We start from the raw sequence: 72,089 nt of genomic DNA, 5'->3' as shown, positions 1-72,089 counted from the left end.
GCTGCAGACTGGCCTCTGGAGGACGCCCCAGACAGGAGAGGGAGTGGTGATCAGATGAGGAAATTCTGTCAGGACTTTGTATCCATCTTCATCCACTCGGGCTGCTGGAACAAAACCACAGCCTGGGGGCCTGTCAACAACAGGTGAGTACTTCTCACAGTTCCGGTGGCTGGAAGCACAAGATCCAGGCAGATTCGGTGTCTGATGAAGACCCACTTCCTGGTTCACAGACGGCCATCTTCTGGCTGTGTCCGTACATGTTGGAAGGGGTGAGGGAGCTCTCTGGGAACTCTTTTATAAGGGCACGAATCCCATTCGCGGGGGCTCCACCCTCACGACTAATTGCCTCCCAGAGGACCCGCCTCCAAACACCACCACCTTGGGGGTTAGGTTTCAACTTAGGGACTTTGGGGAGACACAAACATTCAGATGGTAGCAATATCCTCTTTAAAACGTTAATCCTCAAAGCTTCAGTCCCTGGGCTGGTTTCAGGAAGGAGAGACTTCCTAAGACAGAACCACAGCGTGGCTGCCCGCCTTCCCTCGCGACAGGTGCGCCTTCCTGTTGAAAGCACATCTGTGCCCAAAGGACGGGTGGGGAGCAGGTGTTCATGGACCTCCGGGCGGCCTCCCAAGGGCAGGCTTCCCCGGGGGTTCTGGGGTCAGAGCAGGTACTTTCCAACTGTTCTGGGGGAGGAGGATTACAGTAAAAACAATAGCAGTGTAGGGGAGGAGGGCATTTCCTCTCCCCAAATGGGGGTTCGTCTGGCCAGAGAACGAATTAAATTCACGTGAGACAGAATAGCAAGAGAAAATTAAACAAAGCTTTATGAGGAACCATGGCCCGGGGCCTTTCTTCCCGAAGGAAGAAAGGGCACCGAAGAAGTGGGTGCACAGAGTGGTTATATGGCCCCCAAACAGGGCGTTTCACATGTGATTGAAGTGTCCCTCCCACAATAGTCACAAGATTGCCCTGTCAGCACAGTGCTTGATGGACACAGCAGGTAGTGGTCTGCTATCTCGGTGGGCGTAGCAGGAGGCAAGTCGATTGTCTGGAGCTGGGCAGTGACAGGTGAGCGCAGCAATCAGTTCCTAGCCTAAGGAAAGATGCTTAATCCTTAAAGAAATGCCAAAGTTGGTAGGGGGAGGGAAGTCAGCTACAGGAGGTTACCAGAGAAGCACAATAAAATGCAGATTTTAAGTCCTTGCCTTTGGTATTGATTAAGAGTTTCTAGAGAGAAGGTCATCGCCTTTCTTCTTCCTGGTACAGAGAGGGAGGCACCTTTTACAGATAGAGATTTACCTTACAAATGTAAAGGTGTCCTAACAAAGGGCAAGTTCCGTTCCTCCTTCCCTGTCCCAGTTTATCAAAAGCAATCAGCCTCAAATAATCCTGATGCCAAAGAGACATATCTTGCGGTGGCCAATTTCAGGTCCCCACAGCAGCAACAGATATTTATTAATAATTAGGGTTTTTTTTCCTTCAAAGTCCTTTATGGATATCAGCAAAAGAGGCCTGGAAGGGATCAGTGAAGCCTTTTGGTGCTGTCACCTGTTAGTTGTTGTTATTGCTTTTTGCTGTTATTCACTCACCAGCCTCTTGGGGGGTTCGGTGTGCCCACAGCACTGGGGTGGGGGCACTGAGATCGGGGTCCTGAGAGGGGACCAGGAAAGCGTTCCTGGCATCGGGGCCCCCTGGGGTGGAGGGGGAGGCACAGAGGCCAGGGCCCCTGGGAAGGCAGGGCTGTCGGGTGAAGGCACCCATGGAAAGCCAGGATGAGACCAAGCCAGCACAGGACGGGGCGCGGTGGAGGCCCGGTCAACTGCTGCTGAAAGAAACTGCTGGAGCTGGAATGAGCAACCCTACTCATCAAGGAGACGGCTGGACATTCAGGCCCGGGCTTTGCCCCACTTGCCCTGGGTGACTGGCAGGTCTGGCCTTGTGGTCCCCAGAGCAGGGAGCTAATCGCTCTCCTTAGATGGGGGATAATTGGCCATCAATACTGTCCGCCAAGGCCCTGAGTCAGCACATGCATAATGAGCTCCCCTCTGCAGCAGTGATGGTGGAAGGTAATTAAAATCAATTGCTGGAAACTTTTAAAAGGTTCTCTCTCTCCTTCCTGGCCCCCCTTCTTTCCTTTCTTCCTCTCCTTCTCAGTTCTTCTCCCCTCTCCTGCCTGGCGAGGTCAGGAGACTGTCACGTGGGGACTGTCTGGGGCCCTCCTGCCAAAGGTCTCCTTTATCCTGACTCCCAGGCCAGGCAGTGCCCAACGTGCAGAGAAAACACATCAGTGTATGCAGCTCGGGAACTGGATACCCAGCACAATGGATGGGCCACCCGCTGAGAGCTACTTAAAGCTATTTGGGTCATCAATTAGATCAAACGAGGCATTATAGTCCAGTGAATGGCAGGCTCTGAATAGATGTGAAAACAGCTTTTGCTGGAGTCCCAGAGTCCCAGACTCCCAGAGTCCGGGGGTCAGAAAGGACCTACAGTAGTCCAGTATAATGGCTCAGCTGGGCTAGTTGCTGGTATTTCCTCTAGCAATACCCCTGCCAGGTTATCCAGTCAATGTCTGAACTCTCCTACCGCCTGGGAACAGATCGCCATTCAAGCAGGCCTGTGTTTTAATTGATAAAAAATTCCTCATGAGTCAAAATCAGTTTCCATTTATCTTCTGTCCATCAATCTCATTTTACCACTGAGGCCAAGCAGAATCTCACCTTCCTCTTCCACACTCATTTGTTCAGCAAACGTTTAGAAGGCTCCAGAGTGCAGCAGTGGTCAAAAACATGGAGTCTGGACAGACCTCAGGTACAATTAGCAGCTTTGTGGTTTTCTAGCTGAGGGAATCTGGGCAAGTGACTTAAGCTCACTGGGTCCCAGGCCCTGCCTTTTTACGGAGGGGTTAAAAACACTCCTACTTCAGGAAGTTATGAGAATTGGAGGAGGCGTCTGTGAAGCAGAAGCAAAGAGCAGCTGCCAATTGTTTGAACACTCAGGTTGGCCCAGCCCATGCTGGACACTGGACTCAAAGGAGATGCAGAGACTGCCCCTTCCTTACAGGGCAGGGGACATAGCAGTTCTCAGGCTTGAAGAGGGAACTGCTGGCACTAGGACAGCATCCTTGGGTTTTTGTATCAAGCTGGACTTGATTATTTTATTAATTGAAAATTCCGATTCTGCCCCATGATCTCAGACTTCTGGTCAACATGACGTGGTGGATGGAGCTGATATGGGAGACCTCCCCCTCACATGATGGCCCTGCTCCAAACACATAAAAATGCTCGATGAAATAACAACACAGTTAGAAATTCAGATCAGGCTGAAAATTCCCCAGTGCCAGAAAAAAGGGAATTCAAAGCCATAGCTGAGAACCCAGAGAGAAACTTAGAGGCCTGTGGGGCTCTCAGAACTCTGCCTCCACCTGCAAGGAGGAAGGAGATAAGGCCACAGGTGACTTCTTTCTTCTGCCCATCCCCACACTCAGTGCAGGGCTGGAATTTGACATTTGTTGGGGAGCCAGGGAAGGCTGCCTCATCTGTGAGCAAGGGCAAGAAGACTTTGCCCATCTGACTGGGAGCATGGCTCAGCAGCATGTTCCTCACTCCAGATCATGAATGGAAAAAGAGGCAACAGAGTTCTGGGCCACTTGCAGGTGTAGGGTCTGAATCACACCACCTACAAGGTGCAGAAACTCTGAGCTGAGACATTAACATGTGAATGTGGTCCAGAAATGGTGAAACCCAGGGTGCCCCTAGGGATGTCCCCTCATCCCAGGGCAGGTCCAGGACTGCATTTGGAAATGGCTCATACTGAAGTTGATTTCACAGCCAAATAGCACGTGTCATTTGAAGAAACAAACTGCCACATGACAGTAATCAGATGCAGCAACTGGGATAAAGGACCTCCCAGGAAGCACCAATGACAGAGCAATCTGGAAGAGATGTCAACATAAATATGCTCAAAATCTCAAAAGAGAGGAGAGGCAATGAAACAAGGGCAGGAGGATTTAGAAAGGAATGAGTAGAAATTCTAGGAATAAGAAACATAGTTATTATAATAAAAACTTGGTACATGGGCACACAACAAGCTAGATGTCACTGAAGAGAGCATTAATGAAGTGGAAGATAAATCTGAAGAAGTCACCTTAGTGCACAGAGAGCTAAAGAGAAGGAAAACATGAAAGCGATATTAAGCAGAATAGAAGGCAGAATGAAAACTTTCCAGACATGTCTACAAGATACATCTGCTGGCTCAGAAATGATCGCTCCTACCCAGGTTCCTTCAGAAGGAAGGAATGCAGAGAATGGGGAAGGTGAACTATTTGAAGAAATAAAAGCTGAGAACTTTGAGAATGTAAGAAAGACGTAAGTCTTCCAGTTGAAGAAGCACACAATGTCCTGAACAGGAAAAATAAAAACAACTCCACATTTAGACTCATCATCAAGAAACTGTGAATATCACACATAAAGAAAAACAAACTTTAGAGAAAAATAATACATCCCTTACCAGAGATTGACAATTCGACTGAAGACAGATTTCTCATCAGTAATAATAAATACCAGTAAATAAGGTTGAAATAAAATTAATTGTTAGTGTGGAATTCTATACTCAGTTACCTTATCATTCAAGAATAAGGGTGAGATGACAACATGTTCAGTTTAAGATATTTGCCAGGTCAAGCCCTATCTGAAAGAATTACTAAAGTGTGTATCCCGTGAGAAGAGAATGGAATCCCTGAAGAACAATGGATGATACAAACTCAATTTGTTAAAAATGATGAATTTGGAGAAACCTAGAAACAAGGTGTAACTAAAATAATAGACACAAAATAACGTGGAAAATGGGAAGGAATTGGGAATGAAGGCATTCTAAGGGAGAGGTTTTGTTCCAGAAAATAGTAGTGATTTTAACTAAATTTAATTTTGAGCAGGAAGAATGAATTACAGGAAGATTTGATGGAGAAACCTGTGCAAAGGGAGAGAAAGGCATTTAGCTTAGCTACTAAAATTTAGAGGTGTAAAATTAGGAAGTTCAAGTCAACCAAACTTTGTGGGGAGAAGAGCTGAGCTTCATCCTGTTATTAAAATTAGAATTCCAGTATTCCATTTGGGTACTAAATATTCAAATAGGTTCTGGCCACCTGGATGCAACTTAAGGTGAATGTGAGTTGCAATTATTGAGTTTAGTTAAGGAGAATGGCAACATTCATGCTCACACTCCCCAGGGTTTTAGTGGAAGACTGGGGAGCGTACCATGGACTTTTTGCTGGAGGCCGTTTGAAACTGGAAGTCCAGAGGCAACCCATCAGAGAGTAATCCCTCCCCACCACTTTAATGAAGACTGAGACCATGAAGTAGGAAAGGGAGAGGCAGCTGCCAGATGCTGCTGATCAATGACTTTAGTGGAATCAGAGTTAGACAATAAATCACGTACAATATATCCCTATGTCTTGTTTGTCTTCTCCAGCAGTACTGCTTGGAAAACCCCCAGAAACCAGAATCGTCTGGATTGGAAAAGGCTGAAACTACTCTTATAATTCATCATTGCCTTATTGTTCAGAGCAGTTTGATTCAGAGAAATCCAGGCAGAATATTCTGGAATGTTGAGCCTGCCCAGAGGAGCATACAAATCAGGAGTTAACGTTTAGAGGCTTTGAAAAAAATCTGCTATTTAACACTGCATGTTAGAATAGAAATAGAAACCGTAACTTCCCAACCAGGAGAGGGAAAAAAAAGAGAAACTAAAGAAAATTTGATGAATCCAATAGAAAATAGAAATGAAGAAGAAAGGAGACAAATAAAAAGCAAGACAAGTAAAATACAAATGATATGGCAGAAAGAAATCCACACTGTACTGGGTGGAGGTCTGAGCCAATGCAGTAATACAAGAAAAAGAAATAAAAGTTATAAGCATTGCAAGAAAGAAATACAACAGTCATTATTTTTCAGATCATATGATTGCATATGCAGAAAACCAAAAGAATTTATTTGGAAAACTCAAAAGAATTAATTAAAGAATAAAAAGTATGAATCAAGAAATAATTATGATTAATAAGAGATTTACCCATTTTGCCAGAAGAAAGAGATGGTTAGAAAATGTAATCGATAGAGATGCTAGTTATAATAGCGACAACAGCAAAAAATAAAGTATCTAGCAATAAATCTAACAGAAGATGTGAACACCCTTTATGAAGAAAATGACATCATTTTTAAGAAAGGACATAAAGGAGGCTTCAGTGCAAAGACCAAAGAAGTTCATAAATTTGGTGACATATTATCAGTATGTCAGTTTTCCCTCATAGTTGCTACTGCTGTGTAACTAACTTACTGGCATAAAAACTAATCACTATTTTATGCTCACAGATTCTGTGGGTTAGAGTTTGAGGTCAGCCCTCCTCTCTGAGGTGGGAAGATTCATGTCCAAGATGGTGCCTTCCCTCATGGCCTGGCCCCTGGTCTGGGTCTTGCCCTGAGCACCTGCAAGTGGTGTTGTCCGGGGCTTGGACTTCACATGATGGCACTAGGTCCTGAGTGGGAGCGTGAAGATGATATTTGATCCCAAGTTAGAAAGCTCTTCATCTCCGGTGCAAGAACGTTCTCGTTACTGATATTGCATCCATACCATTCAAAGGAAAATGAAGCAGTCCTAGATAGCAAAAGAGCATGTTGTGTTTATACCGCCCCATGTACACAGCGATGAGGAGTGGTCCACCAGTGCTCAGGTACCTGCCTGAATCTCTCCACGGTTTGTTTTCAATTTCTCTCTCCCCCTTGCAGCATGAAAGATGTCTGTGTGTTGTGAAACTAGGTAGTCTATCTTCCCGATTTGCCCAGTTATTGTTTAAGCTACAGTTGTATATTTATTACCTGCCCTGGGAAAAAGACAGCATGCATGGCGTGAAGCAGCTGGAGAGAAAATGACACTGGCATTTCTAGAAAGAGCGTGATGAACACTGTGCTCGCTAATTATAGCTTTGTGGGTCTCCGGATTGCTCCCTCTTTGAGGGGAAGGCGCTCCAGAGAATCAGCCAGGAAGACAAGCAGATGGAAGGAGGCCTTCCCATTCCTTTCCTGGAAATGGAGAAAATGTTTAGGCAGTTGTTTGTGTAATAAGAAGTCCAGAGTTATTGCAAAATTGATTCTTTCTCAGAGGAAGTCATTCGCTCATGTTTCCTTCATGGTTAGGATAAATGTGCATTTGATTTGAGAAAATGTCCTCAGAAAAGAGGACTTAACTTCATATCTTTTAAAACAAAATAGAAAAACAAAAAGGAAACAAGTGGTACAGATTAACTTAATTTTCCTTCAGTTGACCTTTGACTACGATGAAATAGCAACTTTTAGAAATTGTTGATTAGAATACTAATGGCCAATAGGCACATGAAAAGATGCTTAACATCAGTAGTCAACAGGAAATACGAATCGAAATGACAGTGAGATACCACTTTACACGCATTAAGATGGCTGTCATAAAAAGAAAGGAAAATAGCAAGTGTTGGCTAGGATGTAGAAAACTTGGAACCATCATACACTGCTGGTGGGAACGTAAATGCTGCAGCTGCCATGGCAAACGGTTTGAGAGTTCCTCAAAGACCCAAACAGGGAATTGCCATGGGACCCAGCAGTTCCACTCCTTAATATATACTGAAAAGAATTGAAAACAGGTATTCAAACAAATATTTGTTCATAGGTGTTCATGGAAGCATTATTCACAATAGCTATGAGGCAGACACAACCCAAATGTCCATCAATGGATGAATAGATGAACACAAAGTGGCCCATCCATCCAATGGAATAGTATTCAGCCATAAAAAGGAAGGATGTTCTGCACAGGCTACCACATGGAAGAACCTCAGAAACATTATGCTAAGTGAAAGAAGCCAGACACAAAAGGCCCCATGTTGTATGATTCCTCCTGTAGGATATGTCCGAGTCAGCAAATCCATAGAGACAGAAAGCAGGTCAGTGGTTAGGGCGAGAGGAGAACGGGGAGTGACTACTGAATGGGTATGGAGTTTTGTTTTGGGGTGATGAAAAAGTTCTGGAACTCCATAGTGGTGATGGCTACACAACATTGTCAAATGTACTTAATGCCGCTGAATCACACATGTTAAAGTGGTTCAAAGGGTAAATGCATGTAACGTGCATTTCACTACAATAAAAGGGGCTGACTAGAGAGAGAGATGCAGCATTTCTACATCATTTAGCTCAGGGTCAACGCGTGTTCCCTGGACAGGCTTCTCCCGGGGATGGTTGTCTTAGGGCTGGGCTTGTGGCTCTGGGCCGTGCAGCTCTGGTTCAGAGGCACAGAGATACTGCCTTGGGGCCTCGTGCCAAAAAAACCCAAAAATCCCCCCCGCCCAAAGATTTGTTTTCTTGAACTAGAAAATAGTTTCTTGGAAAGAAAAACTCATACACACACAGAGACTGATTTTGGGAAGTGAGTCTTTTGGTAGCAAGGGTCCGTGGGTTCCACAGAGCAGACTGGTTTGAATTGTTAATCATTTGGGGGTGGCCTTTCCAGATGTGGCTGGGAGGAAAAAGTGTGAATTACGCCCTCTTCAGAAGAAGAGAGGAGGTGGGAAGAGAAGGGCAGGGCCGCGAGTGGGCTGGACCCCGCCGGGCAGGAGCAGGGAGGACGAGGGCGATGAGAAGGAGACCCCGAGAACTATGGTGCAGGGCTGGCCCAGAGGCGGCTGCGTGGGCTTCGCCTTTGGAAATCTACCAAGGAGGACGAGGCCAGACGTGGAGTCAGAGCCCGAGGGTGCGAGTCTGGACAGCATCGTCCAGTTTGTGTTCTTTAGTTGTTTCTCTGCAGGAATGCAGCCCCCGTTCACCTGGCAGACTCTCGTTTCTGTCTCAAGACTCAATTCCAGTGTGAGCCCCCGGGAAGCCCCTCAGAGCCCAGCAGCCAGAATCAGCCCCACTTGCCTTTCTGGTCTCGCAGAGCTCCCTGTCTCCCGCTGCAGCTTCGTCACGTTAGTAACTCACGTGGGGATTCTTGGGCTGCCCTTCTTGCTTTCACTCCTCTCCCACCCTCAGGCCAGACCAAGTGTGTCAGAGACCGCTCACGTGGGCCTCAACGGCCATTCTCTTCCTTAATAACAGAATCCTAATTTTATTAAAAGATTTGGTGCACCCTTTTTGCCCTTCACCCTTCCTAGTTCCAGCTGCCTGGGAGGCAGATGTGATGACTGGAGCTTTAGCAACTATCTTGGCTAAGAAGGTGTTCTTCTGTATGGAAGCCACTGCTTGGATAGTGGAGCAGAACACTTGAAGGAGACTGGATCCTGTCATTATGGACCTGTCATACCAGCCTTGGACCGCCTATGGACTTCCTCTCCATGAGAGATGAATACATGTCTATGTCATTCAAGACACTCTTACTTTGGATTTTTCTGTTATATGTAGCCCCAATTGAATGTTAATGATACATTTGGAGGTCTTTGCACCCCCAAATTCCCCCCAGACACCAGAAGCATGGATGAGTAGTGTTGATTTTACTGAATGCTGGAGAAGGATGTTATATCACAAATCACGTCTATTCCTGAAATCGCCTTTCAAACGTTTCTGTTCTTTCTCCAAGATTCTTTTCCCTGTAGGAGCTACTTCATCCCTATTCTTTCTCTCCCATTTCCTTCAAACCTTCTCTTAAGCTTAACCAGCCACTCTCTCCCCCAACCCGCTCTCAAAGTTTTGTCAGCCTGCACACTCCAGCCAGGTCATCTGCCGTGCAGGACCAGACCACCAACTGCTCACCAAGTATGTCCTTGTGGGGCCTCAAGTCATTCTTCCACATTTTAGATTATAATTAATGACTTGCATCTTTCCAGCTACTCCACTCCCTCCCTCCCCCTCCCCCCTCGCCACCTCACGTGGTGGCGTTCTGGGGTGCACAGAACTGCTGCATGCTTCTGGGCATCCCCATTGCCCAATGTAGCATCTGGTACACTTGTGGGATGAATGATGGGCAGAGTTCAACTCAATTACACCTGGTCCTCCTTCCTGTTGCCACACCTCCCACTGCAGCCTCCAAAGGAAATGAAGTCTGAGATCTCTTTGCCACATCGGGAATCTGGCTGAACCGTGGCCGCGCCAAGCTGCTGGGAGCTCTTTATTCCTCTTGACCTGCACTTGGGGACCGTACATTACTCCTTTTTGGTTCCCTTCTAAATAGGGTGTGGGACAGGAGGACCAACTTCAATGGGTCTGTAAGCTCCCCATTTTGAAGCAAATGTCTGTCTAGGCTTCATGTACTCCTTGTGGGCTTTGCTCTGTGCTTGCATTGGCTTTATCCCAAACCTCTTGGGCAGTTATTTTTGGCTCATTCAGTGAATGGCTTTAAATCAATGTCTTCTGTTCTGAATGCTTAATATAGGGCTTGTCTGCATGTAGTATTCGTAGTATTATTGGAAAGTGTCCCTTGTTAATAAATCTTTCTGTCCCTAACCCAATTCCTCCTTGCTGGTGCTGTACACGGCCTATTTGCCCAGCCTGATGGAGAATTCTAAGTGGCTTCTTGAAGGAGGAGGTGTTTCTCAGACCCCTTTTCCATAGTGGGAGAAAAGTCTGAAAAACACTGTACTAGAATTCCTACAATATTTAGTCTACCAGGTTAGCATAAGGCCCTACGAGTCGCTAAAGATTTGTGATCAAAGATGGAAGTGAAGGGGCCAACTCCACATTTTGGTGGTGAAGAAAGCCCTTGGGCAGGGCTGCTCACACTGCACGTGGAAACCCGGGTCAGTGTCCCTCTGCTGCAGGTGAGGACAGATTACCGTGCCCAGGCCTGGATCAGGGTCAGGGGGTGGGGGACTCGGGCTGTGCCACGTTTCTCTCGAGTTCTCTTTCCCTCTGTATTGCTTTCCTTTTGCTGCTGTAGCCAAGTTAGCACAAACTTAAGGTCTTGAAACAACATAGATTTATTATCTCACAGTTCTGGAGAAATCTGAAATGGGTCCTATAGACCAAAGTCAAGATGTCAGCAGGATTGTGTTCCTTCTCAAGGCTCCGGGGGGAATCTGTTTCCTTGCTTTTGCCACCTTCTAGAGGCCACCCGCTTTCCTTGGCTCATGGCTCTTTCCTCCATCTTCAAAGCCAGAAGCACACCATCTTCACATCTCTCTCTGATTTCCCCTGCCCTCACATCTCCTTCTCTTTCCCTCTTTCCCTTAGAAGGACCCTTGTGATGACATTGGGCTCACCCCAAAATTCCAAGATAATGTCCCCATCTCAAGATCCTTAACAATCATATCTGCAAAGTACTTTATGCCATATAAGGTAACATTTTCACAGCTTCTGGGAATTAGGACAGTAGCATCTTTGTGGGGCCATTCTTCTGTCTACCATCCCTCCCTGTGCACTGTGACTCCCTGTGCACTGTGACTCCCTGTGCACTGTGAGACCCTGAAGGCAAGGCCTGTGTTGATCCTTCTAGTTTCCACCCGCCCCACCCTACATCCAGCACAGGCACTACATCCACTGGCTGGGTGGCTGGTCAAGCGTTAATTGACTATGTCTGATAAAAAGCTGTTTTTGACCATTGATTTTCCCCTACAGAATGGTGGTGGCATTGTCTTGAGAGAGCCACGTCTCTGCCTCCACCTTCTTTCGTTTTTATTTTGACTTCTCTATTAGCAGCTTCCGTCTCATTTTCACGTTTTGTAATTGCATGAGAAACCTCCAGAACTTTCCAGAGGAAAGGGACAAGGAGGACCACTACCGGAGGGGAAATGTTTCTTTTGGCTCATTCCCCAAATGCAGCTGTGGGGCGAGGCCAGGAGGTAGTTTTGTGGCAGCGGGGCAGTCTGGAACTGCCTTATCTTCAGCTCAGAAATGTGCTAGAACTTCAAATCATTTCTCGTCTGCCAGCTCTTTCCTCTTTTACACTGGGCTCGTTAATATCCCTGTGTTCTTGCCTTAGAAAATAACAGCCCTGACATAATGCTGTGGCTGGAGAGACAAGATAAGCTCAGTGGCTGTTTAGGGAATGTGAATTTTAAGATTAGGAAACCGAAAAAGAACATGTTGCTTGGTGGCTCGAGATTCCCAGCAGGACTGTATGGATGCTATCCCGTCTTAGAGGGGCGGTTTCAAAGTCCAGGAATTTTCTTTAGAAACAAACCCAAAAGCAGTCTCTTTTTCACCTTAAAAGCTTTCTTCCCTTAAATGATTTCGTTTAATTACTTTAAATACAATAAACAGAAAATATGAGGCGGGAGTGGGGATCGCAGCGCACACCACGGGTCCAGTCTGGTGCTTGACGACATAGTGAGACATGAGGGAAGCCAGGTTTAGAAGCTTCTACAACTGCTGAGGTCACTGCACAAAGACACGCCCAGCCCAGCGGTTCTCTGTGGCCTGGTCCTTGCAGCATCGCCTGGGAGCTTGTAAGAGATGCAGGTCCCAGTCCAGACTTACAACTCGGAGCACCATCCTCCTGTGCGCAATCGTGGAGTCTAGTCTGTGCGAGCCCCTGTCATCTTCCCAATGTCTGAGTCGAGAGATTCAAGAACAGGATTCCTCTTCCCGTCCTCCCCCCGCTGCGGATACGTGAAATTCCACCCTCAGCAACGCATTCCTTTCTGTGGAGCATCACCTCACCTTTTTAAAATACGGGAGACTGAGAAACGCTTTCACTCAGGGGCCGCCTGCCAGGGCATCCCTGAGCCCAGCAGCTGTCATGATGGCACATGGGAAGGGAAAGAGTCACGCTGTTGCACAGGATGCCTTTTATCACTTAACAGAATACGGCCCTCTAAACAAAATTATTTTAATCTTATGGAATGAGATGAAAAAGGATGAGGAAGTTGGGATTTACCACGTCAGAGAAAAAGGATACAGGCGGTTTGTACCTTCCATGTAGGGAAGTCTACCAGGGTGAAGGGTTCCCTTCCTTGGCTGTTCATGGGGTGGAAAGCTGCAGAGGGTAATAGTTGATAACAGCTCTGTACTCAGCTTTGTGCTGAGGAAGTGCCCCCCTAAATTTTACACGAGCAGATGAACCTGGATTGAAAACTTCAAGAGTTCGGATCTCCCTCCCACCTACAATATGACTCTGTGGAAATTACCTGGCTTAACTTTTGTGGAAGCAGAGCCCCCTTTTCACCAGAGACATGCTGAGAAATAAATATCTTAAAGCACTTGCAAATGCAGGGCGCTTTAAGGCACAAATGCTTGCTAATCATTATTCTCCCCGGGCTCCTGATTTCTCCACACGCCAGAGAAATGTAAGATTAAATTAAACATTAGCAAATACCTTGAGTGCTGCGTTTTTAATGTTGATACATTAACTGCGGCATTTCAAGTTGGGGAACGTGAGACCATGAGATGTAAGCTGGAATGCTAAGTACTCGCCGGCACTCTCCCTGAGAGCTCTCGTAATAGATATGAGTTTAGCAGTGTTTCTTGAGAATGTGCCCAGAGATCTGGAACTGGGCAAACATCTTCCACATCTAAGAAATAAGAAAATATTACATTAGAGTCTTAAAGATCTTTTCTTTCGTTCCTTTTCTCCCGGGGTGGGGATCTGTCCCTCCTTCTTCCCCAGCACGCGTCTGGAGCCCAAGTCGGTCCAGAAGCGAGTGCCTGGTGCTCCTGGGGTTAGACTGTGGGCCTGAGCAGGCTCTGGGGCGGGGAGACCCCAGTACGCAGTCAGGAGGCCCAGTTTCCAGTCCTTGCTTTCCCAGGGCCTCTCTGAGCGATCTTGGGCAAACCCCAGCTGCGACGTTGACTTCCAGGCTCCAGTTACCCACTCTGCACGTGGAGGAGTGGACTTGATCTCTCCTGGCCTCAGCTGTACTGTCCATGACTCCCCCCGACCAGTGGTATCCAGGCACAAACTCCCCACCTGCCCCGGCAGTGATGCAACCTGCACAAGGACCAGGGGCTGCCAGACTGTCAGCTCTGAGGGAAGGATCCACGTAAGCCTTGTTGCCACTGTGTCCTGGAGTATGTCACATAACAAGGTGCCAATCAATATGTCCTGAATGCAGGACCCTGGCCTCCCTGAGCTGGTCTCTCACCTGGGTTAAGTTCAGGAAGGCAAACCCACTTCCGGGTTGGGTGACACTTTGGTGGTCCCCAGCAGTCCCTTTAGAAAGCTGACATCAGTGTGGACTCCTTGCCTTGAGGGCGTTGGTAAATCTGCGAGTGCAAAGAAGCACCGCGCAGGACTGGAGGGGCCTCACGTGCAGAGGCATGGCCAGAGCCAAGAGACGGCGGTGGGTGGGAGGATGCCTGGGGGCACCAAGGAGACAAGTCCTGGGGTCCAAGTTGAAGGGCAAGGCAGGCATGGGAGAGGAAGGAAGTGCAGGGAGGCCAGGAGTGTGGAAAGGCTCAGAAAGGGGCAGGAAGACCCAAGGAGAGCAAGGGGGTGAGAGCACAGAGCATGGGTTGTGCCCCAGGCAGGGCCAAGGGGTTTCAGGGGAGTCCGCACCCCTGAGCAGCCACTCCAGCCAGTCGGAGGGCATGTGGAACCTGGGTGTGCCGTCTCCTGTCTTCCGGGTTTCAGTAATGCATGAGGAATAATCATCTGAAGCCACACAATGGTAAAGTGTCACAGTTAATTCACTGGAGTGAGAAGGGTTCCCTTCCTCCCTCTCCCACCCCTGCCTCGCCCTTCAGCTTGGGCACCAGGACTTGTCTCCTTGGCCACCACCCCCATCCCTCACAACATGTGGGAATTTTGTCAATATGCCCACTTCTATATCCCCCTCATATTTTAGCTTGGTGTCTTTGGGATGGTCATGCCCAACTTCAAGGGCAAAAACAAAACAAAAGGAAACAAAACAGCTTTGTGGACATTTAGAAACATTAATGATTTGGGAGATCTCTGACACTTCCTTTGTTCTGCCCGCCCCTCTCCCTGCTCTGGGCATTTTCCTGCTCTTTGTGTGATTGTGGGACACAATTAAAAGTGTTTCACAAACAATGAAGTGCGTTTGAGTTTCTGAAATTATGAGAACTGGCAACCTCAGCTTGTAAGCTCCGTGTAAAGGGGAAAGTGTAAGGCTCTCAACTGGGGTAAGGGCAGGTCCTTACACTGGGCAGGGCAGGGCAGGGGGCTGTTCTGTGCCAGGCTGTGGGGAGAACGGACAGCCCTGTCAGAGGCAGCAGAAGCATCAACTCTGACGATGAGAGGGCTGTGGCCAGCTACGTCACCCTGGGCTGGAGCTTACCTGTGTGCTGTCTCACCTCCCTGTAAATCGGGATGTGTAGGACACGTTTACAATTCCTCTTATAGGATAGAGTGGAAATAAATGTGAAACTTTCATGAAAGAACTCAAAACTTTTTTTTTTAAAGATTAGTACTTGAGCTAACATCTGTTGCCAATCTTCTTTTTTTCTTCTTTTCTTCTCCCCAAAGCCACCCAGTACATAGTTGCATATTTAGTCGTGAGTGCCTCTGGTTCTGCTATGTGGGATGCCGCCTCAGTGTGGCCTGACAAGTGGTACCATGTCCCCACCCACGATCTGAACCCAGAACTCTGGGCCGCCGAAGCGGAGCACACGAACTTAACCACTCCGCCACAGGGCTGGCCCCCTCAGAACTCTTTTGAAGAAAGGTGCTATATTAGTCAGCATCCAAAGAACAGAACCAACAGGATATATACATCCTATTATACACACACACGGAAATTTATTGTGAGGAATATGGTTCACGCAACTCTGGAGGCTGAGTAGTCTCATGATCTGCCATATGCAAGTTGTAGACCCAGGGAAGCTGGTGGTGTAGTTCCAGCCTGGGTGCAAAGGCCTGAGAACCAGAAGAACCGATGGTGTCAGTCCCAGCCCAGAGGCAGGAGAAGATGAGACGAGCTGTCCCAGGTCAGCAGGCAGAGAGAGAGAGAATCCTCTCTTCCTCCACCTTTTTGTTCTCTTCGGATCCCCAGTGGACTGGATGCTGCCCACCTGCTTTGGGGAGGGCAGTCCCTTCTATGGAGTCCACCCTCAGATGCTAATCTCATCCAGAAACACCCTCACAGACACACCCAGAAATGACGTTTAGCTAAGTATCTGGGCACCCCCTGATCCAGTCAAGTTGACACATAAAATTAACCATCACAGTACCTTCAAGAATTTTCATGACAAAGCAGCAGCATAGGACAGTGGAAGTCAGACAGACGTGGTTCCACACACTGGCTGTGTGCTTGCGGGCAGTGCTATCCTGCCTCCTTGTCTGTAAAAGGAATGATGCTAACAGCTACTTGTCAGCAGTCCTGGCCTGTTGGTTATAGGCCAATCTCAAAGTCTACATTTTGACAAAAACTTGTCTTGCTCAAGAGAAAACCTTCTACCTACCAGATCTTATTTTTTTCTGAGCAAGATTTGCGCTGAGCTAAAATCCGTGCCAGTCTTCCTCTATTTTGTATATGGGTCACCACCACAGCATGGCCACCAACAAGAGGTATAGGTCTGAGCCCAGGAACTGAGCCCTGGCCACTGAAGTAGAGGGTGCTGAACTTAACCACTAGGCCATGGGGCCAGCCCCCACATGATCTTCTTCTTCTTTTAGCCCTTCCAGCGTGAGCATGTGCCTTCTGTTCTATTCAGGGTGCAAGGGAATAGTAGTGGGAATACCAGGATAAAACTGTTTTCCCAAACTTTGCCCTTTGCCCTGGGAGGTCCCCTCCCGTTTCTGGCTTGTAAGGTCTGGGCATCTCATCTCGGTTGACATCTGCCCACAAGTGTTGAGGATTCTGGCTGTAACACACGCCGTGGGGCTTGAGCCACGCCCAGAGACAGCACCAATAAGTCATCGGGTTATGCTGAGAGCCATGTGGACCCTGTAAATCATCGAGGGGAAGGGGAAAGACATTCTGGAACAGGGAGGGAGAGTGCCGCTGGGATAAGATGACGCTGGGTTCAGCTCCACAGCGATGAGCACATTGCCTAGTCCTGGGGCAGTTTTCACTTCCAGTCTTGGAAGCTCCTCACATTCTCCAGTTCCACGGATGCCCCGAAGACGGTAAGATTTGAACGAACTGGCGATATCCTGGAACTATTCAATCCATGGTAGTACTATTGTCGTGATGAATTATGAACGCTTTGTTTAGACAACTTCGAGGTCATTTGGATACAGGTTTTCGTTTTGTCTCCTAGTTCTTATTAACATCAAAATTATGTACACACTTAGCGTGAAAGCCAAATAGTTCCAGGAAGACTGTTAATCTGAATTAACGCAGTTTTGCTATATCGTAGCATTACTCATATGAGGGTTTTTATTTGATTTACTGTCATTTGAAATGTCTTTCTCTCTCTTTAATATATTACCTAAGAGCTTGTTATCATGATGACAAGCATCACGAAACACAAATTTTCTTCAGCCGTGTCACCTTGGTGATACAAGTTATTACCCAAGCTATATGCAGCAAGATGTTCACCACAGTGTTGTGTAAAATGGCAAAAACTGCAAGCAACACAAACGCCCGACATTAGGGAGAGATGAGTGAATTATGGAGGGTCCTCACAAGGAAATCTGAGAATGTGGCAGTCATTAAAATTGTCCTCATGTCGATTACACAGGTCACATAGGACACTGGTCACCATATCAAGTTAGGTTGGAAAAAAATCAAACTGCAAGAATAGCAGAACATGATGATGAGAACAATATAAAATGCATATAAGAATAAAAAGAAAACCCACAGACACCATAATAGTTGTGTTGTGGTGGTGGGATTATGAGTCACTTTTTCCTGTTCATTTTCCAAACTGACTGTAATGCATTATATGGCTTACATAGTATTTTACACAAAGCACATATTTACTCAACAAATATTTATAGAAACTGTATTAGATGCTTAACTTGTTCAAAATGGATATTTTTCCCTTAGATAATTCCTGGTGGTTTCATTTAGCAAATCAGAATAGTCCAACCCAAAATGCTAAACCTTCCGCTCTTTGTGGTTTTTATATCTAACTAAAAGAACAGTTGGAACACGCGATAACCAAGAAGCACGCTGTCTGTGCTCTAAGAGGCCCATCGCCCGGTGTGGAGGAAGCGGGTTCTCTCGAGGCTGGTTCACCACAGCCCTCTGCTCCCCAGTGCCCTGGGCGCCCAGGCTGACAGTTTGGGGCCCTGGGGTGGATTCTGTGTAAGTTTATGCACTGCTCCCTGCAGTCCTGGGGCCTGGTTATCTCTGACTGTCTAACAGAATCTGGGTGGGCTGCGCTTGGATTCATTCCTTCTCCTCACTGTCTAGGAACACGGGTGAGAGTCAAAGATGAATTACCGGGGCTGGGGGAGCAGAGCAGGAAGGTCAAAAATAAGGGGGAAGAATTTGTTGGTGGGTGTCAGATGATGAATGGAGGAGGAACTAAGTTTCTTTGCAAGAAGCTGAGCACATGCTTCTTGGAAAAAGCCAATTTTACTACAGGAACAGACTTTGGCACGAATTAAATCCTAAGAAACTGTGGAAATCATAGGCCTGGCCTTTCCTTACAAGGTTCAGACTCTGTCACGATGAAGGGCAGGAAAGGAACAGTAAGCATCGTTTGTATGGAGGGCAGGCCCACCCTGTGCTGGGGAACAGACTTCCGAAGCCTTGGTCTTGCTGCCAAGCTGGGGATGGCAGCTTGGTGTGCTGTGCGTGAACTTGACAGGCACCCTCGCTGGAGAGCCCAGCTGTGTCACTTCCATTGCTTTTCTGGCAGAAAAATGGTCGGTGCCCCCCTAAACTCTGTGCCCAGAGCTCCAACTCCAAATTGGCACCCTCAGACTGAAAGTCAGATTCAGTAATTATATTCTGTTGGGGATTCCCAAACTAAATTTGACAAAAGAAGAGCAAACACTCTGGTTTTAGGAAACACCATCACGAAGGTGCAGGCTGCTCTGATGACCGTTGCTTACGCAGATACACTAATCAACAGAAACAGGAAGGCACCTTCAGGCCTGTTCTGTTGGGACCCGCAGTGGGTCCACACGGCTTGAATTTTGTGCACCCGTTTGAGGTGCCACCCAGCCTCTCTGACCTGTGCTGGAGTTGCACAGCATAGACGGCCCTCAACTCATGCAGTAGACATGTTGTGTTCTGAAACATTGCGTGTGAATCCTACCATTTCCCTCCCCGCTGACCGGATGTTCCAGTTTCTGAATCTGCTCTCGCATTTCCATTTATGAAATCCTGACCCTGTCTCCTAGCGACACTGCAGCCACATGGCTTCAACGGCTCTTTTCCTGCCACCTTGGGCAGCACGTCCATCTGCTTAAACTGGTCCAGGCAGGCCCAGGGGCCAGGGACATTTTCTGGTTCTCTGAGCCAGGAATTTGAAAGGCTTCCCGACCTCTTTGTATCTGGTGCTGATTAACATTCTACTGGCCTCGCCTCGTGGGTACGCCAACATATTTATATCTAACATCTTATTTATAATCTTGGTTAATAAGAAAGATCCGAACACAGGACACAGACAACACAGAAGTGTTTGGAGGACACGCACAACTTCATAGTTTGTTCATCCAATCGCACCTCCAGCCCCTGTCACAAACTGCCCCATTATAGTCCCTTGTCATAGTTGTTCATTCTGAGAACAGGCCTCATGTGGGCTGCAAACTGTCAATAAAAGGAGAGTGGCTGGCTCATTTACACGGTGATCGATACCATGCTTCTTGTGGCTGGTTGAATTAACACAAATAATAAATGACATATCTAAAAGCAATTCATATCAGGATTTCTGAAGTTCTTTTAATATTTGCTCACTTTGTGCTGGGTGCAAAAAAAGTCAAGGACCAGGATCTGCCTTCAAGAAGCTGATGACCAGGGAGGGAGACAACAAGGCTGAGTGAACTTGACATGATGGACAGCGCATCCGGCTCCACGGAAATGAGCGGACACGCGGGAGGAGAGGAAGATTCACAGAGGGACCGGGAGAGAAGGCAGCCAGCTCATCCCTGTGGTCAGAATCAGGGGGCAGGCAGTGGGGGAAGGCAGAGGGAAGAGAGGCTGGCAGGTGAAGCCAAAACCTTTGCGTGATCCCGTGAAAGCTCCGGAGGAGTCGTCCCGGCCGTCAGTCTGGGAAATGGCAATGTCAGCCTGAAGCATAACAAGGGATTGGGCTTGGAGCACTGGACTAGAGATCTGTGAGCCAGTTTGCTGCAATCCAAGTAGAATGTGGTGAGAGTCAGAACTGAGGCAGCGGGTAAACTGAGAGGAAGGAATCTGTCTGTTGTCTACAGGTTATAAATTGATTTTATATACATTATCTAATATGCTATAATTATATACAGCTATCTGTTGGTATGCTATATTATGTACAATACATAATATGTAATACTATAACCTATGTAATATTATACACTCTCCTGAGGCTCCAGCTCCTGAAGGCGGGGACAGTGGGGCTGGTAGAAGCTGCCGGCTTCCCTGGCCCTCTGCACCAGGCGGTCAGAGGCTGGCCGTGTGGGGCAGCAGCCTCCCCCAGGCCCTGCTGGACGCACACAGCTGCCGGCAGCTGCCAGTGCATGGCCCTCTGACGACCGGCTGCAGTTGCCCTCATGATCAGCCAGGAGGGGAGGGGCTGCTTTTCGGGCCACACAAAGGACACAGGCTTTGTCTCTTCCCCTCTTGTCCACCCTGACACCCTCTCAGAGAGCAAGCCAGGAGGGGGACTGCTGGGGGAAGAACAGAATGGCCCCCACTTTCCCCACCACCCCTCCCCCAAACACGTACACGCACACACACATGCACACACACATGCATAGACACAACATGCAAATCCTCTTGGGCCACGGTTCTAGCTGCATTGTGGGAGGAGAGGGCTCTGAAGCAAACCTGAGATTCACATCTTAAAATGAATGTGACTGAGTCTAAACCCAAATGAAACTTTCTAAAAACGTAAAGTGACTTCTGGGTTATGGCCCTGGACTGAGACGTCAATAAGGAAGGCTGCTGAGCGGTGGGAATGGAGAAGGTTGGGCAGCACAACTGGGAGCAGGTTTGAGGTGGGTTCGTGTATAAAGCGACATGTTGAATCTGGTCGCCAGCCTGAGTCCAGAAGGGAACAGAACCGCTGGTGTTTCTAATAACGGCCCATTCGTCACCCACCACGCCCGCACCTCCCCCTTTCGCCAGCTGCCCCTCCAAACCAGTGGGGGCCCCGGCTGACAAGCCCTTAGGAGCAGGCACCTCGGAAACAAGGAGGGTTTAGAAATGGTTTCCTGTTTACTTTACTCCCCAAAGCCAAAGCCAAAGCTCTCGCGACCCTTGAGCCGCATTTCCTCTTCCTCCCTTCTTCCCAGGGTGAGTGCCCACAGCGTGAGGAGGGCACCATGCCTCCGTTTATATTAAGCCGCTTTTGGAGCTGTTTCTGACGAGCATGGCCTTTTTGACCTCGTGCAAGAAGCTCGTCCTTGTCTGAAAACAGTTCCGCAGAAGGGAGCTCACACGCACTTGTTGCCAAGTTAGTTCATTCTCAGAGGGGACCGTGTGACCCTTGTGATTTTCATGCTCTATGGTCAGACAGCAACCACCACAGACCTGCCGGAATGCAGACGAGCTGGGGCTGAGAGGCAGGCCTGGAATGACTTGTATCCAGCCTTGAACAAACACCAACAGTACCATTGAAGGAAGGAAGACAGTCACACTGGGGCATGGTGATGATAACTCCTTGCACGGGGACAACCTTAAAGCTCCCCTCTGCTGGCCTGTGGTCCTGGCCCTGGTTTGTCCGTGTCTTCCAGCTGCAGGCAGGAACACCAGACTTTATCTTTTCCTCTTGCGGCTCTGGGAGCTCACTCGAGTCATTGGTTCATTTGTCCTCAAGATTACTGAGGGCCTCTATTGAGGCCCTGGATTACATTTCAGGTTAACTCTTGCCTGGAATTACGATTCCATAATGGACCAGTGTTCAAAGGACCTTGTACCCAGTAGGCCCTCAATGAATATCTGTTGAATGAGTGACTATAGGATACCGGGGATGTATGGTTCCCTGCTGTTGGCTCCCACTGTTGAAAATATCTGCTTTATGTTTTTCTACACTGTCATCTCTCACTTGTAGCATGACAATATCCACTTTTCTGTGGCTAGAGGGAAGGTGGCAGATGTGTGAAACAAAATCCTTAGAAGCCACACAATTGTGGGGGAAAGGAATTTGAAATGCACGTCTTCCTTCTTCCCCTTACCATTTATTTAAAAAATTTCCTGAATGCTCACTAATTATCATATAATCACTATGAATAAAATCCAAAGCCCATTTAAGGCCCCCCCTCATTGGACCTCAACCCACCAGTATAACCTTAACTCCTACAACTTCTCATCACCTACCCCCACTCCAGTCAACCTGGGCCACTCTCTGCCCGAAAAGGTAGCTGTGACTTTCTGACATCACGCTTGCAAATGCCCTTTTCCCTCTCCTACCCATTTTCCAAGGCACTCCTCAAGCCTCGAGTTCACAGAGAAGTCTTCTCCAACTATCCCAGAGGATCCTAGGAGGCATCTTTGTCCTCTAAACTCCTACAGCGCTAATTATCTGCACCACCCATGAGTCTATATTAGGTATGCTGTGTGTCAGAGTTATTTTTTCCCCATGTAAATACATCCTGTAGAATAGGCCCCATTTTTCTGTAACTCTGGGTTAGAAAAATGTAACTCTTGCCATGCTGTAAGCCCTGGGAGATGATGGTGAAGAAATACACCTGTTCCTCTCGCTCAGGTCTCTCAACCTTAGTGCCATGAGCATTTTGGGCGGATGCCTCTTTGTCGTCCGGGGCTGAGGCAACAGACTTAACGGCATCATGGCTGAACCCCAGCGTCTAGACAATAATTTCCACCAATGCTTTCTGGAAACATATTCTTTTCTGGCTTTCTTCTACGTCATCATCTTAGAATAAACTATATGACTCCTACAAAATCTTATCTTGTGCCATGGAAACTAGCAAATCCATCCAGAGAACAGATGAGTATTGCTCCACAGAAAGCCAGTAGAAACTTTTAAGGTACAAACGCAGACTAAAATTAAGAACTCTGAACTGTGAGTGTGGTTGGCCATGACATTTATATAACGATCTTATTTTAGAAAACTTGAGTAAAAGTCCTCTGTGATTGTGGCTGGGACCATGGCGACCTTTGGCAGCTGGTGACTGCTGGGTGGTGTTGCGTGAGCTGGGCCAATAGTCTAAGGAGGGCGGCAGACACTCATTTGGAGAGAAGCTGAGCTGTGGTTGCCCTGGTTTGGCAGCCTCATAGGATGTGGAGGTTTCCAATACTCATTAGAGAGACTAGAGAAATGCGAACATCTTCTCTCATTAGGCTGTTGTTAAATCCGGACTTGCGGAATTCAAAATTGGAGCCTGATGAAGAAATAAAATAAAATGTGAGGACGATTGCTAGAACAGAACTTCTCAAGATGTCAACAGACAGATGCACGACATGATCTTCTCAGATGAGGGACAAATGTGGCTAAAATTTCCAGTTAAGGAGTGTGGGTAGACATCATGGTTTCAAGTACCCTAAGAAGAAATAAACTTCAAACAAATAAAAAATGCCCCGAAGCTGTTCTATATTAACGTGGTTGCAGGCCACCACACAACTCCTTAACTCATTAGAGCCCTTTCTCGATGTGACTGCCTCTTTGAAAGTGCAAAACTCTGAATGACAGAAAAAATTACTCCTTCTTTTCTTCCCTTTAAATACTGTAAGTTCCCTAGAATTTGAGACCTTAAGGACTTACAGGAATTCAAACTACCAACTCCAGAATTTCTTCACTTATTTTCATCAACTGTTCCTTTGACTGTTAGTTCACAAGGCAGGGAAGTGTACAGTGTTTCCTGAGGATTAAAGAGGATTCCATATCTGCAGCAAGAGAAATGACCAGTGTCTCAAAACTTACTAGAACCCCTGTGTCGTAAGAACAAAGTTGAACAATCACTTTCCAGACGCTATTACAGTTAGAAAAGGGCTGAAGCTAGAGGCATTAGGAGCTGGCATTAGATACCAGTAGGCACCCACCGGGATTCAGGGGTTATTTTTATGTTCTAACTGCTTATGGAAAGCAAAGCAGAATCTACAATTCCCGTTCATGTTCCCAGTCCAATACATGATTATCTTCCTCACTGAATGATAGTAATAAACATGATGACCCTGAGTGAGACCAGATACCAAGAGATATATCTACGTGTATATATATATATATACAAGTATGTATATATGACTTTTTACATATACACTATTTGATAGATAGATAGATAGATAGACAGATAGATAGATGAACGCTTGATGAAGAGAGAATGGAGAAAAGTTATAATTTTAAAGTTTCTGCAATTTTCTGCCTCTTCAGAGCTAAGAGGTTGAAGTTATCTTTGAAGCTGGATGTCTCTTTCTTCTGGGAAGCCACCCCAATGGGGAGAAACCCTCTTCTGGGAAGGAGATATTTGAAACTATGTGGATCTGGCTCCAAGGAGCCAAACTCCTCTGCATGATGATGTAAAGGTTGTAATTATTGTGGTCAGAGTCACATTTCTGCAGATTGTGATTCTTTAATTTTCTTTCCCAAATATAGATTTGCACTACAATGTGCCAATATTTTATTGCTTTTTTTTTGTGGAGTTGGTGCATAGTTCCTCACAGGCAGTGTTGCGAAAAGACCTGCAGACTGCAGGAAATCCACACAGGCCTGACCTCCTCTGCACTGGAGGAGAGACCATTGAGAAAGAAAAAGAGAAATAAGAAGGAAATGTCAGGCAGAGCAAGGTAAGTTCAGACAAAAAAGGAAAGGAATCAACGAGGCTTGGGGTGGCTCAGTACAGAGACCACATACTGGGCTGTGAAACAAGTCTCAATAAATTTAAAATGAATGACCACAGTGGAATTAAACCAGAAAGTGACAACAGAAAGAGATTTGAAAAGACCACAGATATTAGGAAATTAAACATCAAGCTTCTAAATAGAAATCTGATATTATTTTAAACCAAATGAAAATGAAAACACATGTCAAAATTGTGGGATACAGCTAAAGCAGTGCTTTGAGGGACATTTATAGCACTAAGCACTTCTATTAGAAAAGAGAAAGATACAACATCAGTGATCTAAGCTTCCACCATATCAGTTAATCCCTAATTAGTTCTACTTCCTAAATATTTCTTAATCAGTTTCCTTCTCTCCGTCATTCTACCCCAGCCTCCTAACCGATGTCCCTGTCTCCAGTCTTGCCTTCCTCCAACCCCAAATAACCAGTTCCTTCTGTCCAGACACATCTCTCACTACTCCTTCCTCCTTGCATTCCAGCCTTACTGACCTTCTTTAGTTCCTCAGAGTTATCGTGCCTTCCTCTGGGTCTTCTCACACACATTGTCCTCTGCCTAGACCACTCTTTTACTTCCAGTTCACACTACTAACTCCTACCCATAGAAATGTCTTAGCTTAAACTTCTCTTCTTTCTGGAAGCCCTGCTCCTACTGTAGCTTCCATAATAGCTCATTGCACCTCCTTTGTGGTGGCATTTAACATCTCACCAAAACTTGTTTAATTGTCTCTCTTCCCCACTGGACTAGGGGAGCAGTGATGGGGTCTTCTGTGTCTGTTAGTGTATATCTGGCCCCTAGCAAAGTTCCTGGTGCACAGTAGGTGCTAAATGGATATTTGAGAAATGAATGAGAGCCTATTTTAGTAGAAATATGACCATATTGTGGTTACAGGTTGATGAGGTCAGGACTTTGGATTACAGCTTGTGGTCAATGTTGGTGATTTCCTGGCATTCACTGGCTCTTCCTGCCTAACAGCAGCCCTGAATTCTATCTGGGGATCCATGTGGGTCCTGGTCAGTGTACACTTACCCTGGCTCCAATACTTACTTAAACGTGCACCATTGAGAAAGCTGATCTGCTTTTGTGGCTTCAACTGCTTGAAACTGTAATTTCTCAATTAAATGAGTTACTGGGATTCCCTTAAGGCTCAAGGTCCTCTCATTTCATCATCTTCCTATCATGAAAGGTGCCAGGTGAAGCTCTCCAGCAGTGCTCCTGTCATGCTTTTCTGATAAGACTATTTAAAAGGATCTGGGTGATGGTCAGTGCCTTAATAAGCAATAACTTGGCACACATCAGGTGAAACATGGCTAATGTCATGAAGGAGATGAAACAGATAAGAATAAAAAAGGAAAAGCAAAGTGGAATTAATCTAAATGTAAACAGCATCACTCCTGTGATTTTTTTGCCTATTACAAAGCAAAAGGAAATGGCTTTCTGGCCAAGAAACAAAATGCTGTGTTGTGCTTCATCCATTTTTTAAAAATAACATGAATTGCCTTTTTCCTGATAATACAAATAATTTGTGTTCATTATGGACAATTTGGACATTTAAAAAAAGCAGATAAAAGGAAGGGATCACCAAAAACAACATGCAAAGTAACCATTGGTACGATCTGATGCACTTCCTTTCAGGAGTTTGTGTACACGTCACACATACGTATATTTTCCTTTCAAAATTCAATGTGTGTTTTTGTACATTACTTTTATCTACATACAACATGACCCCAAAAAAGTGATTTTTATAAGGTTCCATTTTGTGCATATGCTACGACTTTTAAGAAATGGTTCTCCTATTGTTTAGCACGTAGATTATTTCCAAGTCTTTACTGTGATAAATTACTCCATGATGAGCATATTGAATACAGGTCTTCGTGAGCAGCTCTGCTCCAATCACAATTCGGCTTCTCCTCTCATGGGTGGACCCTCTCCTACTTTCTCAAGGATGTTCCTCCCGCCAGAGCCACCCTGCTACCTCAGTGTTTCCCTCTCTAGAGAATTCTTCCTGTCAGCACCCAAACATCTCTAATATCTTCCATCTTAAACAAACAAGTCTTCCTCTCACCCTGTATTACTCTCCAGCTGCCAACCCTTCCTCTGCTTCCCTTCATGGATCTATTCCCTTTATTGATCTGGATTACAGTCTATACCCTTCATGGATCTATTCCCTTGATTTGATCTGGGTTATCGTCTCTACTTCCTGACTTCATATTCACTGGCACCCACTCTGGTCAGGTAGTGTCCCCACCCCTCAGGCAAATGGGCTTTTTTCAAGGTTACCATCTGCGTCCGCTTGTCTGTCCATTTTTTGGTCCTTATCTCCTCATCTTATCTGATCTTTCCATTGAGCAGAACTTCCTTCCGGAAACAATCTTATCTCCTCGCTTCCATGACATCATCCTTTTTGGTTTTCTCCTGCTTCCACATCCTTTGCTGTCTCTTCTCCCTCAGCTTGTCCAAACAATGTTGGGGTACCTTAGGGTTACATCTTTGCCCTCTCCCCTTCTACACCTTCCAGGGTCATCTGAGTCTCTCCCAGGACTTTAACTACAGTGACATGCTGATGACTCCAAACTTTCTTCTCTAGGTCAGAGCTGTCTCCAGGTTCTCAGATCTAACTGCCTACCAGATACTTCCTCTGGATGTCTACTAGGTATCTCAAACCTAACATTGCTAAAACAAAAAAACATGTATATTCCCCATTTCTCCAAACCACCTCTGTGCCTCCTCTAGCCTTCTGCGTCTCAGTAACTCCAACAACTAGTCACCTGGTTTTTGAAGGCAAAAATGTAGGACTCAGCTGGATTTCCCTCTTCCTCACCCTTCATATGCAGCCCACTAAGAAGTTCATTTCCCCATCTCCAAAGTATTTCTGAGCTCAGTCATATCTCTCCATCTCCAGTGCCTCTTTTCTTATCTTAGCCTTCACCATGTTTTGCCTGGATGACCTCAGCAGCCTCTTCATTGCTCTCCAGGCTCTATGTCTTGTCCTTGTGTAACTCATTCTCCTCACCTCGTCCAGAGTGGCCTCTTTACTGGCCTCCCACTTAGCTAACCTGACACAACGTCTAAATGATCTGGCATCTGCTGCCTTTTTGATCTCACCTCTTACCACTCTCCCATGGGCTCCAAAAGCTCTACCACTTGGGCCTTCTTGCTCTTCCTCTCGCACTCCAAGATTTCTCACCCCAGAGCCTTTGTGTTTGTTGTTCCTATCCTTGGAACTCTCTGCTCCAATCTCTACATGATTGGCCCCTTTCTATTGCCCAGGACTCAGCTCAATTATCACTTTTTCCTATTTAAAATTGGTTTTCCCTTCACATATCAACTCCAAAGTCTGAGAAACTTAAACACATGCAAGTCACACAAAAAACAAGTCAAAACAAGCAAACAAAAATGCCAACTGGGAACCACCCAAAGTCCATCAACAGTAGAATGGGTAAATTGTGGTATATTCATACAATGGGCTAGCATCTCGAACAGAAGATGAGTAAGCAACAACTGGAGCACCACGGCTCATGAGAATGATTAACAAAACGTTCCAGAGCGCAATCACTTCCACGGGGGCAGGAAGGCAGTGAGAGCAGGGAGAGGCGCCTAGGAAGCTTCTGAAGTACTGATCTTGGTGTGTCTCTTAACCTGGATGGTAGTATAACGTCTTTGTTTCGTTTTTCTTCTATGAATTGCACATATATGCTTTATAAACTCTTTCGAATCCACGCTATTTTTCACAATAAAAAGTTTCTTTTAAAAGAGCAAGATGGGGCTCTGAAGCGACATAATTGTTTTTTCCTCAGAATTATAATAATAACGTGAGCTACATTTACTCCATGTATCTCAGGTCCCTCACTGTTAAGTGAAGGAACTGGCCTCGTTGGCCAAGATCGCTTTCTGTTCTTACATTCTGTTGTTCAGCAGAGAGCAGGCAGGTTTGAAGGAACCTTGAGAGGCCGTCTGGTCTATCTCCATGCTTTCCAGAAGAATCACAGTTAATTAAAACCAGTCCAGGCAAAAGTGAACTAATTTGGTTTGGAAATTCCACTCTCCCTTTCCCCAGGAAGAAATTACACGGCCTTGTTACATATAATCAGCTTTAAACGTCTGAGAATTCTTTCTTCTGACTTACACAGATGCTCTACGCTTTGGGGCCTCTTTTCAAACAATGATGCAATACATTCACAGTTGAAAAGTTTGGGGAGACTAAGTCTAAACGGAGCTGCCTGTCAAAAATGTCGTGGTTCCCAACCTCCAGATGGCCTCTCTACCTTTCCTAGAGCACAACAGGGTGGGTGCTACAGGTGGTGTGTGTGGAGAGGGGAGCAACAAGGGGTGGTGGGCTAATGCTCTCCTTGGTCAAATAAAATCTTCATCGAGTTGATAGTACGAATACAGTATTCAGTGATCTCTCTGCCTGTTATGTGTTCCTATTCCTAGATGGCAAGGAAACTCAAAACCCTATGTTTCAATATAAATATTTTCTGATAATGTAGAACAAGCATTCTGTTTCTCATTGTCTCCAGAATTGAACAGCACTTGAAATCAGGTTAACTAGCGCTAAATTTAATCATCGTGTGACCCGATTGGGTATATGCAACCTAGGGTATTGAATATCCGACTTTATGTTGTTTTTATTCTCAATTTCATCTAGCTATTTCCTTAGGGATCACAGAGCAATAGTAGGCAGCAAAGTAATGAAATGTGGTAAATCTGGTTAAAGAGAAATATGACTAAAAATTCTTTCCTTTGTTTCATCCCAGCAGCCCCATATATAGTGTGGCTTACTTTAGTTTACAAAGTACTAAAACTCGTTCTTAGGAGCAAGAAAGGCTGAATTTATCGCTCTAGGAAACACAGAGCTTGCTCAATTTTGTAACATATAAAAAGTCCTTTGTTTTATAGATGTGCCATAAAAGTCTTGGTCATAATCGTTAACGGCTGTTTATGCTGGATGTCAAAGCCAGCTCGTGAACTTCGTGCGGATCTCCCGAGGTGGGAGATCGCATGGGCTACAGTGAGCCACGATGGCGCTGCCAGCCCTGTGGCTTCACCACCCACGTGGCAGTTGCGCGGCCTGTGGAAGGCTGCAGGGACGTGTTAACTTCAGATGGACGGTGGAGGCCTTGCTCGCGATCTCTGAGGGGACAGGCCTTTCTGCTGACGAGTGAGAGTAGTTACGCCGGTTTCTCCAATGGTTCTCGGCGCTGTAAACTGGGAAGACGTCTGGGCGCCGACCCAGACCAATTGAGAGTGGTTCTCAAGGGAAACGGAGCAGATGCGGGGAAGGAATCGCCTCCTCACAACTCCGTTCTCCAAGGGCTTTTTCAAACAGACGAGCTCCATGCACCACCCCCAAATCCTCACTCGCCACCTTTAGATGCACTGAGTGAAAAGACAAATGGTCCTGGAGGAGCAAGTTTCCACGGGCGCGGGGAAGGACAGAACCTGCGGAGACTCCAAAGTGAACAAAGGTTTTGAAGGAGTCGTATGTATGCGCAGCCCACTGATGCCCAGGGAAATGATCACGTGAACACGTCTCCTAAATCCTTCTTTTGTATCACACATCCCTGAAAATCGTGAAGCGATGTGGTTGAGTGGAGAGGACACAGCACGAAGTGTCAGAGGATGCAAGTCTCTGCTGTGTTTGTCGTGGGCCAGTGGCCTGGGGCTCGGGCGGTCCGGCCTCCCTACACCGCCGTGTCCCTGGAGGCACAGGCAGGGTGGCCGTGACTGGAGTGACAGGCCTCCCGGAGCCCTGGAGCCCAGCAGCCCGGAGGGAAGGAAAGGGGCAATCACAGCACTGAGTCCTGGGAGGGGGAGGCACAGAGCGCCAGGGAGGCACAGGCAGGATTGAGGGGCTGGCAGGCATCCTGTGGGAGGTGGTGTCTGCTAGAAACACTCACGGGAGCTGACTGGGGAGAAAAGTCCTGGTGTTTTCTCAGCTCCCAGTGGTAGGAACCCGCAGTACAGTTGGATTGTGTTCCCCAAAGTGTGGTAGACTCCTGAGAAACACAGACATCCCCAGTCAAACTGGGGAATTTGGCTCGGGTACTGAGACTTCGTAGCTCCATTTCCCTTAACTGTTCTCCTCTCACACAGATGGAGAGTGATAGTGAGCCCGATATAATTTGCGCAGATATTTTCTCATGTTTTTCATATCAATGTTCTCAGGTGCTGGTCTGGCAGTTTTGCTTGTCACTCCTGCCCCTTGACCTCATTTCTACACTGTACCGCTCACTATATTAGTCCTCTACTGCTGGGTAACAAATTAAACCCAAACTCAGCTTAAAGCAACTGTGACTATTTCTCTCTCGCAGTTTCTGTGGGTCTGGAATTCCAGAGTGCCTTGGCTGTGGGAAGGGACTATAGGGGTCACACACAGCAGAAGGCCACAATCACTGGGAGCCATGCTGGAAGCTCCAAAAATCCTCCTAAGATATCAAATGAATTCCATTTCCCATCTATTCTCCCATTTGCATTATTCATACTCCCATTTCATCTGATCTCCAGTTCCTCCTGTTTGCAATACTGACAATAACCGAATTCTGTTTTCCCATTTGTTCGCAAACAATTTAGCTTTTTGGTAGCTACTTCCTGTTTCTCTGGGTCATTTTGGGGGCAGGGGACATTTCCCTCCTCTCTCTTTAAAGTTTATATAATATGTTAGGACCTGGCTATTTCTTAGCAACTATTCCTACTACACAGTCTAATTATTTACATTTGATTTTCAAGCTAATGAAGAAATAGCTTTCTGATGGGCTATGGTCCTTTATGCTTAACCCTAAAGCAGATCCACAAAATAGTAAAATCATACCTTAGGTTCATATTGGTCACAAGCAGCTTATTGTGGAACTTCCCTCCAGCTTTTCCCCTCAGGCCGAGCTCTCAGCATCCTCATTACGAGGATGAGCATTGAATTGAACCAAGTTGGAAGCAGAGAGTATAAACTATAGTCGTTTTTAGAACTCACATGATTTTAAAAATGAGGTCCCCAAAGGAGCAGTCATACAATGTGACACCTTTCTTTTCACTAACCGTTTCTAATTAAAATTGCTCAGTGGTCTCGTCTGAAGAGACCACTGAATCCCACGCCGCACTGCATCATATCCCTCTGAGATTTACAGCCCAGTTCTAATAAGCTGTGGGTGTAATGGTTGACAACCACACTTTGTGAGAACTTTGATTACTTCTGGAACTTTTCACCTCACTCGGAAGCTAGAAAATTGCATTCTCTTTCAGAGGACTTCACAGAGTCTTACCGGTGAAAGTGACTCCCTCCTTCTAAAGGAAAAGTTCCTTCTTATTAACAGCTACATTTTACTGCATAGGTAATGTATCTGGAAGACAAACCATTTCTTGTTCCATTTTCTATACTTCCAAAAAAAGGAAACAAAATCAGAAGCATCAAATGAAAAATGGTAGTGAAAATGCCTTTTAATTACAAAATATATTATAATTTAATGCATTATTTTATTGTTATATGTGTTTTTTCAGGATTTACTATAAATAACAACACTCATCAGAAAGCTATTCTCTTATGAACTTGAAAAACAATTGTGAGGGGCTGGCCCCGTGGCTGAGTGGTTAAGTTCACGTGCTCTACTTTGGCAGCCTGGGGTTTGCGGGTTTGGATCCTGGGTGTGGACCAGCTCCACTCATCAGCCATGCTGTGGAGGCATCCCACATACAAAGTAGAGGAGGACTGGCACAGATATTAGCTCAGGGCTAATCTTCCTCAAACAAAGAAAAAGAGGAGGATTGGTGCCGCCCCAGTGGCGTACTGGTTAAGTTCGTGTGCTCTGCTTCAGTGGCCCACGGTTTGCTGGCTTGGATCTTGGGTGTGGACCTATGCACTGCTTATCAAGCCATGCTGCTGTGGCAGGTGTCTCACATATAAAGTAGAGTAGGATGGGCCTGGATGTTGGCTCAGGGAGAATCTTCCTTACACACACACAAAAATTGGGAAAATAGAAAAAAAATTTCTGTATAGTGAATAGAAATTTAAAAATAACCAAGGTCTAGAAATGCCTGGAAATGGTATAAATTCCATTTTCCAAATGCAAATTATCATTATAAAACTACAAAGTAGTGCATTTCACTTAGTTTATATTTCTTTTTTGTTAGTTTTTCAAAGTAGAAACAATCGTAGCGCATCTCAGTTGCTCCAAGTTCGTTAATTTACCAGCAGAAGGAAACACTATTGACTAAAGCAGTAGCAGTATCAATGTATTTTTAAAAAATAAAATAAAGCATTCACTGTTAAGGTTCTGTAATTATTCCTAGTCTTTTCCCAGCAGCAGCAGACATAACAGAAGAGTCACCTAGAGAGAGTGCACATCCCACCTTCCCACAGAACCTGGTGATTGCTCTCATCACAGATGGCCCTTGTCACCTTACACTTATAATGTCTGGCCCCTAATAGAGGATGAGCCTGGCCTCTGGGGACTTCTTCTGCCTCCTCAATGCTCAGTAGGATGGACTCCACTAGACGAAAATGTTGACTTAACATCTAATGGAGGAGTCCTCAAACTCAATAGCTTCTTGAAGAGCAGGATAAGAAGAAAACAGAAATTATATTTCGGCATCTTCATATGGTGAAAATTTATACATTTTCTAAAATAACAGCTTGGAAGTGAATCCAACAACATGGGCGTGGGGTGTATAAAACAATGCTAACTGAGAAAAATCAGGGTACAAAACAGTGTGCTCTCTATTTAGTAAAAATAAATACATGTAGGTGCACATGCACATGAAAATCTGAAAGGAAGAAAGCAAGTGTGCTAATAATTCTTTCTGGGTGGGGAGGTTTGGGATGATTTTTTTCCTTCTTTACATATTTCTGAATAGTCTAAACTTTTCATTATTAGGATGTGTCTGGGTTATGATTCCTTGAGTCACAAGGGGCAAAAAATATCCAACCCAAATCAGCTTAAAATCAAAGGGAATTTTTTTGTCCGCTGTAGCTGAAGAGCAGTCAGGGCTTCCGCCTGGGGCTGTGGGAGGCCCTACCTGAACTGCCTGGGAGCAGTGGTTTCCCAAAAGATCACAGGGCACAGACTTACAGAAGGCTGCATGGCTGCTGGATGGTAAAATCACCAAATGTCTATGACAGCATGTGTTACTTTTATAATTTAAAAGGAAACGAAAATTCTCAAGTGTTGGATAGGCAGCTTGCCAACAGAGCAGTTGTGAACTTGAGAGGACAAGATTTTGAAGCTGGTGTTTTCACCATGACCGGGGAGCTTCCCCCGAGTGGCAGAAGGCATGGTGGTTAAGAGCACAGACCCCCCCGAGCCAAATCGACCGACTTTAAAACCCAGCCCCACCCAGCCCCTCCTGCTGGGGCAGTGAGCCAGCTGCTCAGCTTTCCCTGCATGCGCCCAAGATGCAAAGAGCAGTGCGCGTCTTCCAGGGCCGCTGTGAAGAGAAGCGCATTATTAACGTAAAGCATTTAGAACATTGCCTGGTCCAGAGTGTTCGGTGTACACTGTGGTCTGTTACCACCTCAAACCCACTGCAAGGAGCAACTCCAAAGGAAGAAGATCCTAAGAGAGCCCCAGCACTTCCTAGCACATCTACAGAAACGGGCTCCTTGAAGCCCCTTTCACAGGTGGGAGCTTCACTTACAAACTGCACCGAATGACAACAAAACATATTCTTTTGATTCCACAATAGAAAACTTTTCATTATAAAACACCTATTTGAAAATTCAAACAATTCAGACATATATAAAATAGAAAGGGGCAATCATCCGTATTTCATCCTTTTTAATAGTTCAGCATATATTTCTCCAGATGTTTTCCATGCCTACATAAACACATATACTAACATAAAAATCGGTACATATTACACATATATGGCACCTCCACATACCTGAGTATCATGGCCATAATTTTCACTGGTGGGGAGGGATCCACTGTCAGGACACAGAAGTGTCTGGATGGATGTTTGTAGTGTTTCCAAATTTTTCACCACTATAGACAGTGTTAAGCAACCATGTATATACATAGTTGATTTCTTGTCCAGTCATTTCGTCAGGATAAACCTCTAGAAATGGAATTGCTGGATGGAAAAGCATGAAGAAATAGCCTACCCCACATCATTCTGGGGAGAAAACGATCAGCTTCACGGTCCTACACCCCTGGTGAATCCCATAGCTCGGGCGGCGCGTCTGCTGCCCTTTGCCTCATACACGTTCCCACAACACCCCACAACGCCTTCTGCTTTCAAGCCACAGTGACATTCCGAGAGCCCTGGCCGTCCACCATCCTTCAGAGAACATCAGAATGCCATCGCTACAGCCCCATTTCACTACCTTATGGCCCAAAATATAAGTCCAGGCTTCTACACTGTATGAGGGTTGGGTTTTATTTCCATTTTATTTTTCCCTTTAAAAGAAAACCCTTGTGAAATATAAACACACACACTGAAAAGCACATCGATGTGTAGGTAGGGTTTAACGGCCAGTTATAAAGTCAGTGCCTGTATAACTACCACCCAGGACAAGAAATAGAACAGATATTAGCACTGTTCTAGAAGGGCCTCCCTCCCATCTACCGCCCCATCCTAACCCCTTCCCCTTCTCACCAGGCACCACGCCACTGAATTTTTAGTAATAATTTCCTTGCTTTTCTTTGTAGTTTTACACTGTTCTTGTGCCTGACCTGACGAGTTCATTGCTTGAACAGATGATACGTTTATTTACAGCACATTAAAGTTTCATAAGAAAACTATTTTTTTAAAGCTACAATTGAATTATTGTCAAATATTGCTTTTTCTCCCCCAAAAAGAGGCATATGTAGGCTGCAGAAACCTCAATCATCTATATACACATTTATGTAATTTTAAAGGATTATATGGTTGTCTCCAGGGAATTAACTATGTTATCAAAATTTCTTTGTCTAATATGTTGGAGACTTTAAACAATGTTGAAAGGAAGAATTAAATATTAATTAGAGCAAAGAAAAAAGTCCCTAAACAATATGGTTGAATTTTTCCTGTTCTTGAACTTCACATGAATGGAAGCTCACTCATGTCTTGCTGCTTATCATTGTGACTGTAAGATTTATATGGCCATTTAGATTGCATTTGAGCCAATATGAACAAAAATAGTATGAAATTTATTATGTATGGGTCTGTTTCTGGACTCTATCCTGTTCCAGTGGTTTTTCAATCTGAATACCGACACCATATTGTTTTAATTATTATAGCTTTGTATAAATCTGATATCTGGAGAGCAAGTTCTCCTTCTTGTTTTTCTTTAAGAGTCTTTGTTTAGTCTTGACTTCTGCGTTCGCATATCAATTTAGACTAAGTTTACCAAATTCTAAAAACAAACATTGAAATCTGGATCAAAATCGCATTCATTCTTTCTGTTATTGAGTTTCCACTCTATGAACACAGCATAGCGATATTTACTTTGATAGTGTTTAATACCATTCAATAAAGCTTAGTTTTGTCCCTAAAGTTTTTGATATCTTTTACTTTTATAGTTCCGGTATTCTTTTACACTGAATTCTCGGTTGAGGTTTCTTGGGTCACCGTGCTGATAGGACTCTGGGCAGAAATGCGCAGGGGGCCCTTTCAGGGATGTTGTTCCTTACTCTTCTCACGCTAAGGCAGTGTCCCCCACGGCCCCTGGCGTGGAGGATGGAGCATTACTGATGGCTCACCTTCATCTTGGGGCTCGGCCTTCAGGGTCTCAGCACAGCGGTGCGCTGCAGGGGGCACGGGCATCTCCTCAGGGGCGGCCCCGGGCATCTTATTTCTGTCCCCCTCACTCCTCGCTGTCATCATAACACAGCTCCCTTTCAAGTCTGGGTTACCACATATCTTAAGAGCAAAAGTGATTTTGAATTCTCCGTTTACCTTTCTGGTTTTCTCTTAGGGTTTATACTGGTAATTCCTTACATCAGTTTGGTTCTTGGATGTTTCTATGAACTTAAAAAAATTTATCCAGCATTATTAGTTGTTTTCCATGAGAAGGTTTGTTTGAATGACCTAGCCTGCCATTATACAAACAAGAACTCCTACAAGGTAGTTTTCAAATTCTGGTTCAGGCCAAAACAAGTGTTTACCAAATTCAGTCCTGAAGAAGAAAAGAGGGTAGTGAGGCTGTCTTCGCTTCATAAAAGTCCCATATTTATTTATTTATTTCAGTATGGCAATATCGGTTACGAGCAGAGCTGGGAATGGATTTGAGAAAAACAATTTAAATAAAATCCTTATTCTCAGGAATAAAAGTTTTAATGGTTTAAACAGTATTGTGTAAAATTCCATTATATTATTCATTTTAGCTAAATGATCATATTGATGTACGTTCCAAGTGCAGACCCAGGATTTTATTTTAAGGCAGGTTAATTCATGTTCTTCAGAGACTTAAAGATTTTATTCAGAAATCATTTTAGTGGTGAGATAAGTAGATATATAATAAACCACAGAAGCATTTATGTTTTGCCAGATATCTCCTTGAATATGATTGCAGACTTCTACCTTTTATTTAGGAATACAGGATACCAACTAGAAACAATTCCTATTGATGCTCTGGAAAAAAAGCTAGTGGAACAAAATAAAAAATATATTATGCACATACTATATGTAATTTCTTTCATGTCTGAAGTACATTGAATGTCAATGGCAAAACAGTCTTTGAATATTTAAATTCAGGAATTTAATAATATAATAAATATATAGTAGTAGCCAGGATGATCTTTGTGCAATACGATAAAACATCAATGCATTTTATTTTGTGTGAAAACTAGGAAAATTTTCACTGGCAAAAAACCGAGTGAAAGATATATGTAATAAAATCAGAGGCCAGCCCGGTGTTGTAGTGGTTAAGTTCATGTACTCCACTTTGGCAGCCTGGGGTTTGTGGGTTCGGATCCTGGGTGCAAACCTACACACCACTCATCAAGCCATGCCGAGGTGGCATCCCACATACAAAATAAAGATTGGCACAAATGTTAGCTCAGTGACAATCTTCCTCAAGCAAAAAAAGGAAGACTGGCAACAGATGTTAGCTTGGGGCCAATCTTCCTTACAAAAAAAAAAAATCTATCACGAGCATTCATTTCAAAAACAAAAGCTGATAAACTAAGATGATTACCGTTTGAGTTTTTCTGCCAATATTTAGTGGTAGCTGTTTCCAGAAATTTAAAGCTTAAAATTCAAAAGCCCTATCCATCTGCTATATTCTCACCAGGTATTTTTTTCCTGGTTATATTGATGTGTTTTATCCTTTTGTTTCAGATCGCAAATGTTCCTTTGATCTTGTTGTCCCTTCAGAGTGTGGTCTCTGTCCTCCCTTCACAGCCATACTTCTCGTGGAGGACTCCAGCACTTTCCTCCTGCACACCTGGCCATCCTCTGTTTCACCTTTGAGCTGTAGCAGCCACAGGGATCTGCGACCCCAGCCCGCGGTCTCTCAGGCCTCCTTCTCCTGGGCCCTCACTAGCGTCGCTGCCCCTACAATCTCCTTTTCCTTGGCTCTGGGACTCTGCAAGCTCTGTTTTCTGACCATGTCCTGACTGCTCTCCCTTGCCCCTATTCCTTAAGCATCCATATCATGTACTCACAATTGTCATTTGTGTTCTCCTCTTTGCTCCCACACTCTCATGCACACCTTCAACGACACTTCTACGTGGACGACTCCCCACACTATCCCATGCCCTAAGTCTTAATCTAGTTGTCTGTTGGCCATCTTTACCTGGATCTGCTACCACCACCAACCTGGGTTATGATGGACTGAATCAGGCATCTTCCTGTCACATTTTCCCTACCGCTCCTCCATTGCTGTATTTTTAAGAGGGAACACTTTTCTTACAGTGGTTCAAGATTAAAAACCCAGCTTCATCTCTGAGCTCTCCAGCACGCACCATCTACAGCCAACTCCCCTGACCAGCCATTCTTTGTCTGTCAGTACTGTCTTATTTTCCATTCTCTGCTCCCTGGATTGGGTTTTTGGAACAGTCTCCAGGTGATTTCTACCCTGCCTATAATTCTCCTTTACCACTGAGGCCTCGTCTGCGGTCATTCTGGTGCCCGTATGAAGCACATGCTAACCACATCAGAATCACTGTTCACTGTTCCCTAAACAATGTACCACTTCATGCCTCTGCTCATTTTATTTCTTCTCTTTCGAATGCCTTTCTTCCTGTTCCTCTTGTGTCCCAAATGTGTCTGGCATAACAACTGTTCATCCTTCAAGGTCCTTGGAGGTACTCAATGCCAGTCAGTAAGGGAGACAGCAAAATTGTGTCCAGAGATGTAAGATTATAGAGGTCGTGGGAGAATAGTGTTTCAAGAAGGAGATAATCAAAGGAAAAGATTAAGGGGTAAATGAAAGTAAGGTTTAGAAAAGTTCACTAATGACTCTTCTTCAAAGAGCTGTCTACACCTGTGATTTCCAAATCCTCCCCCTCCTTTCTCTCTTAAACCCACGCTGTTGGGCTTTGCCTATACCACTCCATGGAAACTGCTCATCAGGGTCATCAATGACCTCCACATTGTGAAATCCAGTGGCCAATCCCCAGTCCTCCTCTTACTCCAAAGCCTGCTCCTTTTCATCTCAGTTGATAACTCCATCCTCCCAAGTGATCAAGCTGAAAACCCTGGAGTCATCCTCAACACCTTTCTCTCAGATCCCTAATCCAGGGGACTCTACCCTTCACAATATATCCAGAATCAGCCCCTTCACATCTCCTCCACTTCTCATCTCCTCCTCCTCATCTCGTCTACCACCACAGTGACACCAGCCACTTTCATCTTTGCCTGGACTGCTGCAATGGCCTCTTAGACGGTCTTCTTTCTTTCTCCCACTCTCCTCTACCCCCGGTCTATTCTCAACATGGCAGTCAGAATGATCCTCTTGAAGCCTAAGTCAGATCACATCACCTCTCTGGTCCCCACACTATCTCACTCAGTGTAAATGTCCTTGCCATGGCCAACAGGCCCAATATGATCAGATCTTATGTTCTAGTCTGTCCTCTTTGGATCATTTTACACTCTGGGCTCCCTGATGCCTCTTGAACACACAGGTCATTCCTTATGCCTAGAGAGCTCATCCTTCAGATATCCACGTGGCTAACTTCTTCACTTCCTTTATGTCTTTGTTCCAGGAAGCGTACCTTAACCATCTCCTTTACCTTGCTGTATTTTTTTCCCTATACTTGTCCTGTTCTAATACATTACATAACTTTTTGTTATGTTTATTTTCTGTCTCTCTCTGCAAGAATGTAAGGTTAGTGTTAACTGGTATGTCCCAAGCATCTATAATAGTCCTTGGCACATAGCAGATACTAAGTAAGTATCTGCTGAATGAAAGAATGAAGGACTGTTGCGAACAGAAGTTCTATGACATGGTGAGGACCTAAATTAGTTTACACGGGTCCAGCAGCAAATGTCTGTGAAGAAATGGAATCACAAAGGCAAAAGAATTTGTAATTCATCTAAGCCTTTTCATTCAGCCACTCTGACATATGAAAAATATGTCTATTTGAAATACATTTTTTAATTCAAAATAAGACACTATGTAGGATACAACAACATGGACATTTTAGGCATCAACAAATAATGACCATGACATCTTTAAACATTTATAAATACTGACCATTCTTAAGTATCAATAAATAACCAATATATTGTGAGTTCTAGCATAACACCAGATGATGTGCAATTTGAGAAAGAGAGCAAAAACTGGCTAGTGAACTGGTTACTCAAATAAAAGCTAATCAGTGACAAACCTATATTTTTTACCTATTTGCTACAGTAAGCCACAAATACAAATAATATATAATAATGTATAATAATCATAGTAATACATAAAAAATATAAATAAAAACATATAAGCAACAAATATTGTGGAATTTAGAATATGAATAGTACACAGAAAGTGTTTTTACATTGCTATAAAGATGATTCTTAGCATTAATTTTGGCATTTGCTATAGGTTTTTAAATGCAATAGCTGATCTTTTGAGATTCTGGATACAGGTGAACATAAAATCATCTATTTATAGTTTTAAAATTGTAATGGTTCTAAAACTAAAATACAATTGGAATGTGAAGAACAGGGGTGGGGGTGGGGATCCACAATGCATATAAACCACCAAAAATTTAAACAAGGAACGACAATTTAGTATTCTTAATTAAATTTGAAATTATACTGGCTTTCAAAATTGTACTCTTTAAAAATGAACCAAAATCTTCATTGATTTCTCCAGTGAATCTGAACACTGCAATTTGGTGTGGAACCTCCTCTCTAAACATGGAGTAGTAAATAAAAAATCAATCTGCCCATGTGTCTCTATAGTAAATCATATATATATTTTTTGTAAAGTTCCACTAGGATAAATATTGTAAGATGAAAAATAAACCTACTTTACATCAGAAAATAGACTGATCCTAACATAAGCAGGCTTTGCCATGTAGATTATCATTTATGTAAATGAAATACTATATTATAAATTCTAAGTTTTAGACACTAATGGAGAGGAGGAGGGGCTATCAATATTATTTATACAAAGAACTGGAAGATATCACACACTACTTAACTGTTTCGCTTAGTTGAATAATAAGTCTTCATTACTTAAGGCATGATGACTGAGCAGTGGCAGGAAGGCAGCCTGGGAATACACGAAACGGGAGGAAGACTGGTTTCAAGAATGAGTCCATGCTGTGGACGACTGAGTGACCAAATAGACATTCTCAACAGCACTTTCATAAGCAAACATTTTCACTGCAGCCTCACAAACAAAATGATATACCATTTTTTACTGAGCCTACTAATTATCTGTCACACTAGTTTTAGAATGAGAAAGGCACACTCAAATTGCGCTTTAAACCAGATGTATTTCCCTATGAAAATGGTAAAATAATTATAAATAGAGATAATTCTGGAAAACAGAAATGCTTGCAGTAAAGGTAAACAGTAAATTAACCAACCAGGCACAACTTCAAGTGCAAGAATTATATTTACAGTTTTGAAGTAGAGTTTGAGTTCATTTTTGCTTTTAATTACAATAGTATAGTGAACTGGCAAAAACAGCAAATCACACTAAAAAATCAAAGTTCAACTTATACTTGGCTCTCTGCTAGTTCTTTTTTATTTAATGAAGGATTATTTCAGCGGAATACTAATGAGGATTTTTGGTTTCTTTTAAATATCACAATTATATCATATTTTATAAATTAAACATCTAAAATGTTTGAAAGCCAGACTACTACTACTTAGGTGAGAAGCTCTATTTCTATTTCTCTCTTTTCATATGTTAGATAATCTATCTGCAATATGGACCGAAAAGTCATTGTTGACATCTGCTTCAATACATATATACTCCTACGTCTCCACCAGGAACCCAGAATGGGTTTGCTAGGGATTAGACTCCACTGCCAGTGGCAGTCATCATTTCAGTAAGCCAGTGCTCAGCCCACTGCCTGGCATGCGGTATATGCTTAATGAATATGGTTGAACATACAAGTTTCCACTCCAACATTTTCGTTATATGACTGAAGGCTCTATCTAGTTCTTCTGTGAAAAAGGCTTTTATGTTTATTGAGGGCTTCTTGCTAATTTGCATGTTAAACTAAAGTGAAATTTAGTGAGTCTATAAAGATACAGTAGAGACCCCAAAAACGCAATGTAAATACACACTTTTTTTTTCTTTAAAAACATGCTGTAGCTTATCTGTTAGAGATATATACTAAAGTGTTTATGGGTAAAATTATATGATGTATAGAATTTGCTTTAAAATAGAACAGTAAAAAAGTCTATATGTGAGAACAGATGAAACAGAGTGGCAAAAATATTAATAACTGTTGAAGCAGGGTGATAGTACTTAGAGGTTCTTTATACTATTATCTGTACTTTGTGTGGTTTGAAAATTTCAATAACAAAAATAATGAATTCAAATAAACTTTAATAAAACTAGTAAGGTCAAAATAAAACTACTACATAATTAGATATTCTGCAAAGATCTACATAAGACTGTTTACATGACATTGTCATCATAGTGAAAAGTTGGGAACAACTTAAATGTCAGTCGGTAGGGACAGTTAAATACAGTACACCCAACATGCAATGGAATTCTATGCAACCATGAACAAGGAAACTGTTGAGTGAAAAAGGAGGTTCCAGAGCAGCGTATGGAGCCTCATTCCATGTTCACAGGCATGAGTGTGAGTGTCCATCTACGGTTCCAAGTGGTTATCCCTGCAAAGAGGAATTACAGTCTTTTTTTCACTTTTTCTTGAAACTGTTTTGTATTACTTAAATTTTCATAGGAGTATATATTAATATTATATTTGCAGGAAATTATTTTCTATAATGATATCTATAATTTTTCTCATTATGTTATTCTTTGTAGCTCATGAAATGATTTTTTATTTTTATTTTTTCTGCTTTTTTTTCCTCCCCAAATTCCCCCAGCACATAGTTGTGTATTTTTATTTGTGGGTCCTCCTAGTTGTGGAAATTATTTTTTTTTAAAGATTTTATTTTTCCCTTTTTGTCCCCAAAGCCCCCCAGTACATAGTTGTATATTCTTTGTTGTGGGTCCTTCTAGTTGTGGCATGTGGGATGCTGCCTCAGCATGGTTTGATGAGCAGTGCCATGTCCGCGCCCAGGATTCGAACCAACGAAACACTGGGCCGCCTGCAGCGGAGTGCGCGAACTTAACCACTCGACCATGGCGTCAGCCCCTGGAAATGATTTTTTAACTATAAAAATTGTGCTAGGTCTTAAGTAATTCAATATGGGAAAGTGCTATACTTCTAGAACAATATGAAATCTTGAGTAAATTTCACTGATTTTTAAAAATGAAAAAAATTCTAAGGCAGCACATACTTTTTTTTTCCTTGACCACCTACTGAGTGCATATAGTAAGACATCTATATGAAACTACATGAAACCAACATTACAAAATATATGGGAATACAGTTAACTACCTTTTGGTTAATTCAAATCAGGCTGGAAATTCTATTAATTATAGAAAGAAATAGCATTTGGAAGAGAAGAAAATGTTTTCTGGGTTGTTCATAAAGAACTTGAATTGAAACTATTCCAATAGTTCTATGCATAAAGTATTTGTGGATATTTTGGTAAGCTTGTTCTTAGACTAAAACAGATGGCAGAACAGAATAAAATGTAATTTCAAGATGCATGGTTTGTGAATTCAGTGCTGCAGACTCAGCATTAGCAGCTAAATCTCAAGTTTTAACTTTAGCCAGCACTGCAACATTTTTTGGTGTGAATTTTAACTTAATGATTAACCTTTGAAACATCATTGAATTATCTTGGATAACAGTCCCAAGAGGTCTGTGTTCTAGAGGTTGTGGAAACCTGTCTTTAGGCAGTCTGCTGCTGCTGCACCCTCTTCTTAGTCTGCAAAGACCCCAGAACAGAGTGGGAGGAGCCAGCGGTGGGGCCTCTCTCCACCTCACCCCTCTTCGGGGCCTCTACTATGCATAACGGTTGCCGCGTACAGTCCTTGGTCAATGGCTTTCTGTTCCTAACATTTCCTTTTTCCTTGCTGATTTTAAGGCTTCAAGGAATTTAAAAGTAGCTCCTTCTCACCAAGAGGCTGGGGATCCCTAAAATCAGCAACTGCAATTCTGATAATGTAATGAAAAATAAATAAAAAGATATCACCTAAGTTACCTGGTAAATATTTCCTTCTTTCACATCCATGTTATAAGCTTTAGGAATGATGCGAGATTTCTTTGGTTTTGATTTGTCCAAGTTATGTATCTGTAACCAGATTGAAGAAGCACACTTTGATATAAATTAGCTGTAAATACTTGCCATTGTGTTAGGGTAGATATTCTGTTTCTTAATACGTTTCTAGATGATCTTGGGAAAATCATGTAAATCTTTGTTTAGGGATTTTAAAGGTCTACCATATGATGAATATCCCCAGATTAAAACTGGTTTTTTACCTGGTTCCTAGAAGAACTGGATTGCCTACAATGGATAGTATTGGAATGAGGCTTCTTTGAAGTTTCTGAAGATTCCTGCCATAACTTTCTTTTAGACCTGTGGACTGTTCTGCTCACTACCAGTTGGTGGTCACTTACATCAACTTCTTTAGTTTGATTTCCTGATTGCCGCTGTGGTAGTTGGGGATCTTCCATTTCTGTGCCTGATTCAAAAATGTGTGGTTGTCTTTTCACTTTCAGTGACTTGTGGCCTTTCCCTAAAGTTTGTGTTATATATTTGCTTGTTAAATTTTCTTTTCCATTAACTCGAAAGTCAACAGCACTTTTTATTACACCTAAATTGTTATTTAACATCTGAAATACTGAACTATCAGATAGTTTTTTACCTACATTTAAACTCACAGTCCATTTTCCATCAGAAGGGGGATATTTTGTCATGTTTTCATAGGACTCAGTGTTTTTTTCTTGCAGAGGTCTAGAAGTCTTCTGATTTAAATTTCTAGCATTCATCTGAATGTTACTACTAGTTCTCTTTTTTTTGGTTGCATCTAAAATCAGTTTTTCATCCTGGATCACACTAGTTTTAAGTGAAAACAATTTAGATTCTGTAACAACATGCTGTTTTCTTTTCAGGCTGCCAGGTTCTAAGACATTTTTGTTCATCTGTAACGACTGAGTTTTGAAAACTGGTACGAATTTAGGGGTGCTATTACTGCGGGAGCTAAAATTTGTGTCTTGAGCTTGAGTATTTCCTCTGTTGGGCTTTGGTACTTCCAAACGTACGTGTGGTGTCTTATAAGACAGGGCTTTCTTTCTGCTCTGAACAGATTCTGGCTGGAGGTGCAGAGTTGAGGATGTGCAGGGCTTTGGCTGGCTGACCGAAAGCTCCACCTTGTGGTCCGTGGCTACTGAACATGGTAGAAGACTCTGAGCCAGGGCGGGTCTTGTGGAAGGGGCCTGAGTCAGAGAGGACCTGAACATTTGCTTAGTGGTCAGATTGGGTGGCTTGACTTTATTTTCCTGAAAAGGTAGAGATTAGGAAATTTTTAAAATGTAGTAATATCCTTAATGGAAAAGAAATGATACAAAATATCATCAAAATAAGAATATAAAGTAACACTACAATATATAGAACATATAAAGAAAAACAAATGAGTCTTCGTGAGGAAATGTGTACATCTCTTATGGTATGTAACCTTCTTTAGATACCACCTTTTCAAGATGAAGATATGTTCTAAATTCTATATAAATCCACTATGAAAACTATACACTGAGCTACCCATTGTCCTTCAAACGTGCTCTTGCTGCTGACTCGTTCAGAATGTCTTTCCCTTTTCTCTCCTTTTCTTGCCCCCTTATCTCCCCAAGGATCTGCTATCAGTATTTATTTGTCAGCCCAAAATAGTACAAGGTAGTGCCCTTACTTTCAGTGTGCATGTTCCATCTCCCCAAGTAGATACCAGACTCTTCAAGGGTAGGAACCAAGACATTTATTTTCATATCCTCCACATTCTTAAATCTTTCTCACAGTTACTACAAAATACTTGTTCAAAGAAATTAAATTAATGGAGGAGGTGGTTGCATCTACACTAGGCCTTTAAGAATAATAAGCAGGATCTTGACTACTGGGCAGCGACTGTGTAAATAATTTTGTACTCTCATTTCCTACCAGAGTGCCTGGTACCTGCTAGCAATGCAGCAAGTATTTGTTAAACTGACTTGTTAGGTGCATCAGAGAAACAAGTGTATATAGTCTTTTTTAAAAAGTTGTGGTAACATACACATATAGAACATAAAATTTACCATTTTAGAAATTTTTAAGTATATAATTCAGTGACATTAAGTACATTCCTCATTGTTCTTCTGTTGTGTAACCATCACCACTACGTATTTCCAAAAATTTTTCTTCATCCCAAACAGAAACTTTGTAGTCTTTAAGCAGTTAACTCCATTTCCCTCTCCTTGCAGCCTCCGGTAACCACCATTCTACTTTCTGTGCCTATGAATTTGTCCATTCTTAGTACCTCATATAAGTGGAATCACAATACTATCTGGCCATAGCGCATCCCCAGTGAGTCTTGAGTTGCGATACTGGCCTCGAACAGACCTTCTAAGTGTGCACGTGGCTTTGGATCACCTCCACCTTCCTAATCGCATGCAACCCTAAGCCAGAACTATGTAGAAAAAGGAATTTAGGGAAACAGACTCCCAGTGTTCTGAAGCTGACATAATACAAAGTTATCATAGAGTACAAGAATTCCCCCACCTTGACTATTCTTGGGAGAAGGCGGAAGACCCCATGAAAATCTTGGGTGAGGTTTGGGGTGATACTGAAAATAGAGCTCACTTCTTGTCTGTAGGCTTCTAAAGTTGGAGGCTCACCCGTGTCAGCAGGGCAAGAAGACACTCCTCCTTAATTCCCCATAATTTTCAGAGGGCAAAACAAGGACTGAGCCAGGTTTCCTGACCCTGAGTGAAGGGATACAGAAGTTAACTAAGGAATAAGAGCTGACTGATAACGCCTGGAGATTGCCAGCCTGAGTGGAAAAGTGTGCATCAAGAAGGAGTTGATTTAGCTTGACAGGGCTGCTGTAAAAAATACCAGAAACTGGGTGACTTAAACAACAGAAATGTATTCTCTCAATGTTCTGGAGGCTAGAAGTCTGAAATTAAGGTGCTGGCAGGGTTGGGGCCATGAAGAAAGGATCTATTCCAGACCTCTCTCCTTGACTTGCAGATAACCATCTTCATATTCACATGGCATTATCCTGCCATATGTGTGTGTGTCCAAATTTCCCCTTTTTATAAGAACACTAGTCATACTGGATTTGGGGGTGCATCCTATTCCAGTATGACTTCATCTTAATTATATCTGCAATGGCCCTACTTCAAACAAGGTCACATCCTGAGGTACTATTCAACATATCAATTTTTTGGGGGGGGGGGGCACACAGTTCAACCTGTAACAGGACTTGACAGGTACCTCTGGAGAGACTGAAGAGGGGATGCAGCTGCTCTTCTGAAGATCATCTGTACAAGGCAGCTAGGAGAAAACCTTGAACAGCATCTTTGTCAAGATACCATATGAGCAGACACTACCACCATCAGACCAATCCAAGTCAAGAAGTGAATGCTCCCCGACCCCAATCCCCAGCTATGACTGTGTGATGGACATAGTGGACTGATGTTCAACATCCATTGCACCCTCCTTCTTAGTGCTCTTCTAGAGCCTGGAAATCTAGAATGGACATTTTCTCCTTCACAGGTAGGGTTCAGGATGTGATTTAGGATCAACCGAGCAGAGGCACCCACACAATACTTGGAAGGAAGAAATGAGGTAGAGCCACACTTCCACAGTTTCTGCTGAAAAGCTTACTTATGAACGTCTTTGGTTTTTCGGTTGCAGAGTTAGCAGGAGTCCAAGTGTCCACTCACCAGCTTTGCAAGTGTCCAGAAACAGAGCTTAGGGCACTGACTCTCCTGATGTGGACCATATTTGGCAAGCACACCAAATGCACTTCATCACACACCACTGCCCTCACCCTACACAGACTTTCCCCTGTACATAGATGCTATCACAAGGAGAAGAATGATTCTTAAATTTGAATGAAATTCTACCTCAAAGAGATGCTTTGTCAGAAGTGACTGAGTCATCTTAAAGTGTCTAGATTGAATTTTTTTTCATTTGATGATACAAAAGCATTCAAGAACTAAGTTGAAATCAATTATAGAAAATCAAAGAATAGCCATTTTTTGGACCCTTGGGTTTCATAAACTGTAGTAACTTTTAAGCAACATACCTACTACTTGAGATACCAAAAGAAAAACTCATTCTAGGCAGAGTCATATAATAATAGATAACTTATATTCTGAGATAAAACTTACCTAGAATATGTGCCTGAAATATGTTTATATTCATACCCCCCTTTCATCTTCATCTGTCTCTCAGAAATATACATGAAATGAAAATAATTTCCATGAGTTTGTTTTGCCCCTAGCCTGTCAATGTATTATTTACTCATTCTTTGAATTTCTAAAATATATTAAATAGCCCAAAGGAAGAAACCTCTAGGTTTATATTCAAAATGTATAAAAACACTACAAAAAGGGCCTGTGTAAACAGCAGATGAGATCATAAATAATTCACAGAACTTAAAATACTTAAATGCCAACAATCCAAAGCTTTGTGAAGTTATAACCCAACAAAAACATGCTTTACTACATTATTACTGTTATTCTGCCAGGTGTCACTGGCAAATGTGGCTTGGTTGACTTCAAATTTCTAGAACTTTACATACAATTTATATAACTTTGTACATTAACATAAAATTATAGAGGAAAACTAAAGCTTTAACCTATATTTAAATATGAATGAATATCTAATGGAGATCTAGAATTAAGGTAATGATTAAATGAAACTTGAGGATTGACCAAAATAACTGAGCAAATACATTTTATCTATTAAAATCTGGTTCTGTGCATTGTACCACTTGAGTGTTTCTTGATTAAAGCTGAACCAGAATTCAGTTAAGCTTAGACTTAACCACAGGTTTATAGGAAATACGGAGATTAGAAGAATACGTTAACTTTAAATGACATGACACAACAAGGAAGCAATCATTCAAATCGAGAATATGGGACATTCTCCAGGGCAAATGATCCAGTGTTTCCAGCAAATAACTGGCAAAAATAAAAGGGAAGGGGGTTTGGATTGTTACAGAATAAAAGAGATCTAGGAGATATAACAACCAAACGAAATTATGTGGGTCTTGCTTGGATTCTGATTTAAACAAAACCTCTAAAACAAATCTTTGAGATAAATAAGGAATCAGAGTATAAACTGGTACTGGATGATATTAAAGAATTACTGTTAAATAATTTTTTCAAAAGCTCTTATCAGATAGAGATGCATATTAAAGTTTTTACAGATGAAACAAGACCATATCTTGGACTTGTTTTAAAATTCTCCAGTTTATCCTCCACCGAAAAATATGTCAAGGAAGAGCTAGATGATAGGCATATGAGTTTATTATATTAATTTCTTCTTTGTGTCTTTGAGAATTTCCATAAGTTAAAAAAAAAAACCTAGTTTGGCTAAGCACTCCTGCTAATTTAAGTTGGCTGAGTTTTATTAAGTAGCCTGATCAATTTATTTTTCACTTTTTAAACTTATGCTTTTAACACTGCATGAATCTTAGAGCTAACATGTGGTGTAGCAAAAACAGGAACTAACATTTACTGAGAGCTCACTGAGTACAAGGAACTGTTCCAGGTATTACCTAGTCCTAAAACAAAATCCAAAAAACCCTGTCAAGTACTGCAAAGGACATGGCGATGTGCTGCCCAGACCCCTTCAAGGAAGGGCTGTTGGTCCCGCCGCCCCAGGACATGCCTGTCTCTCTGTGGCCCAAATCCACGGCAGATGGAGGAAGGGGTATAAGGCCTGCCTATTCTGGCCAATGTAGAACCACCGTGATGGGTCATTTTAGCCTCAGAGCTCCACAGGGGGTTGACCATGACTATCTGGCACCTGCTTTGCTTTTGACTTCTCCCTTCACCCAAACTTCTTTCCTATCCTTCACTAGCGTTGCTTTCAAGGGCAGACCCCAACAAACATCACGTGCACTGGACTCCAGAGTTGGCCTCCTAGAGAGCCCAATTTGTGACAAGTGCTGTTATTAACACCACTCCCATGCCCCATTGTATAACTGAGGATGCAGAGGCACAGGGAGATCAAATAACCTGCCTAAATAAATTCTGCTAGAAAGAAATCCTTACTAGGAATGTGCAGTAAGGGTTTCTAGAACCAGAACTCCTAACCACAGATCTACACTTTTTCTAATTTCAGAACTCAGAATCTGACTCCTGGGTTTCAGTTTTAATTCTGCAATGTATTTAACTGTGCGGCTTTGGTTAAATTATTTGGATGTTTTGAGCCTCAGTTTCCTCTTATGTAAAATTGGGAAAACAATTCTTCATCTCAAGAGTCTGTTTTGATGATTGAAGGAGATAACACACAAAAAAGCAGCTGGCACACAGAAGGCGCTCAATAAAACTGAGCAGGATAAATTCTTATTGTCACGGTTCCAATCATCAGCAGCAATATAAAGACCAGAATTTCCAATTAAGTGTTATCTTACATTTAAGAAGCAAATTTTCACATGTATATTGTCCAGATTCACTATTTCATAAACAGACATGGGCTGGAAATATTAAGTATTCAATAAATATACTCAATAAAAATGCATGATATAATCACATTTCTTCTTCTAAATTCCTCAGATTTGAACTTGGCCAGAAACTAAACTTTTAAAAATGTTATGTCTGGGCAAAATTTTAAGGTTCATTATCACACTGATGTCAACTGCTATTTGTCCACCTACACTGCCTTCTAAGGAAATAACCCTGCCTATAGCCCCTACTGTCTAGGCTCTCATGTTTTTATGCCATTTATATGAGGTGTTGGCCCCTGTGACCCAAGGATATCAAATCCACATGCTGCTAGTGACAGATTATGCGACCTGGCCTACAAAGATGAATGGGCCTATCAGATATTGGCTCTGGCGAATTTTAGTTGAGGATTATATAGAGAATGAATCAAGCAGCATGGCAGCAAAAGTTGAAAAAATGCCATTAGGCACAGTGCTTGAGCCACAGCAAGTCAACATCATGTGAAAGTCTAAATCATTGGAGCAGTGGAAACTACAATAAACTGAGGAGACTAGTAAGTCAAGAAAAGAGAGTGAGCAGACACAGAAGTATTCATATAACTCATATTATATTCAAACTATTCAAACTTTTGACTGTCCTTTTGACGAAAACACAATTGTCATTTAAAAGAAAGATCATTGTTGAAAAATTTAAATTAAATTTCCTTAGATTTATTCTTTAAAACTTTCCTTTTAATTTTGTTTTCTTTTGACAAAGAAATCTTATTCTAGTGAATGTGAAGATAGGCCACCATATTTTCTTCATTAATATTGCTTAACTGCTACTTCTTTTTCATAAATAAGATTTCACTTAGCATATCATCTTACAAGGAAAATGGTATTGAATTAACTCAATTTCTATAAATGGAATTATTCAAAGGCTTTTTCAATCAATCAGACTCAAATGAAGTGACAGAAGTTCAAAGTAAACTTAGATTTCTATGAGGCAATGTTTCCAAACTATCCTATATGATCATTAATTCATTGAAGAAACATTTAATGATACACCTATTATGTACCAGGCACTCAGGATAAGAAGATGAGTATGATTTCTGCCCTTTAGGAGCTCATGCTAAATTAGAAAAACAGCCCAGCAAACAACTACTACTATAATGCCACACTGAATACAATAACAACAACAAATGGCAGTGACAAAGAGATAAGTATAAGAATAACAAACAGTATTAGGAGGATACTGAACTGACAGAAAAGAATTATAGCACAATGGAGTAGGTAGTCCATTGTGTAGGTGCACAGCACGTTTGCAGAACTCATTAAGACATGAAAACTCTTACCTGTACATGAGGTTTAGTTAGTTCTTGTGTGTAGTAGCATGGTTTAGTTGTCATCTTTATGGGAAATCCACATATATGGGGCAGTTTAGATTTTAAATCTGAAAGAAAACTTTTCAACACACCTTCCAAATCTACCCTAGGAAAGAACTGTATGGGCTGACTTCTGATGCAACTGAGAGGGTATGTGAACAACGTTAAAGAACAATGGAACAGTTTTCATACATAAGAGACAGAAATTTTTATGGAACTAAAAAAGTATTAAAATAGAAACTGTTAAAAAGGCACATTTAACTAAATCCTATCTTACATATTGCTTATTCCCTATTACCCAAAGCTAAAAAGCATGTATTTTCACAGGGATCTTAATTTCTTCTACTTTAACACTCACAATCAAGACAACTCATTGTACCCTCATTATATGGCTCTTCATATAGACTGGCAAACTAAGATACTCCAAAAGTCATTTATAAGAAAGACGCTATGACCTTTAGAAATTATAGAAATAAACGTTTACAGTCAACAATAAACAGGTTGCATCTCCAAAAACAGGAAAAATTCAGTGCAGAGAAACAACACACATAGACTGTATTCACATTCCAAAGGCAGTTCTTTGAGAAAAGCAGTTGCTTTTCTGATGAAAAATACTCTGCAGACGTGGAACAATGTCTTTGCATCTAATGAAAGGCAGTTATTGAGGTCTGACAACTTCAACTTTACATTAAGATTTGGGTTAGGAAACATAGAATTCAGAAATAGTACATTATGGCTCTTCCTTCCTCCATTTTGAAACTCTAGCTCGTCAGAACAAAAAGAGACAGGAAAGGTGCAATCAGTACTAATTAAGCTCAAGAGTTTCACCCGAGCACTTGTGTGCTTTTTCGTGTTTAGATTTTTTAAAATAATGTTAACAAAGATATTTTATTAAATCAATAGGGTGCATTAAGTATAAGTCAAATCCTCTAAACTTGGCCTGTAAAATTAAATAAGTTTTCAAAAAGAAAAATCTCTGTTAAACAACTAATTCTTTTAATTCCACTCTTTCAATAATATCCAAAATGCCACCAGAGGGAGCCCTTGGCTAAGCACCATTTTAGGATTATTTTCTTACTACTAGGAATCATGTAAACTTTTTCCTACCTAAAGTTCCTTTTGCTGTCTAAATTGTTGCAATAGCGTTTAAGGAAAAAAAAATATCATTAAGCTCATCCTCAAATAAAAATAGGAAAACACCAAGAAAGACAAAAAACACTCATGCAGATAAAAAGAAGTAGGGGGAAAGTGGATTCACGTGGACATAGAGAAGGCTGAAAATGATGACATCAGGGCAGGAGCAAGACTGGATCATAAGGTGAGCAGAGAGCATCTGTTACAGGTGGTGTGTAAAGGATATGTGAAGATCCTTCTTCCTATCATTTTGAAGTAGATGCTGCAGTATATTTTAATATTTCCACAATCTTCTGGAAGTTTATAGCCATACTAAAAATTAAGAACAAAGCTGAAATTCTCTTGGGACAAAGCTAAACTTAGGTTAAATTACAAGAAGCAAAATCAATTAACTTATCTAACAGAATACATATTTCTATTCCTTACCAGATCCTCCCAGTGCATCTGGAAATCTTCATATGATTGAAAAGGACAGTCAGGAGGTGTGGTGTGAAGAATACTTATTATTTGTCCCATTTTCATACTATGGAAAATAACAGTTGGTAAAATACTATGAGCCAATGCTTAGATACAGTTTAAGTTAATTATACAATTTAGAAAGTGTTCAAAAACATTTAGAAACTATCTACACATAAGCAATAAACTAATCATTTGTTTCCAGTTCCAAATACACATTGTATTAAATCTTAACAACTAGAATTGTTAGGAAAAACTAAACTGGATTGATGCAATGTGTTAGTTATAAACAGAAAATAATGACTAATAAAATGTTGCCACACAGAGGTATGCGTGGTAATTGTTAGACTTTAGAGAAAAGGCTATTAAGAGTTGAACGAATCACAGTCAAATCTATATTCCCTACCTACCTCTTCCCTGCTTCAATGATTAAATTAGTATGCATATGCTGCTAGTTAATTAAAGTTCTTTTTCCTAAGCAGGTTAAAATTTCATCTCAGTAGTACTATTTATATTAAAAAGGAGCCATTATTTTTTCCTGAAGATAGTACAAACTTAAAACTCAGCTCATATCAAACGATAATGCATCATTAATTATATGTACAAGTTTATAAAGTTTTATTGATACTATTATAATAGTTGTAATTTCATAGTGAAATAGCTAGAAATTTTTTTAAAGCTAGATCTAATAAAAATGAAAATGTATAATAAAATTATTTTAGCAATTTGATAAAGGAAATTGAAGGCTTTTGTGAGTATAACAATATTGTTTTAATACTTTTTATAAGTTAAAATTCAGCTTCAAAAATTCACGAAAATAATTTATACTTTTGCACATACCAACGTTGAGGCAAAATCAGAGAAAACTACTATTTCTTGACTCTACCCTAGATTCTACAAATTGCAGTCTCACCTTGGCAAAACATAGCACCAGTTGTTTAAAATTGAATGTCCCTCAATGACGGCGTTCTTCTTAGTATCAAAATCCTTTATAATACTCTGAGAAATGTCAAATTCTCTTAGCTTTTAATAGAAATAAGATTTTTATGCATAAGTCCTCAAAAGAATTTGGCAAACAAAAAGAAACAGTAAAAAACACATATTTCTTACACACACCCCCACAGAGACGGTTATAAAGTAGTTTAAAGGCTTAAATTATATTAGATCATGCATAACCACTTTAAACAATATAATCAATGTTTCAGTTCACCCTATTTCTCCTCTATACAGTATATCAAGTATTTCATGCTTCCCCTCTTATCTACTAAACCAAAAGTCCTATTTTATACTTATTTTAATTGGTTTTCAGTTTCTTTGTTTATGTTGATTTATAGGAAGTTGAACCCCTTCCAAAGGAAGGTATTTACATTTTGTAAGAATAACATCTTAACCAAATTTTTTTAATTTTTTTTTTTCCCGGGAGGACGCATTAGGGAGTTATAACTCTATTTGGTCTTTTGGAGGGAAGAGAACCAAGCTGATAGCCCCACTCTCCTTTTGTAAGCCTCTTCCATCTCCTGGAATGCTTTTTCCTCTGGTCCCCAGGTGTCCTATGTGTAGGGTATTTAAGCTCGTAGATAGCCAACAACAATTTACCACTTACAGTTCTCTCACCCTGCGAAATACTCCTGTGGGACATTTTCTTATAGTGAGTCAAAGATGACTCAGTGAGGTGAAAACAAAGTACTAACGGGTGAGAAAACACTGTATTAAGATTAGAGAGAATGGCTCATAATCCCTTGACCTCTTTTTACATCTTTTGGGAAAGGATTAATATGATCAGATCTGTATTAAACTGACAGAATGATGTTTTCTTTGGGTAAACAGATTTAGAACAGTATCAATATATCAAGCATTTAATAATATGGATTTTGATTAAAAAAACTTTATCACTCTTGGTTAAAAATTAAACCCTACTAGCATGTTAGTAATAATAATAAATATATTAAGTGAACATAATAAAGCTAATTATAGAGATCAAAATATGTGGTACCTTAGGTGGTGGCAGTCTGATTGTGTAAGCTTCTATACTTAGACAAACTTGAGTTTCTGTTACATTGATGTCTAGTACTGAAAATAAAATATTTCACAGAACTTTCTGGAATTATTAATCCATCCTATCAAATTAAGTACTTTAGTAACAAAAGAAATTAATTTATTCAAGTTAGAAACTGTTAAGAATGGATTTTTTTTCCACACATGGTAAAATTCAAATCATCACCATACAATATTTGACAATCTGCAGATGAGACATCAAAAAGAAGACAAAGGTAAGAAACAACACAGATATGTGGGTGTGTATGTGTGGGGGGGTGGGGCGTCACAAGGAACGCTTACAGTAAGAAAAACAAGTCATCCCACAGTTGAGAGGAAAACTCAACAAATACCTTTTACAAGTCTGATATCTATTATATGTAAAAAATGGAGACTATCTTCTTCTTAAATCAGGAGAGGTACCATCCCATACTTCTGACTTCAGTAGTCTTTTACTAACAAATGCCCTCAAATACACTGGCACATATATTACAGATCACAGAGCTGCAAGTCTTCTCCCTTGCTTTCTCATAATTAAAATTATTTATACAAGTAATATAGTGGTTATCTTGGGAAGGCGTAGTACCTGGAAGAAAGCATGAGGGGGCTCCTGGGCTACTGGTAATGTTCTGTTTCTTAATCTCAGGACTGGTTGTAAGGATATGTTTAGCTTGTGAATATTCAATGAGCTATATACTTACGGTTTGTCAGTTTTGCTATAGAACATCACATTCAGTAAAACTAAAAGAAAAAATTCTAACAGAGGAGTGAAGAATTTTGCTCTTCCAAACTTTTATCTTTAATATCCTACAGCTGTGTCTCCTCATAGTATTTGGGGATGGAACTAAATTTAGGTAATGAACCCATTCTTCTAGAGCTAGAGCACACAGTGACTGCCACTGTCCAACTTAAACATAAAACTAGCCCAAACAGGGCAAAGAGGCTTCAGCTTGAAAGTCGACTCAGACCGAATAGCTGTGGATTACGGATGCTAGCCTAGGATTTAAGGCTATGCCCAAATGGTGGTGAAAGCACCATGTCTGATTAATAATGTTTACTCAGGCTCAGAAATTTCACCTAGCAGCTATCTCTGGACTACTGTTTAGGAACATGTCTACCTGCAATACAGTCATGCATGCCAGTGAATGAATTATATTAGACTATATTGTAAACTGTGTATTTTAGGTCATCTGTCTCTCTTTAGAAAATCTTTTTTTTTTTTTAAGGAGAAAAAGAATCATGTTCTTACAAGAAATAAAGCTTTTATTTACAACAGTACTAAAGAATGTTTTTCTTTTAAAAATTTTTTTATTGAGGTTATACTGGCTTATAATATTGTGTAAATGTCAAGTGTGCATTACTATATTTCAGTTTCTGTGTAGACTGCCTTGTGTTCACTACCAATAGTCTAGTTTTTATGTGCCACCATACATATGTGCCTCTTTACCTCTTTCACCCTCCCCCACCCCCTTCCCCTCTGGGAACCCCCAATCTGTTCAATTTCCAACATACATAAAGAACTCATACAACTCAAGAACAAAAAAATGAACAACCTGATCAAAAAACAGGCAAAGGATATGAATAGATATTTTCCCAAAGAAGATATACAGATGGCCAACAAGCATATAAAAAGATGTTCAACATCATCAATCATTTGGGAAATGCAAATCAAAACTACAATAAGTTATCACCTCACACCCATCAGAATGACTATAATTAATAAGACAAGAAATGACAAGTGTTGGAGAGGATGTGGAGAAAAGAATTTTTGATGATATGATTCTGGAAACTATACACTATAAGTTTCCAATGTATAAACTTATAAATTATAACGTATAAACTTATAATGTATAAACATTATAGCCTATGTTTGAATTAAACTCCTTCATAGTTATATTTTTAAGTAGAGAAATTACAAATATAGCTTTCATTCCAATTAGAAGAAGTGAATTTTTTCTCATATAGGTAGAATATATATTTTAAACCAGAGGTGATTTCCCAGGTGAAACTGTGATTATAATAATATCTGATTAAATTCTGATATAACCCAGTCATCAAAATTATAAGCCCACAATCTGTAACATTGTTTTTTTAACAACTGTTAATGATATTGTTTTATTTACTGACAATGCATTTTTACTTACCAACAGCACTTTGCTTTCCCATCTGAGAAAGAAATTCTCTTCCTTAAAAAATTCATAGAATATGCCATATTATTGTAACTAATAAATCATGCTTGATATATAACTTTTTATGTGAAATTACCAAAGCTAAGGAAAATGCTTTAAAATGCAATTTTACACAAAGGAATATCTGATGCCAGCTCAGAGAAAAAAACACAATCACTCAAAAAGTATGCCTTCAATTAAAAGTACAGAAATACTCAATGCTTCCCTCAAATATTTATTTCCTGGTATGAAACACTTAGAAAATGGTCAGACCTCAACACAAAATGCAAAATAGCCTTTTGGTTCCAACAATATTAGTAATTTGTGTTCATTTTATTATAATTCTCTATGCTTACATATATTCCTTTCTAGCCATCAAGTATTGTATAATAAAAATCTTTCTTTAAAGAAACCTCAGCAGGCCTCTGGACATAATCCCAAAATAAGGAGACGGCATTTATGTTGTGGGCTTGCTTGAGAATGCTTGGTTGGGCTATGCTTTAAAAACTATTTCCTAAAAATAACATATCTTGCAATTAAAAACAGATGCAAAAAATAGAAGTAATCTAGCTCAGAAAGCCCCAAAGACTAAAAGAGATAAAGTCACCTTGCACCAAGAGATGGCCAGTTTTATTCCAGGCTGGAGCAAGTCTAGCTGTGAGTGAATATGAAAGGCAGTTTTGAAGAATTACAGGAATTACTCTTTGTGGAGCTTCCACCTAAAAACATTAAAGGGCAAAATGTGGGCAAATTTACAACAATTGGTATGTCCCTATAAATTCAGAGAAAATGTCTGTGTGTTTAGATTACCAGCCAACAAACTGGGCTGTTGTGGATATAAGTTATAGTCACCACTATAGCCAATCCTATCTGGTTCTAAAGTTAGAGAGGTGTTAAACTATATTCACTTTGAAACCATGACTACTATCATGCTATAATGGCCAAATTCTACCTACTTATCCTGGCCCAATAAGCCTAAGCTTTTAGAGTTTCCAGGCTAAAATCTTAAACTTTACTTTGTATTCTGCTCTACAAAGAGGAAACCAGACCAGAACTATATTGTAATCTTTTTCATTATTGTTCACTCTAGCTCAACATCAGAAAACAATTAAATACTTACATGGCACACAAGCGACCAGCAGAGTATCTTGTAAAAAATTCTTAAAAATCAGGACTTTCACTTCTGATATAAGAAGTAACAGAATCTAGATTTATCCTCCTACTTGAAATAACTAAAAAACTGGGCAAGTTATATGAAATGATGGTTCACAAGATGTTGGGCATCAAGCAACAAAGAAGAGCAATTCCTAAGGAAACCTATAATTACCCAATCATATTGATTAAGGAGGGTTTCCAGGCTGTGGTACAGGGAGGGGGAATCCTGGAAGAGCCAGTGGGATCCTTGGGTTGAGGAGACAGAGCTGAGAGTCCAGGGAGGCCACAGAAGCTAGATATTTTGGGGCAAAGTATTGGAGAGGAGAGAGCTGTACAGAGACCAAACTCAGATCAGCAAACTCAGATCTTGAGTATTCAGCTGAGTATGGATTAGCACTTGCATATGAGGAAACTACCCAGGACTGGGGAAAGAACCAAGGCTGTTTGCTATACACACATCCTTGAAAATACAGTCCAGAAGAAAACACTGCCAATTGCCTCTGCCAGCGAGACACACAGAAAAGTGAGAGAGCGAAGAACTGCCTCCCAATATTATCTACCCCCTGTATTTGAACCATTTTGACTTCTGGTGAATTTTCCCAGGATGCAAGCAATTAATCTGTTGGCAGAGGATGGGACTAGATCTGTTCAATTTGTCTCATAGAGAATTTAATTAAGGTTACTATCAATAGGACTCTAAGCAGGAGGATGAGGCCAACCTGAAATGTTGACCTCAAACATACCTCCAGGGTCCCAGACCCAACCAGCTGAACAAATCTCAAAAACTATCAGGATCTGCCTTAGAAAGCCAAATTGCTTTCTCTTTTATTCTGTATTGATTTTTCCCTTAGCTTGAGGTATTAACCCAGATACAGGAGGAAGTATCAGCACACACTCAGCCTTGGCATACAAGGAAGAAGTCTGGGGCAAGCAATTCTATCATCCATAACCATCCTGATTGGTGACTTGGATGCCTTCCAGGACAAAGATGGTGTCATTGATCACTTCAGCTAATGTCAGGGACAAATTCTGTACCATATTTTCTCAATAACTGATACAACAGGTAGACAGAAAATAAGCGAGAATATAGTAGCTTAACGATACTATCAACCAATGTGACTTGATTAATATTTCGAGACTATTAACACAACAGCAGCAGAATACACACACTCCTCAACTGGACAAGGGACATTTACTAAGATACACCATATTCTGGGCCATAAAACAAGTCTCAGTAAATTTTAAAAGATTCAAGTTATACAAAACATGTTCTCTTAACAATTAAATTAGAAAGCAAAGACAGAAAGATTCCTGGAAAATCCTCAAATATGTGGTAACCACATAACACACTTCTAACTAACTCATAGATCAAAGAAGAAATCAAAGGGGAATTAGAAAGTATTCTGAACTGAGGAAAATCAAAACAAAACATATACTTTGGAGGAAATTTATAGTACTAAATGTCTCTATATTAGACAAGAAGAAAGTTCTCAAATCAGTGGCCTCAATTTCCACCTTAAGAAACTACATAAAGAAAAGCAAACAAAACCCAAAATAAGCCTAAGAAGGGAAATAATAAAGACCCAAATGAAACTCAATAAAATACAAAACAGTAAAACAACAGAGAAAATCAATGAAACCATAAGCTTGTTCTCTGAGACAAGTAAGATTGCTAAGCCTGTAACACGACTGATCTGGGAGGAAAACAAAAGATACGATACACATTACCAATATCAGGAATGAGAGAGGTGACATAACTACAGATTCTACAGCAAAAGAAAACAGGGGAATATGGTAAGTAACTTTATGCCAATAAATTTTATAACTCAGATAAAGTGGACATATTCCTTGAAATAGATAACGTGAATAGCTCTACTACATATTAAAGAAATTAAAATTGTAGTTAAAAACCTTCCCACAAGAAAAATTCCATCCCAGATAATTTGATGGGTGAATTTTACCAAATATTTATGGAAGAAGTAATAAAAATTCTACACAAACGTCAAAAACTTGAAAAGGAGAGAATTTTTTCCAACTAGAAGATTTCTGACGGCAAGGAGTTTACGTGGTTCATAGCTTTATATTCAGAAACAAATAGTATGCTCAGTGTATCACAGATATTCAATAAACATCTGCTATGATTACTATTACACAGAAAGTATCCATATAAAAAAAGCTCAGCATAATCATGAAGGCTCAACAAGGCAGAAAAGCAAGTCAGATTGGAAGAAAGTTCACGAATAACAAAGAATTCAGGATCTGGAAGTCTGGTGAAGGGGTCAAAACAAGTTTATTTAGTAGGAATGAGGAACTGGGATAAGAGGAAAAAGGGTAATATTATAAATAAAAAGATTTTAAACATTTTTGACATGGGACACCCTGCAGTAATAAAGTCAAAGGTGTGAATTATAAGACTAGAAGAAAGACCACAAAGTAAGCGTTTTCATTAGAATATGAGGATAAGGGGTGATATGTTTCTTTTCATTTTTTCTTATAATCTGAAGATATATATACATAAAATTATGGTACTTGGTATAAATATTCTTTTATTAAATCAATGCTGAAATGCTACCTATTCTCACAGACAGAAAATAACTGTTTTGATCTTTAGAATTCATCTCTAAAATCATATTGTCTCTATCCTTTTGCTAACAGATTTGTCAAAAAATAATACAATTTTGACCTTGAAGTCAACATATTAATAAGAAGATTAAATTCTCCAAAAGCAGGCCAGTAAGACAGCAAAGGGCTCTCCACTAAACTACGAGATACTTTCCACAATAAAGGACAGAATTTTGTAGGGATCTCTGGAAGACCCCAGGTTCTAGTTCTAGGTGAATGACAAACTGTAAATTAGGTTCTCACAGTACATACATGGCCTTTTCAGGACAAGTAGAATCCTCAGATGACCAAAAGCTTGTCTCAGCAAAAAGATTTAACTAAAATCCTCCCTCGTTGTTCCCAAAGAATACTGCTTTGTGACTGGTTGTGACTGATGGCCAAAACCATCTTTTGGGGTTATTCAAAGATTTCTCAAGGAACTGCAAAGCACCTCTGGTTATTGTTGAGACCTTAACATCCTCCTAGAACCTAAACAAAGTATCTCATCTTGGAGATGTCCAGAAACCTCATTATCCTGAATGTCATGAGATCTAGAAACAGAGGCCAGCACTGATGCCTAGACAGGGTGCTAGAATGACCAAGGATACAATGTCTCAGCGATATATGCAGAGAAATGAAGGGAGCTCCAGGCAAGTATCCACAACCTGAGTAACTGAGACACGAGAGGTGCTCAACCCTATGTATTCATATTTTCCTGGTTAAGATCCAGAAACTCATCACCATGTAGAATACAATCTATAGCGTTTAGTTCCTCCACTTACTAGCTATATGATTATGAAAGATATTTTTATCTCCTCGGTTTTCATTTTGCTCATCTGTAAAAATGGGGATATTTACTTCCTGGAAGATATGTATGGTAAATGAGAGTATGCCACATAAAACGCCTGCAAGAAAGTACCCAACAAAAATTAAGCCTTTGCCCTTCTTTCTAAACTAAATGTGCACAAAATAATTGTTTGGGAAAAAATTGTTGGGTTTTTTCACTGCATAGCAATGACGTATGAGAAAGATACTCCAATTTTTGTTTGCTGACAAAAGAAGCTGAATACAAAATCACTATACACAGTATCTGGAACTATTAGTCTCTTTAAAACTTACCTTAGCTCCATGTTTTTCAATATAGGTATTAAGTTTTCCAGCTTTATAAAATGGTATCTATAACAAAAATGCACATTTACAAAGTGACATAAATATATTATTAAATAACGCAATACACAAAGAATTTAAACATTATACATCAGAGGGCACAGAATCAGGCTGTTATTCTAACAGCTTCTATGCCTTGGAGAAGCAAGTGATGATCATTCTCTCCCTGAAATAGAATCTGTGGGTACAATCTCAAAGTGAGGAAAGAACTTCTGGGAGTGACATGAACCCAGAAACCATATAAAGGAAGAGGCCAATAAATTTCATATAACAAATATTTAACTCCTTTATTAATATAAAAGTTCTTAGAAATGAATAAGGAAAATGGACAAAAGTGGAAGATCAAGAGAAAGTTCAAAAGACCAAGGTGCTGCAACTCAAAGAAAGAAATACAAATTAAAAGATGTTATTTTTTACCTAACAGAGTGGCAGATATGTAAAGGCTACTAATATCCAGTGTTCGTGAGATGTGGAAATATAGGCACTCTCATACACTATTTGTTGAAATGCGATCTAGTACAACTTTTTCAGAGAGCAATTTAGCAGTCTCTGGATTATAGTTAAAATGTGCTGCAATCCCACTTCTAAGAGTCTAACCCATACAGACCACCAAATAAAAATGACATAATTTCACTGATGCTTTCTGAAGCATTGTTTATAATAGCACAAAACTAGAAACTCAGATGTGCATTAGAAATAGTCAAATTATTATACACCTATACAATGAAATACTTCACATTTCAAATACTTTCTCTTAAAATGAGAAAGATACATATACTGACACAGAAGAATATCCAAAGGAGGTCAGTAAAGGGGAAATGAAAGGCAAGCTTCAAAATAGTACGTATAATAATCCCATTTTCTACTTTAAATATTTTTGTAAATTTTTCTTACAGCTTGTAATATCTTTTTAAGAAAGCAAAATATATTTTTAGATGGTTACTTTCCTCTTCTCATTCTTGCTCAGATTAGGATACTTGAATTTATGAGAACTCTAAAACAATGTCCTCTTTGTTCCATAAATGTTTCAGGTAGAAAAGAACACAAATAAGAAGCATTAGTATCTACTTATTCACCAACATCTTGTCTTTCTTAAAAACCGTATTAAAGATGAGAAGATAAAAGATGTACCTGTAACCACATAACCTAGAAGAAAAACAAGTCCTGAAGATTTTGGATGGCTTACCAGCATTGTCAATAAATGCTGATTTCACTGGATTTTGGGGAATTAAAATCCCAGAATAAGAGGATTTTCAGAAAGATTTTGACAAAAATCTCAGAATATGGTTTTTATAAATATTTTTGGCATGTCATTATCATTTCTGCTTATATACAGCGCTAGGAAATATGTTTCTTGATCTAATTTTACTAAGTGTAGAAAATTTTTTTTAATAAAATTTCCAAATTAAAAAAAATGTTGATCTAAGTTGTTTAAAAATAATTGCAGATTTGTTGGAATGAGAAACTTCTTCCTTTATATTAATTCTAAAGGACAAAAATATGAGAAAAGGATTAAGCCCATTCTATTATAAAAAATTATGCTATAACATTTTATTCATTAATAGTTTTTATATTAACATTTATGACAGAGAAACCTAATTATGAAATTATAACCACAAAAATAGATTTTAAACATCAGGTATATCAAAGTTAGTCTGTTAATGGTTCAAACTACAACACAGTGTAATTTGTCTTGATAAACCATCTTCAATTTGAACTATACTTAATACCTAGATTATCAATATTTCATCAATATTGCTCCCAATAATTAGTAATAATACTTTATAAAATGTTAAAATACTAACCGCCATCACTACCCAAATTTGGCTAAATATTCCAGGCACAGGTGATGCAAGAATATCTTGGTGCAAAAACAGCAATTGCCTGTGGAGATGAAACGTATTAATTTTAAAGTGGACTTGCCTACTTTCTTCTTACATTATCAGAGCATTCAAAAATGGCTTAGCCCCAATCAAAAGTTCAAGGTTCTTCTAGGCAAGGACTGTGTTATAGATTTCTGTATCTCTTAGCATGGTATCTTGAACACTGAGGCACTCAGTCAAGATTTGAATTAAAAAAATTATAAAGTTTTAGATACTGACATTAATATGAAAACTTGTCCCTGCATCTGAGTTTCCCAACCTCTTTCATCTGTGAACCTAAATTCCTCATTTAAAACTCCACTTCTGTCCTAAGAAATGGAGAAATCTAAACACTGTGAAAAATCCAGCTCTTTTAAGTTCTATTTGTTCCATTTTCCTTTATTTTTAAGTGATGATCCGGCGGCAGTGGAGGCAAGAGTCCAAGGATGCACCTATCAGTGAAGTTATCAAATACTTTAATGTTAGAACCATTGACTAGATTCTTTTCCTTCAAAAAGAGATTTTTTTCCAAGCCACAATGAAGTGGGTAGTGGTTTTAGTTTAATATTCAACAGTCAAATGAATTTACAACAAAAGTCCTCACAATTCAAATTACCATCAATTTTGTTTCAAAGGCCAAGGAAAAGGTGGGAAAAACACAAAAGTGAATAGAACTGGAAATATGAAAATTTTCAAAATTACTAATCATCAAGGAAACAAATTTTAAAAACCACAAGTGTGTGTGCGTGGGAGGTGTGGGGGGTGGTTACCTCAAAAAGTAAGATGGGCCAACCTGTTTCTGGTGGCCTCATCTTTGTCAAAACCCTGGTGCAGCAGGTACTTGGTTTTGCAAGTCCTGCCTTTGTCTGACAGCCAGGTCTCTGCTCAATCTGTTCCAGCCTCTCTGTCAGTTATTGGGATGATGAGTCAAACACCTCACTCTGTGGGCGTAGCCACCATCCATTTGAAGGCAAATAGCAGAAAATCTCATTTAAGGTTTTCTACTTATTTGTTTCCCAAAGGGGTCAGAGATAAATTCTCAATAGGTATCAAATTACACCTTAGCAGGAAAGGTACAGGCTGCTGGATCACTTGGGTGGGAAAATACACAATGGGGACAAGAAAAGTTTTATAAATAAGAGCAAAATGGAGGACATTCTAAGAGTGTCTTTCTTACTTCTGGCCCTTATGCAATCTTGTAAGTGTCTGTTCCTCTCCATGAAATTCAGGTACAGATATAATCTTGTCCATGTATTCTAAGTCCTTCTTTGAGTGCCTCAAACAATTTAAGGAACTAATACACGGTGAGTGCTCAGTAATCATGGAGTCATACTTTAGGCTTCACCTAAGCTGTTTTTCAAAGAATTCTTGGGTCAGATATTTTAAGATAGTTCTTGGAGAAACTCTTATGTTGATCTGAAAATTAAACAACTATATTAATCTAAAATGTTTGCAATATCTCCTAAAGACCCTCATAAACAGTAGGTACTTGGTAAATATTTATTAATTACTAGCTCTAAGATTTTGGGAGCCTGATTTAATTCATCAATGTGTGTAAAAATTTTAAATTAGATCACACAAGAAGTCACAATATAAAAACTCAACAGTGAGATATTATATTTCAAGTATTTTCAGTCCTACACTAAATGTAATCTAATACACAGTCTGAACAAAATTGAATTCCTTTATTTTAAAATTATGTATATAGATTGAGTGAATGAGTATTTTGCTTTAAAGGAGATGCTTCTAAAACGGCTCTTACAAGTCTCAAAAAGTTTAGAAAGCCTTAGTTACAAAATGCATTTTTTACCTGCACATCTTCATTTGTGTACTCCTAATCTCGGTGTCTGCCTCCCCACGACTCAGTATTATCCTGACGGCACAGAGTTTGTGTAAGTCTGGAAGTGTGAGGAAGAACAGCGACTGCTGCCTAGAATCATTCATATTTTCCTGTTGACTCAATGTCTCAGCAATCAGGCCTTCAAAAACAAACAAATACACAAACAGCAATAAAAAGGTAAACTATCTGATCAACAGGGTTTCAATACCAACCCATCACAGAACATTGGATATTGTGCTGGAATAAGAATAAAATCAAATTAGTTTGCACACATCAGCAGTTAAATATCACTGACATTTCACCTTTGTTTTCTAATGATAATCTAGAATTTTTTTGGTACAAGTTTTACTAAGATGTAATTCACATAACATATGATTCACCCATTCAAAGTGTGCGATTCAATGGTTTTTACTATAGTCGCAGTTATGCAACCATCAGAATACATTTTATATCACTTTCATCATCCCAAAAAGATAATCTAGCATTTTAAACCTGCAGTTCTATACTACAAATAGAAAACTGAATACAAATAATACAAAAATCCAGCACTGTTTATTAAATGCCTACTCTGCTCTAGGTACTAACTACACTTCTACTATACCGTCTTTATTTAATAAACTTCTTCCAAAGTTTCTGGCTACTCTTAAGTTTCGTTCTTTTTTCTTTCAGGCAAACAAAATGTTTCCTAAGACTAATAATTTTTTAAAAATCAAAATGTAATAATTTTTTAAAAATCAAACAGAAGAAGAAACAGTCTTCTGCTGTTTCAGTTTCTCTCTGTAAAGCACTCCAAGGTTGAGAATATCTTTTTCGTCATTTTACATGGAAGAAAATGTTTACTGAAATCTCTAAATTGTTATTTAGTTTCCTTTTACACTAGTTACCTGGCTTTACAACTTCTATTTGGGATACATTCTACAGCTAATAATTCACAGGGCATACCTTTGAAATCCATCTTATGTATTACAGACAAAAAAAAAGCCTGGAATGTAATTTAAGCTCAACTTCCCTAATGTGCACAAATACATCAGGGGACGTTAACTGAGATTCCAACAAACTTTTTCACATCAACATATTTTCTCTTTGAGTAGAAAAGTAACCACCTATTAGCCCAGGAATCTGGAGAGTGGCCTGCCTTAAGTCTCATCTCAGTAACCAAACGCCTTTGTGGCGCCGTCTGAGGAATGCTGGCAACGCCCTCGGACCCCACACTCTTCCTCACTCAAGAACCAGCGTGGAAATTTTCATCGCTAGAGAACACTGGTTCTTTTACAAATGCAAGTACTCTTAGAACAGCGAACACAAACAAACCCACACGAGGTGTTGACCACCTAATCAAATGCTTCCTACCATTACAAACAAAAACATCCCTTTCTTCTGCTTTTCTGCTCCCTCCTACGTAAAAACTTACTGTTGTGAAAAGTTAAAAGGAGGTACAAGTGAACGTTTCTATGGCAAACGCAACCTACTTCACAATTTTGCCTAAAATTCACTCCTTCTGAAGCATATTAGCAAAGGGCATGGATAATGAATGAGGTAAAACATGAAGCAAAGAATGACCACGGCTTGGGCCCAGAGGTACAACTGTGCATATTTTAAAGAAAATGCATCAAAGACATGGGCAAAAGTTTGCAATTTGTTACCTTCATTTCTAAAACACATTTCCCACTAAAATTCCTTTCTACCTCATTTTTCCTTTAACAATCTTACAGCAGAGTCACCAAGAAACTGCTGTGGGCAGTCCTCTCCTGGTTTTGTTAATCTTCAGACTGCTCAGGACATCGTGTTACAACATTGATCTGTTCAGGAAAAGGCAAGAATTTATCTGTATTACTTAGAATTACCTTAAAACTTTTTTGAGTTCATAATTGGCTGAATTTGCAGATCAACAGCTTGTTTTCCTTTCCGAGATTGTATAACAACTACACTGTAAAGTGGGAACCCTGGCAGATAGAGCCTCATGGCTGACAGACAAACGGCCATCAACAGGATATACTGGAGCACGGAGGAAGCCATCTGGGGTAAACCCAATTCGGCCTGACCCTGCTCTTCCAAAAGGGCCTGCCATGGCCCTTGAGCCTGCATTGCACGTCTGCTTTAAGCATCTGCTACGTCCCAAAGGACAAGAACAAATGGCCTGAAGACAAAGATGCAACTTCCCCCGCACTGGCATTTCCTTAAGGATAAGCATGTCTCCCCAGGTAGGAATTGACTGCCACACCCACCCTGTGACCACCGCTGGAGACAGCAGACAGGCTACCTGCTGCGTCCTGAGACAGCAGACCTGCTACCTGCTGTCATCAGTCGCTGTGCTGACAGGGCAGCCCGTGACTACTGTAAACGGGACATTTCAACCAAATGCGAAACATGCCCTTTGAGGGTACATAACCACTCTGCACACCCCACCTCTTTGGCGCCCTTCCTTCCTTGGGGAAGGATGCCCAGGGCGACGCTAGTCCTCAGATCGGGCTCAGAATAAGCTCACCCCAATTTCCATTTATAGACTGGTTATGGATTTTTTTCGTGGGCATCACACACACGAGAGTTCTGACCACGAGGCTCAGAGCCCACTTGGGCAGACTCCGTCCTGCTGGTGTGCCACCAACAAGCAAGGGGTGCCGACAACACTCCAGATCCGCGGCCTCAGAGAACCCAGCCCCCAGGGGCCCCAGGCCGTCTAGCCGCCACCAGAAGTGGAGCCCAGAGCCGTGCTCGTCTCTAGAGGGGACGCCCCAGCCGGAAGGCCTCGTCCATGCTGGCTCCAGGGACCAGGCGAGTGTGCGCCCCTCGCGGGCCTGTTTCCGACTTACAGCCAGGGTATTGGGTGGACACGTCTCCGAGGCCTTTATTTCGCCTAAATAGGCGATTCCATAAATTACTGATAAAAGATGCCCTAAAACGCAGCGCCAGTGGACCTTCAGAAACGAATAAACACGTTTCCGCTGCAGACGCCGGGAGCACCCCGCGCTGGCCGCCCGCACAGCCCCCACAGACGGCCGAGCGCCCGGGGCGCCGGCTTCCCGGCTCCGACTGCTTCCCGGCGGCAAACAGGACTCGCAAAACGTTCTTAAAAGCGGTAAAAGCAATGCCCCCCAAGCTGCCGCTTCTCGAGGCCGACGCACCAGGCTTCTCCTCGCGTCGACAAGCGGCGGGGTGGGGGGAGCAGCGGCTTCCCGCGCTCCCTCAGGCAAATGTCTGAGTTCCCAGCCGCCGCGCCCCACTCGCCTCAGCGGCCCCTCACCTCCCTGAGGCGCCAATCCCGGAATGCCCCAGGCACGACATGCTCCCGGCATGCCCCGCGATCCCGGCATTCCCTGAGCGCCCCCAGCATGCACCGGGCGTGTTCCCTCCAACACCGCGGACGCCAATTCCTGCCAGAAGGCCCCGGTGGTTCCCCAAGAGAAAAGCCGGCTCGGCGCCGGGGGCGGAGGACCCGGGCACCAGGCCCATGCTGCCCTCGAGGGAGATGAAAGCTGCGTCTGCGCAGACGGCCGCCAGGAGCCGCAGGCGCCAAGGCCCTGCGCTGAGCGCGCGCTGGGGCGGCCGGCCGACCTCAGATCCACGAGCGCGCCCTCTGCGTCCCCGTAGCCCCGCGGTGGCCCAATCGTCGCGGAGCCCGGCGTCGTGCGGCGTGGCGCGAGCAGAGGCTCGGTGCACGCGCCTCACAGGCGCCTCCGGTTCGTTTGACAAGTATTTATTAAGCGCCTGCTGTGCGCTCTGAGCTTTTCTACGAGTTAGTGATGGAGCATCAAGCGAACCACGTCCGCGGCCCTCGTGGAGCTTACGTGTTACTTGGGGGTCGGAGGATAAGATAAACGAGCAAAATATTAGTGTGGTGGGTGGTCATAGGCGCGCTGGAGGAAAATAAAGGGGGACAGGGAGACAGGGAGTGTTGGGAGAGGCCGATTCAGGGTCAGGAGGCATCCTGCAGGAGGTGACCTTTGAGTAGGACAGGAAGGATACGGGATGGGCTACCACGTGGTATCGGGGGAAGACGAAGCGAGAGGGAGTGGCGAGGACAAAGGTCCGAGCCCGGAGGGTGGCCAGTTGGCTCCAAACCTACATATTTGGTTACTTATAACCACAGCTGTGCGATCATAGTAAATGATTAATTATCACAAGGTTGCTGAGCAAAATCAGCCTCCTCCGACAAACATAGTTGACAACGTGAACAAAATACAATCTTCTGAAACATTGTAACAAATAGAATGTCCTGAATTTAGCATGTACGGTCTGAGGGTTTTATGTTAGCAGTCAGTGGAAGTATTAAAACAAACCTTTGAAGATTACAGGAAAGCTCTTTATCCTACTTGGTATATACACATAGCGGGGAAAAACTGAAGACAAGGTGAAAAATAAAGGTTCAATCTAAATTTTAGGATATTGTAGATATTCACTAGCCTGCCTTATCTGTTTAAATAAAGGTAAAGCCAAGTGGTGTTGGTTCTGAAAAGCACACGAGTCAACACTTCCTGTTCTCAGCGTCTCTGCTGTTGAGGTTATGGCTTCTGGCTTCCACAATTCTAACAAGGCAGAATTAAAGATATTTGAAGTTTTTAATTATGCCGAAGTCACCAAACACCCAAATACTAAATAGTCCAGTTCTATTCAGATAAAAGGTGAAACGTATGGACCTTATTTGGATTTTGATTTGAATAAACAAACTATAAAAACTATGTATGAAACAGAAATTTGCAAACTGTCTATTTAATTGTACTAGGAATTATTTGTTTTCTAGATGGGAACACTACTTTAATATTTATACGATCCTTTTCTTGTAGACATATATATTGAAATATTTATGGATAAAATTATGTATCTGAGATTTGCTTTAGAATGATCCTGTGGGAGATGAGGGTGGTGATAAAGAGGAAACAAAATTGGCCATGTTTTGATAATTGTTGAAAATGAGTGAAGGTTCACAGTATTATTTGCACTTTTATGCATTATACTATCTTCTCTACTTTTGTATATGTTTGAACTTTTCTATAATAAAAAATTTTTTTTTAGGTAAAGAAAGTGAAAATACAGGCCACAAATTGGGAGAAGAAATTTTCACAAAAATAGTCCACAAATGATTAGTATCCAGATTATATAAAGAGCTGTTACAAATCAATTAGAGTAAAACAGTTACAGAAAAAAGCACCAAAGTCCTGAACAGGCCTTTTGCAAAAAAAAAAAAAAAAAAAAAGGAAAAGGATGACCTATAAGCATATGAAAAGGTGCGCTTCCTAATTAATTATAAAATCTAAATTAAGACCACAGTGAGATACCATAGTATTGGCAAAATACTGAGGTTTAGTAACAATGCAGAATAGCATATCTCATACACTGCTGGAATGTAGGAATGTAAATTGGAAAATGTGATATAATCTTCTGAAGTTGAATATTCACATAGACTTAGCAATTCCTTATTCCTCATATACACTTCCCTTAAAGAAATTCTTGTGTATGTGCACCAAGAAATAT

At 41.5% G+C, this 72,089-nt stretch overlaps 1 protein-coding gene across 10 annotated transcripts; it reads right to left on the bottom strand.

The window, feature by feature from the left end:
* Positions 1–22,972: 22,972 nt before the first annotated feature.
* On the bottom strand, positions 22,973–70,211 carry C8H18orf63 (chromosome 8 C18orf63 homolog). 10 transcript variants are annotated; one of them, XR_011441621.1, is made up of 16 exons: positions 69,743–69,895; positions 66,591–66,759; positions 64,724–64,802; positions 62,871–62,927; positions 58,603–58,714; positions 57,972–58,013; positions 55,787–55,863; positions 54,707–54,816; positions 53,764–53,860; positions 53,564–53,649; positions 52,174–52,357; positions 44,670–45,689; positions 44,392–44,481; positions 41,289–41,359; positions 36,813–36,920; positions 22,973–23,286 (listed from the first exon to the last, which is right to left on the bottom strand). XR_011441621.1 is itself a non-coding variant. In XM_070275862.1 (15 exons), exons 1-14 carry the CDS (start codon positions 69,929–69,931, stop codon positions 41,297–41,299), a joined length of 2,256 nt encoding a protein of 751 aa, XP_070131963.1. In that variant the 5' UTR covers positions 69,932–70,211; the 3' UTR covers positions 22,973–23,286; positions 41,289–41,296. The 10 variants fall into 10 exon arrangements, 7 of the variants coding, with proteins under 7 accessions (XP_070131963.1, XP_070131966.1, XP_070131964.1 ...); XR_011441620.1 differs by lacking the exon at positions 41,289–41,359 and having other exon boundaries at positions 69,862–70,211; XR_011441622.1 differs by lacking the exon at positions 41,289–41,359.
* Between the last annotated feature and the right edge of the window lie 1,878 nt (positions 70,212–72,089).

This window comes from Equus caballus, chromosome 8 (genome assembly GCF_041296265.1).
Source record: "Equus caballus isolate H_3958 breed thoroughbred chromosome 8, TB-T2T, whole genome shotgun sequence".
NCBI classification, from domain to species: domain Eukaryota; kingdom Metazoa; phylum Chordata; class Mammalia; order Perissodactyla; family Equidae; genus Equus; species Equus caballus.
The sequence above is the reverse complement of the archived record's forward strand: the minus strand, read 5'-3'. Positions and strand labels throughout refer to the sequence as shown.

What these genes read in the sequence shown, in the direction of transcription:
- C8H18orf63 (XM_070275862.1), bottom strand. Translation starts at nt 69,931, where the DNA reads ATGCCGGGATCGCGGGGCATGCCGGGAGCATGTCGTGCCTGGGGCATT. An exon ending in ACACAAATGAAGATGTGCAG is followed by an intron (nt 64,803 to 66,590) that starts GTAAAAAATGCA and finishes TCATCTCCACAG; the next exon opens with GCAATTGCTGTTTTTGCACC. An exon ending in AAATTTGGGTAGTGATGGCG is followed by an intron (nt 62,928 to 64,723) that starts GTTAGTATTTTA and finishes TTTTTGTTATAG; the next exon opens with ATACCATTTTATAAAGCTGG.